Source organism: Lissotriton helveticus, chromosome 8, assembly GCF_964261635.1.
Source record: "Lissotriton helveticus chromosome 8, aLisHel1.1, whole genome shotgun sequence".
Taxonomy (NCBI): Eukaryota; Metazoa; Chordata; class Amphibia; order Caudata; family Salamandridae; genus Lissotriton; species Lissotriton helveticus.
This window is the reverse complement of record NC_136069.1, coordinates 589,081,699-589,153,787: the sequence shown is the minus strand read 5'-3', so window position 1 is coordinate 589,153,787 and position 72,089 is coordinate 589,081,699.

Genomic DNA, 72,089 nt, shown 5'->3' with positions numbered 1-72,089 from the left:
GTTGGATTTGGTGAATACTGTTGGCAGATGAGGCAATTATTAACAAAGAGTTGTATTAGTTCGTGGGCATTGGGAATGAACCAATCTGCTTGCAGTGTTGTGGACATGTTATCTCGGGAGACATGTGCGGAAGGTGGAGTTGGTCCAGTGCCACCTGCAGTAAGGCTTGTGGCATGACAGGCATCCCAGACATGGTCTGTCTGTAGATAAAATCAGCAGGGTCCTGCTGTACTCCCCTCTTCTTCCATAGCTCTTTCTCTTGATGTGGTGCACTTTCTTGTATTTCTCTGAGATGCAGTTGGGCAATGGAATCGTATTGTTGCATGTCATCTATGGTGCAGGAAGCATTTGCGTCAAGAGTGTCATTGTTCTTGTCTGTGCGCTGTGCTGGAGCTACACTATGTTCATTGGTGTTAGTCTGCTCTGTTGGAGCTACAATATCTACATTTATTTTTGTGTGCTCTGCTGGAGCGACAGTTTGGGCAAGTAATATTGGGGCGTTCTGGGGATTTGGCGTGATCAAAGGTAAGGGGGGTCTAGCTGCAGCTTTGGCTGCCCAATCTGCCAGAGCGTTACCTCTGGAGACAAAGCCCTGTTCATTGGTGTGCGCTGCACATTTGACAACTGCTACCTCAGCTGGAAGTGTAAGGGTCTCAATTAGGTCTTCCAGCAATTGTTTGTGGCACACAGTTGTTCCATCTGATTTGGGAAACCCGCGCCGCTTCCAGCGCAGGATGCTGGAGTGTGTCGTTGTCGTGACATATGCAGAGTCTGAATACACTGTGATGCGGTCGTCAGCCCCGTGATGCAAAGCGGCAATCAGTGCCACTAATTCAGCAGCTTGGGCTGAGTAATGTGGGGGCAATGCAATTTGCTGTACAATGTCAAGGGAATCAGAGAACTCATGTTGTTGGGCCCTAACCACTGTGGCTCCTGTGTACCTGTTACCTGTTTCCTGATCAATGGTAGAAGACCCGTCAACAAAATATACAGTGCTGTCTGGCAGGGGGTCCTCTTTTGCTGCTCCTGACTCGTCAGGAAAGTATGTGGCACAGTCATGGGTGTCGTCATCTGAGGCTGCAATGGGATGGGCAAAGAATATGGCGGGATTGACTGTGTGACATTTGCCAACTTTCAGGGAGGGCAATGACAGTATGAATTCGTAACCTGACACTCTCTGTGTAGTCAATGTTGTCTTGGCTTTCTGAATTATAGCAAAGATAGCATGCTCTGTGTACATTGTCTGCGAGGATCCCATGACAATGGGGGTGCTTTTATCTACCGCAAAGGCTGCAGCAGCGAGAGCTTGTTCGCAGGGGTAATGACCTCTCATGACTGAGTCTAGCATGCCGCTGAAGTAGGCAATTGGCTTGTGGCCCATGGGGTATTTCTGAGTAAGGACAGCAGTCATGACCTGACCATCGCAGTGGGTGAACAGGTAAAATTATTTTGTGTAATCCGGCGTGCCTAACACTGGTGCATTTGTTATTTCATCTTTGAGCTGCTTGAAGGAAGCTGTCATTTCAGGTGCCCAATCTAGTCTGTTGCGTCTGTCCTTGGCTGCTTTGACTGCCTTCAGCAAGGGGGCAGTTATGGTGGAGAAGTCAAAAATCCATTGACGGACATAATTCCCCAATCCAAGGAATTTTTGCATCTCCTTCACAGTTTGGGGCTCTAGGGTGTTTCTTATGGCCTCAACTCTGCCTGGTGTGACTCTTCTCCTTGATGCTGATAGTACCTGGCATAGATAGTGTACCTCTGTTTGGCAGTACTGTAGTTTGTTCTTGTCCATTTTATAACCTCTGTGAGCTAGGGTGGTAATCAGAGAGATGGTGTCTGTTCTGCACTGCTGTTCTGTGGTGCTGCAGAGCAAAATGTCGTCGACATATTGCAGCAGAGGGCTGTCACATTGGAAATTTGATAAGTCTTCTTTGACAACTCTGTTGAAGACGCTAGGGGACTCACAGTACCCCTGAGCCAGTCTTCGGTACGTCATTTACACCCCTTTGAAGGAGAAAGCCAATAGGTACTGGCTGTCTGGGTGAAGGGGGACGCTGAAAAATGCATTTTTCAGGTCGATCACGGAAAAGTATTGTGCATTCGGGGGAACATTGGTGAGGATGACGGAAGGGTCTGGGACGATGGGAAACTCTGGTAACACTATGTTATTGATCGAACGCAGGTCGTGTACCAAACGCCATTGATTGGTCTTACCCTTGCGAACCGGAAAAAGGCACGTGTTACAGGGCGATACACAGGGGTATATGACTCCTTGATCTAGCAGGGCCTGTATAGTAGGGGCAATGCCTTCCTCTGCTTCCTTAGATAGTAGGTACTGTTTAATTCTGGGTAAAATTGCGCCTTGTTTCAGTGTTATTTTAAATGGGATGGCAGAACGAACGAGGCCTACATCATTGGGACCAGTAGTCCACAGATGCGGCGGGACTTGTGCCAAGTCCTCTTCACGCACTGAATCATATTTTGGTGGGGCAGTGGGTGTTCTCTTTTCCACTGTCACCGAGAGGGGTACCTCATACTGATAGAGGATCTCTGTTATGGCATATTCATCAGGATCACCAAAGAGCTGTTCGTCTGAAATGTCTCTCACTTGGTGTCCGGGCTCGATAAATATTACACAGGCCCAGGAGCACATACTGTCGTCTCCTGCTATGAATGCCCTGTATGTAGGTGTAATATGAAGAGCGAGTATGCCTAAGATCATGTTTCTGTCTGATATCTGGGAGTTCTGGGACTGTGAGCGAAAGAGAAACTCCTTTGGGAGCTGAACAGTGCGATTATGCAGTTCTGGTGTGTTGGCTACAACGATGTGTACCGCAGTGGTGAACGCTTGCTCATCCACTGGGCGAGCTCTTATTTGATCCTTCAAGGAAGAGTCAACAGTGAGTGCCATCATCCTTGTCAGGGGTGTACCTGGTATAGAACAAACCATTGTTCCGTTGTCGTGGAAGTGAATGGTCATGTTCAATTTTGCCATGAGGTCTCTCCCTAAAAGGTTAACTGGTGAGTGTGGCGAGTAAAGCAGTGGTTGCTCCAGCACCCGGTCTCCTATTTGTAGGGGTACTGGCTTGGTGAAGGGGACCCTTGCTATTGCCCCAGAGAATCCCTGTGTGTCCGCTACTCGATCAGAAATAGGCAGAGGTCCGCCTGTAATGCAGGAGTGCGTGGCGCCTGTGTCAGTGAGGAAGCTATATGTTTTGTTATTTATCATGACCAGGACGGTGGGGTCATCTTCACCGCTCTCGATGCATGATAAAACTGGGCACACAAGAGTTGTCTGTAGGCTGTCCTAGTAAGTGTATCCTCCAGCTTGGTATTGTTGGGTGGTGCCTGTATGAAAGGATTGTTGGGGGTAATCACCACTCCTCCTTGGGGTGTAGTGTTTTGGGCTTGGGACACCATTTGGTACGTGGATACTTGCTGTTGCGGCTGCATGGAGATTTGCATCTGTTGCGGCTGCATGGGGGCTTGCATCTGTTGCGGCTGAATGGGGGCTTGCATCTGTTGCGGCTGCATAATTTGCTGTGGGGCGGGTTGGGCATAGACATACAATATCTGGGGCTGCTGTGAATACCCCTGTCGTTGTTGTTGGATTCGTTGTGGTGCTTGTCGGATGGGGCCCATGTGTTGTTGTTGGCCTTGGTCTCAAAGTCTAGTACGACATTCTCTTTGCATGTGTCCCGCTTTGTGACAATAAAAACAGGTGCGTGGCCCTGCCGGTAGTGGGGCCCTTTGCTGTCCCATTCCATTTCCCCTTCCCTGCATGCCTGTGTTTCTGCTGGTGTTGTTTCTGTCATCGTTGTAGTGCTGTTGTTGGTCATTCCCGTAAGCAGGTAGTGGTGCTACGTATTGTACAGGGGTCTGTTGTTGTACGTACTGCACTGTGGGTGGTTGTTGGGCCTGTACATACTGTACTGCTGGCTGTGGTTGGGCCTGTACATACTGTACTGCTGGTTGGGGTGAGGTCTGCACGTACTGTACGGCTGGCTGTGTTTGTGGTTGTGCCTGTGCCTGCACATATTGTTGGTGTCGAGGGCATTTTGAGCGGCCTGTGGAAAGGTGGTAACTGCTGTCATTTGGCTGAAAGGTGCAGCCAACATGACAGTGTCTAAGGCGTCTTGTTTCTTGTTAAGTTTCTGCTGTACCAATTTCTCAGCTGCATTTTCTATAGCTAGCTGCCTACTTTTTTCCTGTTCTATTTTCTTTTTGCAGAAATTTATGATGTGGTCTTGGATCTCAGACCATGGCTTTGCCTCCATGGCTACTACGCCAATTAATTTTTCCTGCACTTCTTCTGGCAGTCCTCTCTTTACCATATGGTAAAAAAGCCTGCTGTTTTCTCCAGTTGTATTCCAAGAATCACCTAACTCCTGGTGCCATTTTTCTTTCATCCTGGAAATAAAGTTAATCGGGTCCTCATTAGTTGGCATTGTCAGTGACATGAGAGACCCAATATCTGGAACATCAGGGTACTTTATTCGCAATTTAGTCCAGACTGCTGCCCTTATTTTATCAAATGGTTCTCCATCGTACTGGGTGTCGTTCATAGTTATGAACCCTCTACTGATACTTTTGAAAATTTCTTCTGCTTCTCCTCCCATGAGGGAGATGAGCAAACTTTTCATATCGCCTATACCTGGGGTGGTGCCTGTAGTCTTTTTCTCTAAGGCCACTATCCATTTGCTGGCTATAAACTGGGGGGGTCTTTGGCTCTTTTGTACAAAAGCGGCATCTGGCGGGTAATTCCTGCACCTTGATGCTTTGGTCTTGTGGGGTCGTATTGTCTGGCATACTTCGGCCACATTTTGAGACTGGCCCGCATATAGGCATAGTCCCAGTCCTCATCTCCTGCACCCTGCAGGATACATTCTTCTGCTGTGGCCATATGCTGAGGTTCGAAAGACCCTTCTCTTGGCCAGGGGAGCATCTGCGGGGCCAAAGACTCTGTCCATCTGGCCAGATCGTCTGTGAAAGGGTTGACAGCATAATCTGAATCCTCTCCTTGTGTCACTATTTCGTTGGGAGTTAGGTCATCCTTTCGCAGGGCACATGGTCTGTTGAGGAACATACCATTACCCTTTGTAGCTCGAGTGTTGTGCATGGAAGCGGTGCCAGTGACATCATACTTGATGTCCTCTGGGCGTCCATGTGTTCCCAACACTCTAAGACTCTCTACCTCTCTAGTCCTTGTCCTCCTTCTCCTGCCTGTATCCCCTGAATTCCTGATGCTGGTAGAACAGGTTGGTCATATTTGTGGCGCATGGATGGCTGGTTGAATGTATCATGGCTGTGGCGGTTGGTGGGGCAAAGGGATCCACCACAGGTGCAGTATGTCGTGGTGGTAGGTCTGGGTGTGTGGAGTGGACCTGTGTTGTCATGGTAGTCGTATGTGTGTGGTCTGGCGCAGTTGTCTGATGGCAAGGGGTAGGGGAGCTATGGCACAGTACATCCGTCAATCCTTCGTTGTCTCCCATGTCTCGAGAGGGACCCGCGTTCATCAAAGGTGTGGACGGGGTACAGGCTGCCAGTTCTGCATTTTGTCACCGTTCTTCATTCCCCTCAGTATCCCCAAAAGGAACTGCCTGTACTGCGTGTAGCCGGGGAGTGCGCATTGATGCTTGCGCGCTCTGTTGATCAGGGGCGGTATGTTTCAGTGATTCAGTTATTTTTTCATTTAGTTGTTCTATTTTTAGTGAGATTCGTCGAATTGAGGGAAGTAGAGAATCGGTATCGGGGTTGGGCACCACCGGTCTGTCGAATATATCTGTACTAGTGTCTTCAATCGGACAGTACTCTAGACTTTTGTTAAAGTCTGTAGGTCCTAGACGTTTGTTAGAGTCTGTAGGGGGCCTCCAATTGTCGTAGTAGACTGGCCGCTGGGGGGGTTTGTTGTTCCCTGCCGTAATACTGTTGTTGGATTGTCGAAAATGTGAATAGTTGGTCTGAGTTTATGCTGCAAAATGGCATACGGTCTTGGGGGGCGGCCTCCTGCTCCTGGGGCTGTGAAGCATTGGCGTCACGGAGGCTGTTGAGATCAGGGTAGTGGGGGAGCACATAGCGAGAAGAGGTGGATGAGTGGTGAGATGTCGCGCGTGAAATGTTCGATGGTGCGAGGGACACACTGTCTGAGTCTTCCTCTTCCTCCTCAACAGGTGGGACTGAGATGGAAGTGGGGTTCAGTTGTAGCGAAAATTGCGCATTTATTTGTCCTGGCAATCCTGGCACCGTGGCGTGCAGTGTTGGGCTTCCACCGGTGACAGGTGTTACAGGCACGGGAATGACAGGGGCTGGCATTGCGACGGGTATGGGCGGGCCACTGCTGGGGCCGGGTGTTGCCAGTGGGGCAATACCATCTTCAGTGATAGGTTGAGGGTGTTCGGATGGGGTAATGAGATCACTTGGGAGTTGACTGTATCCAACAGTTGCCATGTTATTAGTTGTACACTGTAGGTCTAGTTCTTTGTTTTCGGCGGATGCTATTGCGGTATACATGCCATTGGCCTGGTACGGTGGGGGCGCCGAAGGGGCAGTGGGCAGGGTGGCAGTGTGTTCTTGCGTATTGTCTTTAAAGATACGCCAGAGATCTAAGGTGGCCTTCCTTTTTTGTAATTTGGTGCCGAATATTTGGTGTTTAGGAATGTGGTGGCGTGCTCGAGGATATTTACATCAAAGCTCCCTTCTGAGGGCCACGGATAATTCATATTTCTGGTCAACTTATGGATCTCCCTACAATGTTTGAGTATGCGTTGCTCCTGCCCACCAAACATTTTCAGGACATGTTGGAGCGGTGTCGCCATTATGATATATTTGTGTGGACGGAAATTAGACTCTGCAATGGGGGATGGTGCGGTCTGTGCGGTCCTAGAGGTCAGGTACGAGTTCACCTGCTACTGCCTCAAGGATACGGTCATATATGGCGTTCTGTAATTCAATATTTTGGGAGGGAGTGCACCCAGGGAAAAGAAGCTGGCCCCCAAAACAGGCGTCAGCTATTTTAGAGTGGTGTGGGTGTCTGGGGAAAACGCTTGATAGGACTGTCGGTCCTCCCCACCCTTCAAGGTCTAGGATAAAATATATATATAAAAGCAAGCGGGTGTTTGGTATATAGTGGAACTGAGTATCCTGTTCATGGGGACACTAACGCACTGGCGATGCTGAGTGTTCTGCACAGAAGGGCGGTTGTACCGCACCTATGTATTTCTGCTCCTAGACGCTGGGAAAGTTGGGGAATCGGTCTTTTATGAGTTCGTCTCCTACTTCACAGAAAACAATGTGCATAAGTATTAGCCTTAAGTCCAATTCATCGGGTCCCCGATATATACCTGTACCTGAGAAGTCAGGGAATTCAAGATTATAACGGGCAAGGGCCAGGATAATTTTACTCTGTATAGGGTTTCGGGGCCAAGAAGAAGTGAAAGTGGTGGGAATTTCTAGGCCTGGGGATAATAGGCGGATATGTATGTGGATCCACTCTGGTGTTTTGAGCGATGATACGCCTATTATTCTTTTGTCAAATAGTGCCTGAAGCGCTTGCATTAGGCTTGTAATGAAGTGAGTTGTGTCCCTTTATGAGGGTGTGCTATGTCGGTCTGTGTTTGAAGGTGTTTGGTGCCGGCTCAAGGGGGCACGAAAATGCTGGTGCGATAGATAGAGTAATTTGTCTGGTGTGCTTATAGTCAATGTTGAGTGCTTGAAGTATTGTAAGAAGGACCGTGCTGGTGAGAGGTGTCACGCGGATAAAACAAGACGGACGACCGTCTGAAATGCCCACAACGTTATCGTTGATCAGGAATATTGTAATATTGTCATGGGTATTATCGTTCATTACCCTACATAAAGTTGGAATAATGGGGTAAGTTGTCAAGGTTAGGTAGGGATGCAGGGCCTGCGGGGTCTTGTAAGTAGTCGGACAACAGTGCTCTTAACAGAGGTGTTGTATCGTCCTCAGACTGTGAGTGGAAAGAATTGGCGTCTGAAACTGAGGGTGTAGGGGAGTCAGGACCTTCACCTTCCAGAGGTGGGATGGATGCCGCTTCAGATGGGGCAACTGACTATATGGAATCTACTGAGGAATCTTCGTCAGTGATAAAGATGGGTGAGTTGGCAGGATGGTGAGGGTATCCTAGGTATTCATGGGGTAGAAAGGGGGGCGGCAGATAGGGTGGAGGAATTAGAGGCTTCTTCTGCGTACAGCAGGTCAGGGCGGGTAGTGTCTGGAGATGGCGGAGTGAGAGATATATCTGGGAGGGCGTTGTATATGTCATTCAGAGAAATCGCAGAGATGTGAACTTAGGTGTTTTGAGTGAAGTTGATGCCTAAAAGTGCCCAGGTGGCTGTCAGTAGGTCTCGGAGGTCGTCGTCAAGGGGAGGGTTGTACGGCTTTACAAGGCGTGCTTTTACACCGTGTGCCGTTACAACGCGGTTTTACCACGACTTGCGTTGGAGGGGTGCGGACTTAAGAATTTTTTAATTTACTATTCTAACACCAGCCTACGTACAGTAGGGAAGGTGTTGGATAGTAAATTAAAAAATTCCTTGTTCTGCAGCGCCCTCCAGCGCAAGTCGTGGTAACGACTTGCGTTGTAACGGCACGCGGTGTAACAGCCGCGTCGTAAAGGCTGTTCCCCCAAGGGGAGCGATTCGGTCAGTGGTAGTATTATGAACAGCCTCAGGGAGACCATTAACAAACTGGATATTACAATGGACGAGGTGTGGTGGGGCATTGGACATCACGGATATAAGGGGAGGCAGAGCATAACTGGTGTGGGGGGGTGCAGAAAGAGGGAGGCAAGGGGTAGGAGAAAATGTAAGTTATCCCCCCCTCTTTTGTCAATCAATTGCACGAGCAAATGAGAGACAAAACAGTGTGTTGGAATTGGGAAAACGCGAGGCAAGGGTAGGCAGTGGGGTAGGAGAGAGCTATGCTACCTAGCAGAGGTGCAATAAAAGGAAAGGTCAGTGAGTATGCAACCCAGACACCGGGGGGCTGGAGCAATGGTGCAGATGTTATCAAAAGCACAAGAAACGTTATCAAAAGCACAAGCAATGGGACTGATGACATAAAGCAGGACAGATGAACACGGAACAGAAAACAAAAACAGTAAAAAAAAATGTCTTTTAAACACAAATACAGATGGAGCAATAAATACTGATCAGGAAAAAGGATGCATCTTAAAAAAGCAATGATATAGACACGATACTGTAAAAAAGCAACATATGTGATCAAGATGCTGCAGCGGAGGAACGGAAGAGAGGGAGGGTAGGACCCTGAAAAGGGGAGGAGGAGCGGTGGTCGGGAGGCAAGTGTGCCGACAGAGAGAGTGGAGAGGAGGTGGAAGGGGGGAGGAAGGTGTGGCAGAGAGAGAGAGAGAGCGAGCGTAGTATAGAGGGATGAAGAAGGAACGAAAAAAAAGGTGGTCAGGAAGTGGGGAGGACGCGAGGCAGGCGCTCAATAGCGTCTGTGGAAGAGGGAGGGGTGAGGCGCCATGGAATGAAATGAGTGACGGTGGCAGAAGGTGACCTGCAAATAGCACAAGCCACTTCCTCTTTTTGTGCACGCAGAGGACGTGCTGTCAAAAGCGGTCGGCAATGCCTAATGACAAGTGGAAGTATAAGAAAAACAATAACACCCAACCCTTGCAGAAATAAATCATGAAGAGAAGGGAGGGAAAGAGTGAAGGGCGTAAAGGTAGTCCTCATAAATGAATTTGTAGGGGCTAGAGGCACAGAGGAGCAAAATGCAGAGTAAAAAGAATATGAAACGGAATTTCAAGGCACAATGTAAATCCTGAGGAAAACAGTAAATGACATGAATTGTTGTTTTTGTTTTTTTTAAATCTGAAATCATAATGCAAGACAGAGAAATGCGGTGGCTAATACCCGTAATAAGAGACACAAAGTTGGACTGTGTGCAAAATGAACCAAGAGAGAAGTGAAACGTATATCTGTCGGGGAATTGAACCCTGACCCCATGCAAAACCTGAAGTACTGAGGGAATATGAATCTAGAATTTGTCGGGAATGAAACCTCGACCCCGTGCATGCTGAGGGACCAAGACTCTAGACTTTGTCGGAGATTGAAACTCCGACCCCATGTACTGATCAGGAGTGCTGAGGGAGCGGAAAGGTGGGACCCTAGGCACACAGAACCAGGACCCTTCTCGAGTCTTAACCAGCCTCTCTGGGCTACAGCCGGCAGGGGCAAAACAGGAAAACCACAAAAATCACGGCATCTGAAGCCACAAGAAGCACAAGGGAGTAATCAGAGGACCGAAGAGGCAGACCATTGTAAGTAAGAAGGACGAGCAAAATTGTGACCACAAGAGAGAGAGAGAGAGAGTTCAAATCATGACCAGAGACAGTGCTGCAAGGGGACAGGTGGCAGCCAGAGACAGTCCAAAGAGAGTCCGTCGCGCCCCAGGCAGCAGAGACCAAGGAAATTCAAGAAAAAAAAAAAACCTTGTCTTACCCGTGGTCTTGCCGCAAAGGAGCGGAGGCGGGGCTCTCAGGGACTTGTCGTGGGTGTGCACTAGATACACCGCAGACGTATATAGTATGATTTTTTCGGTGGTCGCCAGCTGAGAGGGAACTAGAGGCCCTTTCGAGCCCCTTTCAAGGGTGTGGTCACGCTCACTGTGATCAGTGGTTCCGTCTCAATAATTCACTGAGGAAGGAGGAACAATGAGGTGAGATGACGGCAGTTCATGTTAGAGTGGCACTTTTATTAAACAAAACATATGTATTTCAATAAAACGTAATGCTAAAGAACATTCTTTAAGGACCTGGCTTCCCTCTGCCAGGAGTATATGCAAGATATCAATTATTTCTAAAATACTGCAAGGCAAACAGAAGTGGCTATCTCCTAAAATATGAGGTTCAGTTTAAATTGGAAGCTTTAAGAAGACATTAAAACCTTTTGAGAAAATACTTCGCCTTCACACAATTTTCCTGAAGAGAACCATCATTGCAGGTTTAAGCATTTTGGCAAGAACAAAAATATCAGAGGCTAAGATCCTTAAGAGGTACAATTGAATTTAGCTGGATTATACAGAGTACATTTCTATGAGTCCTAGTGCCTGGGAGCACCTAACTAAGGAGAGTAACCCTACAAGATCTGATGCTGCAGAGATACCTAAAGAATGCAAGGGATTGAGTGTGAATGGAAAAGTACTTGGTACAGACAAGATTTCTAGGAGAATTAAAGACATTATCTTATTCAGGAAGGCATCACCTGATAGAATAGGCTTGACAGTCCCAAATCAGATATACGGCTGGCCGGAGAACCACCAAAAGACAGCTTGGAGAGTTCTGGCTTCCGATTGTGATGGTGAATCTTTCATACCTGAAATTGCAGAACTGACACTGTCCTGACGTACTTTCTGACGCAGGTGGCCTGACCGCATTGTCCTAGGACAGTGGGGGCGGTCAGGTGTCCTAACGGTTGGTTGGCCATGCTTGACCGCAGAACATAAACAAGGATCATTTGGTTCTGTACATATTTCTAAAACTGTATGTGAGAGCGGAACTTACGCCAGGAGCTAATATTGCAAGACGTTGTGGCTTTTATTTCGGCAAGCTAAGTTTCAAAACAATATTTCAGTAAAAAGTCCCAGGATGTGCCAACTTGTACCAGCTGGGTTTGTGTACGTGTGTGTGGGCGTTGGTCTTGATGCTGTGGAAAATTACTGTACTCCGTGGTGGCTCAATTTACCTCGTTCTTTTCAGTGCAACAGAAATGCACGTTTAACATTATTGTGGGCCTAGTGTATTTTGTTAGCCTACGGGGTGTCTTTTTTTGGCCTTTTTGGCTTGGGTCTATAACCCCGAAATTCAAGGAATTTGTGGGATTTAATTTGCTGATTATACATGGCGAAAAGTGAGGGTTTTAAAGCATATTTTCAGATTCTCTCTGGTGGGGCCATATAGGACCCTAATACTATCAAGGTTGATAAAATACTCTTCTTGGTAAATTAGATGGTAGAACGTGATTTTAACCCTTCATCACAGCCCTGCATATCAGCAGGGATTCACCAGTCATTGTGCACCACAGCTATGCCAGCATGGATGCGACACATTTACAATACGGAGCACCATGGTGAAAAAACGGCACAGCTGTGTCACGCATCTGTGCCGTAGAAGTGGCACATTGCTGGAGTTGTGTCGCCGGCGCAACGCAGCTCCAGCAATGCTCAGTGGGGCCCTATCTGCACAATGCAGTGTCAATCCTTACGCCTGCTTCAAGCATGCGCAGGGTTTTGACGCAGTATGTGCTTAAAAGCTTGAAATCTTGAAGATTTCACTCAGCCACTTTTGGGAGGTGTTGCTGCGCCGTGACGCCCACCCACCCCAACCCACCCTCTGCACCAGTACACCTACTTCCGGCGCAGGACTTTAGAACGTGACACATCTCCCAGATGCGTCACATTGTAAATACCCAGCACCATGGCGCCACTTTTGTGCGCCCGCTGCGTCATAAAGGTGATGCAACGGCATCGTGAAAGAAGCGCAAGGGGCTTGTGAATCTGCACCGTGCATTTTCTGCTTGGATGCTTCAGCACATCTGTATTGGTTTTGTTATGTCACATGACGATTGTAACAGTGGGGCACTCCATTGCCTGTCCCAGAAGCCTTTGTTTGTGTAAGGGGTGTATGTGACAGGCCGTGCTGGTATTTGGAGTCTGATTTGTAACTGGACCTCGCTCATGGTGTGGCTGTCCCCCCATGGAGCATGCTGCCATGACAGTGGTTGTGAATTCCTGTCCAAGATATCTGACCTTGTTGTCCTGGTGTTTGTGTTTGCACTGGTCACAGGAGGGTCTTGTGCTGCCTACACCAGGGCCCTGTGTCAGCTATCTTGTCAGTACATTCCCACTCCCTGTGCATTGAGCATGGTGCATGGGTGTGTACCTGGACCATATGTGATGAGTAAAATTGGACATGGGCGTCCACAGAAATGTTTTTGGTGGTGGGCAAATTTTTAGGTTCATCACCATCCCCCTTGCACCCTCCTGCCCCTCCCCCTTGCACCCTTCTCCCCACTACCTTGCACCCTTCTCGCCCAGTGCCTTGCACCCTCCTGGCCCTCTGCCTTGCACCATTATCCCCACTGCCTTCCACCCTTCTTGCCCTCTGCTTTGCACCCTTCTTGCCCTCTGCCTTGCACCCTTCTGACGTTCCCCCTTGCACCCTTCTGGCCCTCCCCCTTGCACCCTTCTCCCCACTGCCTTGCACCCTTCTCCCCTCTGCCTTGCGCCCTTCAGGCCCTCTGCCTTGCACCCTTCTCCCCACTGCCATGCCCCCTTCTCCCCACTGCCTTGTACCCTTCTCACCCTCTGCCTTGCACCCTTCTCGCACTCCCGCTTGCACCCTTCTGGCTCTCCCCCTTGCCCCCTTCTCCCCACTGCCTTGCCCCCTTCTCCCCACTGCCTTGCACCCTTCTCGCCCACTGCCTTGCACCCTTCTTGCCCTCTGCCTTGCACCCTTCTCGCACTCCCCCTTGCACCTTTCTGGCCCTCCGCCTTGCACCCTTCTCCCCACTGTATTGGACACTTCACCCCTCTGCCTTGCACCCTTCAGGCCCTCTGCCTTGCACCCTTCTCCCCACTGCCTTGCCCACTTCTCCCCGCTGCCTTGCACCCTTCTCGCCCTCTGCCTTGCACCCTTCTCGCACTCCCACTTGCACGCTCCTGGCCCTCCCCCTTGCCCCCTTCTCCCCACTGCCTTGCACCCTTCTCACCACTGCCTTGCACCCTCCAGACCCTCTGCCTTGCACTCTTATCCCCACTGCCTTGCACACTACTCCCCACTGCCTTGCACCCTTCTCCCCCTTTGCCTTGCACCCTTCTTGCCCTCTGCCTTGCACCCTTCTCGCATTCCCCCTTGCACCTTTCTGGCCCTCCCCCTTGCCCCCTTCTCCCCACTGCCTTGCACCCTTCTCACCACTGCCTTGCACCCTCCAGACCCTCTGCCTTGCACTCTTATCCCCACTGCCTTGCACACTTCTCCCCACTGCCTTGCACCCTTCTCCCCCTTTGCCTTGCACCCTTCTTGCCCTCTGCCTTGCACCCTTCTCGCATTCCCCCTTGCACCTTTCTGGCCCTCCCCCTTGCACCCCTCTCCCCACTGCCTTGCACCCTTCTCCCCTCTGCCTTGCACCCTTGAGGCCCTCTGCCTTGCACCCTTCTCCCCACTCCTGTGCCCCCTTCTCCCCACTGCCTAGCACCCTTCTCGCCCTCTGCCTTGCACCCTTCTCACACTCCCGCTTGCACCCTTCTGGCCCTCCCCCTTGCCCCATTCTCCCCACTGCCTTGCACCCTTCTCCCCACTGCCTTGCACCCTTCTCACCCACTGCCTTGCACCCTTCTCGCCCTCTGCCTTGCACCCTTCCTGCCCTCTGCCTTGCACCCTTCTTACCCTTTGCCTTGCACCCTTCTCACATTCCCCCTTCCACCCTTCCGGCCCTCCGCTTGCACCCTTCTCCCCACTGCCTTGCACCCTTCTCGCCCACTGCCTTGCACCCTTCTTGCCCTCTGCCTTGCACCCTTCTCGCACTCCCCCTTGCACCTTTCTGGCCCTCCGCCTTGCACCCTTCTCCCCACTGTATTGGACCCTTCACCCCTCTGCCTTGCACCCTTCAGGCCCTCTGCCTTGCACCCTTCTCCCCACTGCCTTGCCCACTTCTCCCCGCTGCCTTGCACCCTTCTCGCCCTCTGCCTTGCACCCTTCTCGCACTCCCACTTGCACCCTCCTGGCCCTCCCCCTTGCCCCCTTCTCCCCACTGCCTTGCACCCTTCTCACCACTGCCTTGCACCCTCCAGACCCTCTGCCTTGCACTCTTATCCCCACTGCCTTGCACACTTCTCCCCACTGCCTTGCACCCTTCTCCCCCTTTGCCTTGCACCCTTCTTGCCCTCTGCCTTGCACCCTTCTCGCATTCCCCCTTGCACCTTTCTGGCCCTCCCCCTTGCACCCCTCTCCCCACTGCCTTGCACCCTTCTCCCCTCTGCCTTGCACCCTTGAGGCCCTCTGCCTTGCACCCTTCTCCCCACTCCTGTGCACCCTTCTCCCCACTGCCTAGCACCCTTCTCGCCCTCTGCCTTGCACCCTTCTCACACTCCCGCTTGCACCCTTCTGGCCCTCCCCCTTGCCCCATTCTCCCCACTGCCTTGCACCCTTCTCCCCACTGCCTTGCACCCTTCTCACCCACTGCCTTGCACCCTTCTCGCCCTCTGCCTTGCACCCTTCTTGCCCTCTGCCTTGCACCCTTCTTACCCTTTGCCTTGCACCCTTCTCACATTCCCCCTTCCACCCTTCCGGCCCTCCGCTTGCACCCTTCTCCCCACTGCCTTGCACCCTTCTCCCCTCTGCCTTGCACCCTTCAGGCCCTCTGCCTTGCACCCTTCTCCCCACTGCCTTGCACCCTTCTCGCCCTCTGCCTTGCACCCTTCTTGCACTCCCCCTTGCACCCTTCTGGCCCTCCCCCTTGCACCCTTCTCCCCACTGCATTGCACCCTTCTCCCTACTGCCTTGAACCCTTCTCGCCCTCTGCGTTGCACCCTTCTCAAACTCCCCCTTGCACCCTCCTGGCCCTCCCTCTTTCCCCCTTCTCCCCACTGCCTTGCACCCATCTCACCACTGCCTTGCACCCACCTGGCCCTCTGCCTTGTACTCTTATCCCCACTGCCTTGCACACTTCTCCCCACTGCCTTGCATCCTTCTCGCCCACTGCCTTGCACCCTCCTGGCACTCTGCCTTGCACCCTTATCCCCACTTCCTTGCACACTTCTCCGCACTGCCTTGCACCCTTCTCGCCCTCTGCCTTGCACCCTTCTTGCCCTCTGCCTTGCACCCTTCTTGTAATCCCCCTTGTATCCTTCTTGCCCTCCCCCTTGCACCCTTCTCCCCACTGCCTTGCACCCTTCTCCCCTCTGCCTTGCACCCTTCTCGCCCACTGCCCTGTACCCTCCTGGCCCTCTGCCTTGCACTCTTATCCCCACTGCCTTGCACACTTCTCCCCACTGCCTTGCACCGTTCTCGCCCTCTGCCTTGCACCCTCCTTACCCTCTGCCTTGCACCCTTCTCGCACTCCCCCTTGCACCCTTCTGGCCCTCCCCCGTGCACCCTTCTTCCCACTGCCTTGCACACTTCTCCCCACTGCCTTGCACCCTTCTCACCCACTGCCTTGCACCCTTCACACCCTCTGACTTGCACCCTTCTCGCACTCCCCCTTGCACACTTCTGGCCCTCCACCTTGCACCCTTCTCCCTACTGCCTTGCACCCTTCTTCCCTCTGCCTTGCATACTTCTTGGCAACCCCCTTGCACCCTTCCCACCCAATGGAGGGTGCTGCCACCTGGAACAATTGCACCATTTCAAAAGCATGATGGACTACGGCCATCCCTGACTGGGCCCACACCTGACACACTGGCAATCCAGGGGGGGCCAAGAGCCCCCCTTGCCCCCCCTGCAGACGCCCATGCAATTGGGTCTGATTTGGAGTCCCATGATGCATTTTTTGACACCCACCCTCCCAGCATACCGGACGTCAATTCTTGGGTCTGTGCTTCCTGTAGCATGGGACATAGCATGGACTTGGTTTGTCAATGGGGCATACAAATGTTAGTGGCATTAGCGTTGTTTTTGCCTGTAGTTGTGGCCGGCGGGCGCTTGGGGGTTGTTGCAGGCATTTTTTGTACTTGGGGTGTAGATGCCATTACCCCATGTTACATGAGTTGCTTGTGTACTCACCAGGCTCTACTACTCTTTCAATGCCATGTACTCCCACCGGTGGTAGCAGGGCCATTACATTCTCCTCCCAGGGATGGTACTGTACTGGTCTACGCGGACCACCACCTCCAGTGTGTTGGCTCTGTGCGTAGTCTCCGTTCATCTTCCGCTTGATCATCCTCCGCAGATCGTACCACCTGGCCTGGCACTCCCTCCTGGTGCATCTGATGGGTGCAACAGCATTGACCCTATTGACTATCCTCTCCCACAGGCGTATTTTCTCAGCTATGCTGGTCCGTCTGACCAATGCGCCAAACAGCTGTGGCTCTACTCTGATGACCTCATCTACAAGATCTACATCACCTCCTTTGTGAACTTTGGATTCTTCTGTGCGAACATGGTGTGGGGTGACGGGGTGTATGGATGTGGGTGTGTGGGTCTGAATGTGAATGGGGGTGTGTGGGTCTGAATGTGATTAGGGGTATGTGTGAAGGTGGATGTGTGCAGTTGTTGGTGTGATGTCAGTGTCTCTTGCTAATTGTGTATGTTGCAAAGGATCATGGTTTGTGTGTGTGGGCTCTTTTTATTGGTTCATTTGTGGGTGTGGCTTAGTTAGAATTTTTGGTGGGTGTGTTATAAGGGGTGGTTCTGAGTTACGCCCTCTGTTTGCCTGTTTGGATTTGGCCAGGACATTCATTTTCATGGTTTGCACACAGGAGACATGTTTTGTGGTGTAGTGTGGTCGTTTTCACCCTCCTTGTGCTGTTTTTCAGTGTCCGCGTGATTTACTAAGGCTTGTTTACTTGTATTTACTTCTGTTTATTTGTGTGCGCAACACGATGTCCACGCAGTATGAGATGTTTTTTACCTCCTTGTGCTGTTTTAAGGGGTTCGCGTGCGCTTCATTTAGTGGGGGTTCATCTCGTATTTACTTTTGTGGCTCGCTCGTACGCGACGTTTTTACGGGGTTCACGTGCGCTTAGTTCAGGGGGGTCGTCTTGTATTTGATTTTGTGGCTCGCTCATACGCTTGCACCCTTCTTGCCCTCTGCCTTGCACCCTTCTCGCACTCCCCCTTGCACCTTTCTGGCCCTCCGCCTTCCACCCTTCTCCCCACTGTATTGGACCCTTCACCCCTCTGCCTTTCACCCTTCAGGCCCTCTGCCTTGCACCCTTCTCCCCACTGCCTTGCCCACTTCTCCCCGCTGCCTTGCACCCTTCTCGCCCTCTGCCTTGCACCCTTCTCGCACTCCCACTTGCACCCTCCTGGCCCTCCCCCTTGCCCCCTTCTCCCCACTGCCTTGCACCCTTCTCACCACTGCCTTGCACCCTCCAGACCCTCTGCCTTGCACTCTTATCCCCACTGCCTTGCACACTTCTCCCCACTGCCTTGCACCCTTCTCCCCCTTTGCCTTGCACCCTTCTTGCCCTCTGCCTTGCACCCTTCTCGCATTCCCCCTTGCACCTTTCTGGCCCTCCCCCTTGCACCCCTCTCCCCACTGCCTTGCACCCTTCTCCCCTCTGCCTTGCACCCTTGAGGCCCTCTGCCTTGCACCCTTCTCCCCACTCCTGTGCACCCTTCTCCCCACTGCCTAGCACCCTTCTCGCCCTCTGCCTTGCACCCTTCTCACACTCCCGCTTGCACCCTTCTGGCCCTCCCCCTTGCCCCATTCTCCCCACTGCCTTGCACCCTTCTCCCCACTGCCTTGCACCCTTCTCACACACTGCCTTGCACCCTTCTCGCCCTCTGCCTTGCACCCTTCTTGCCCTCTGCCTTGCACCCTTCTTACCCTTTGCCTTGCACCCTTCTCACATTCCCCCTTCCACCCTTCCGGCCCTCCGCTTGCACCCTTCTCCCCACTGCCTTGCACCCTTCTCCCCTCTGCCTTGCACCCTTCAGGCCCTCTGCCTTGCACCCTTCTCCCCACTGCCTTGCACCCTTCTCGCCCTCTGCCTTGCACCCTTCTTGCACTCCCCCTTGCACCCTTCTGGCCCTCCCCCTTGCACCCTTCTCCCCACTGCATTGCACCCTTCTCCCTACTGCCTTGAACCCTTCTCGCCCTCTGCCTTGCACCCTTCTCAAACTCCCCCTTGCACCCTCCTGGCCCTCCCTCTTTCCCCCTTCTCCCCACTGCCTTGCACCCATCTCACCACTGCCTTGCACCCACCTGGCCCTCTGCCTTGTACTCTTATCCCCACTGCCTTGCACACTTCTCCCCACTGCCTTGCATCCTTCTCGCCCACTGCCTTGCACCCTCCTGGCACTCTGCCTTGCACCCTTATCCCCACTTCCTTGCACACTTCTCCGCACTGCCTTGCACCCTTCTCGCCCTCTGCCTTGCACCCTTCTTGCCCTCTGCCTTGCACCCTTCTTGTAATCCCCCTTGTATCCTTCTTGCCCTCCCCCTTGCACCCTTCTCCCCACTGCCTTGCACCCTTCTCCCCTCTGCCTTGCACCCTTCTCGCCCACTGCCCTGTACCCTCCTGGCCCTCTGCCTTGCACTCTTATCCCCACTGCCTTGCACACTTCTCCCCACTGCCTTGCACCGTTCTCGCCCTCTGCCTTGCACCCTCCTTACCCTCTGCCTTGCACCCTTCTCGCACTCCCCCTTGCACCCTTCTGGCCCTCCCCCGTGCACCCTTCTTCCCACTGCCTTGCACACTTCTCCCCACTGCCTTGCACCCTTCTCACCCACTGCCTTGCACCCTTCACACCCTCTGACTTGCACCCTTCTCGCACTCCCCCTTGCACACTTCTGGCCCTCCACCTTGCACCCTTCTCCCTACTGCCTTGCACCCTTCTTCCCTCTGCCTTGCATACTTCTTGGCAACCCCCTTGCACCCTTCCCACCCAATGGAGGGTGCTGCCACCTGGAACAATTGCACCATTTCAAAAGCATGATGGACTACGGCCATCCCTGACTGGGCCCACACCTGACACACTGGCAATCCAGGGGGGCCAAGAGCCCCCCTTGCCCCCCCTGCAGACGCCCATGCAATTGGGTCTGATTTGGAGTCCCATGATGCATTTTTTGACACCCACCCTCCCAGCATACCGGACGTCAATTCTTGGGTCTGTGCTTCCTGTAGCATGGGACATAGCATGGACTTGGTTTGTCAATGGGGCATACAAATGTTAGTGGCATTAGCGTTGTTTTTGCCTGTAGTTGTGGCCGGCGGGCGCTTGGGGGTTGTTGCGGGCATTTTTTGTACTTGGGGTGTAGATGCCATTACCCCATGTTACATGAGTTGCTTGTGTACTCACCAGGCTCTACTACTCTTTCAATGCCATGTACTCCCACCGGTGGTAGCAGGGCCATTACCTTCTCCTCCCAGGGATGGTACTGTACTGGTCTACGCGGACCACCACCTCCAGTGTGTTGGCTCTGTGCGTAGTCTCCGTTCATCTTCCGCTTGATCATCCTCCGCAGATCGTACCACCTGGCCTGGCACTCCCTCCTGGTGCATCTGATGGGTGCAACAGCATTGACCCTATTGACTATCCTCTCCCACAGGCGTATTTTCTCAGCTATGCTGGTCCGTCTGACCAATGCGCCAAACAGCTGTGGCTCTACTCTGATGACCTCATCTACAAGATCTACATCACCTCCTTTGTGAACTTTGGATTCTTCTGTGCGAACATGGTGTGGGGTGACGGGGTGTATGGATGTGGGTGTGTGGGTCTGAATGTGAATGGGGGTGTGTGGGTCTGAATGTGATTAGGGGTATGTGTGAAGGTGGATGTGTGCAGTTGTTGGTGTGATGTCAGTGTCTCTTGCTAATTGTGTATGTTGCAAAGGATCATGGTTTGTGTGTGTGGGCTCTTTTTATTGGTTCATTTGTGGGTGTGGCTTAGTTAGAATTTTTGGTGGGTGTGTTATAAGGGGTGGTTCTGAGTTACGCCCTCTGTTTGCCTGTTTGGATTTGGCCAGGACATTCATTTTCATGGTTTGCACACAGGAGACATGTTTTGTGGTGTAGTGTGGTCGTTTTCACCCTCCTTGTGCTGTTTTTCAGTGTCCGCGTGATTTACTAAGGCTTGTTTACTTGTATTTACTTCTGTTTATTTGTGTCCACGCAGTATGAGATGTTTTTTACCTCCTTGTGCTGTTTTAAGGGGTTCGCGTGCGCTTCATTTAGTGGGGGTTCGTCTCGTATTTACTTTTGTGGCTCGCTCGTACGCGACGTTTTTACGGGGTTCACGTGCGCTTAGTTCAGGGGGGTCGTCTTGTATTTGATTTTGTGGCTCGCTCATACGCGGCGTTTTTACAGGGTTCGCGTGCACTTTGTTTCCGGAGGGTTTGTCTCGTATTTGATTTTGTGGCTCGCTCATACGCGACGTTTTCCATACAACTAAAACGCGACGTTTCCCCGTACGGATTGCATTCAGATTCACAGGTCTGGATCGTACTTGTCGGGTCGAACAGCATGTTTACGATTCGTACATTTCACTTTCAGGTTCGGCTTCGTACGGATTTTTACTTGATTTTCGTACGGACGGCAAAGATTCAGTCGTATTTTCTGCCTACAGATCGTACCACGCGATTCAGACGGATTAGTACGATTCGTATGGAAACGGCTATGAATACGAATCGTTGTACGGATTTCTTTCCCGAATCGGAATCGACCCCATAATGTTAAAATAAATTAAACATATACATATAAATTATTTCATACACTTACTCCACATAGTGCAACATTAGGGAAAGCATTGGATAGCGTCATGGTAAAAATTACTATTCCCACTCTAGAGAGTGCAACAGTAGGGAAAGCGCTGGATAGCGTAGGGGTAAACATTGCTATTCCCACTCCAGTGAGAGCAACAGTAGGGAAAGCGTTAGATAGCATAGGGGTAAAAATTACTATTCCCACTCCAGTGAGTGCAACAGTAGGGAAAGCGCTGGGTAGAGTAGGGGTAAAACTTTATATTCCCACTCCAGTGAGTGCAACAGTAGGGAAAGCGCTGGATAACGTAGGGGTAAAAATTACTATTCCCTCTCCAGAGAGTGCAACAGTAGGGAAAGCGCTGGATAGCGTTGGGGTAAAAATGACTATTCCCACTCCAGTGAGTACAATAGTAGGGAAAGCATTAGATCGCGTAGGGGTAAAAATGACTATTCCCACTCCAGAGAGTGCAACAGTAGGGAAAGCGATGGATAGCGTAGGGGTAAAAAATAATATTCCCACTGCAGTGAGTGCAACAGTAGGGAATGCGTGGATAGCGTAGGGGTACAAATTACTATTCCCACTCCAGTGAGTGCAACAGTAGGGACAGCGGTGGATTGCGTAGGGGTAAAAATGATAGGCCTGGGTGGTAAATTCCATTCCTCTTGTGTAATTTGCTGAATTTGGGTAATTTCGCTTTCACGGAGAACGCAAAATTGCCCAAATTTCTGTGCTCCGCGACTTCGCGAAATTTTTTGCTTGTTCACGGTCTCAAATGCGTGTTCGCGAGATATTTCCCCCCGAGCACACAAACAGCGATTGCAAACAATAAAAAAGCATCACGAACAAGCAATTCCTCGTGTTCTCAGAATTTCTGCGTGTTCGCGGAGATTTTTTACCGTTTTCGCAAAGAATTGCGTAACGCGATTACGAAAATTCCACCCACCCCTAAAAAATAACATACTTATAAATGAAATAAATATTGTAGTTAGAAAATGATTTAATAATGCATTTAGAAAAAAAACTACAAATATATCAAAAACAATAATTACTTTAATAATATTAAATACTTCTCTCCCTATTCCCCAATGAACACACAACACACTCCACATAAAAGTTCAGAAAATGTAATTAATTTTCAATTACTCAATTATTAAAAATTATTTTGCAATGAATAGTTAAATAAAAATCAAATATTTATGAAAATTAATACATATAATTTCATACACATTAATAACCAATTAATAACTAATTAACAAAACAAATTAATCATCAAAAACAATACATAATATTTAATAAAAATTAATACCCATTTAATAATTAATTTACAAGAAAAATAATTATCATCACCAATAAATATTATTTAATAAAATGGAATAACCAATTAATAATTATTTATAAAAAATAATATTCGATACTCACTTTGTCTTCATTAAGTTCTAAGGGCCAGAGGTGGAGGGACCGTCCGCAGGGGCAGCGGCGGTCCCTCCGTGCAAATTAGGATGTGACCGCCACCCTGGCGGTCACATCCTGTATGTTTAACGTTGCGGCGGGTGCTGCTTGAAGCAGCACCCGCCGCAATGTTAAAAATGAAAGCAGTGCATTTGCATGCACAAAGCGGCAGGCACCGCGTGGTGCCTGCCGCTTCGTGCACGCAAAGGCAGGGGGATACCATAGGTACCCCCCATGTGCACCCCCCACCACCCCTTCACCCCTGGGGGCCCGCAACAGGCCCCCAAAGAAAAGACCATATGCCTTTCCACGGCGGAAATGCCGCCGTGGAAAGGCATAGGACCGCCGACATCCTAATATGCCTGGCGGTGTCCGATAGACACCGCCAGCCATGTTAGAGCTTTTCCGCCGCGGTCGGAAGGCGACCGCGGCGGAAAAAATGCGGACGGAAAAAATATCCCCCAGCCATCCTAATCTGGCGGGGGGTCTTTTTCCAGTCCGCAGCGGATAATCCGCATCCTCCGGGCCTGCGGTGGCTTCTGCCGGCCCAGAGGATGTGGATTATCCGCTATCATAATGGGCCCCTTAATTACAAAAAATTTACTTCCCACCCTATTACCCCATAAACCCAGAACCCACTCCAATAATAAATGAATACAAATAAAATAATGATCAATTAATAATAATTAATTTCCAATTAATAATTAACTAAAGATACATTAAATATTATTAACAATAATTAACAATAATATTTACTTAATTGAAATTAAATTATTTCCCACCCTATTCCCCTATAAACCCACAACCCGCTTCAGAAATAAAACACAACATTTTATTACAATTAATTAATAATTCCTAAAAAATATTATTTAATTTACTATAAATAAATTACTAAAACGCAAAATTTACTTTAAAAAAAATTACATTTTTTTTTAAAATATATACATATATTTAAAAAAACAGTGCAATACATAACAAAAAATATAGAACACATACATATAAAATGCATACTAAAATACATAACACTCATTTAAATATCGATATTATTAACATCCATAATTTAACTATCGATACTAGTAGCATCGATATTTCTTACCTTAACTTCGATATTCTGGTTGTCGATATTCTTGATTTTGATATTCTGTCCCTACAATACTTAAAACTCAATATAAATGTGCTTCGATATTTAAAAATCGATATTTTGACTGTCCACCATGGGACGATGTATGAGGTGCCAGAACTCTGTCGACCAAGTTCACAGCAGAGCATTCTGGCAATTAAGGACCATTGACCAGTAAGAAAATCACCGAAACAAATCCAATTAACATGAAGAGGAAAATCAGGATAAGTACCAAACAGATGTAGGTCCAGGGTGGGACCAGGTAAGTCTTTTTGAACCAAGAGATGAAAATACACAATTTTGTCAGTGGAAGTATCAAAGTGGAAGACGAGGAGGATGCGTCAGAAGAGAAGCAGTCATGATCTCCAAAATAACAGCTTGCAGTCCTGTTAATTAGAGGTGGTAGTGCCAGATCAGCTTTATGTTATCGAGGACTGTTCAGCACCTCATTATTAGACTCATCTGTAGTATACTCGACGTCTGTATTGGAAGAGGATGGAGGCAGAACAGGTGAAATAGAGGATATGTTTGTATTGATCTAGAGGAAGCAACAACAGTGGAGGAGTATAAACATGTTCATACTGTAAAAACTGCTGTGTCTGAAGAGCAGGATCAAAGATAAACGTGACATCAGGTGATGTCAAAGAAGTAGCCCATTGAATCCAACAAGGATGTAATGGTTTAGAGTTTGATACACTTGCCTTAGTCACTGCTTTCAGAGCAGGGAGAGGCGTGACCATAAGGATGCATTTTTCCTGTGCCAGCAAGCGTTCTTTCAGAATCGCCATTTGGACCGCTGTCAAAACTTTTTCAATATTCAAAAATCGCATTTCTGCTGATGTGTATAAATGTGATTTGTATGCAACAGGTATCGTGTCTCCCTCATTGAACGTCAAGTAAGTGAAACCCACCGTCCCAGGTACTATACATATTACCAGGTTTGTGGTATTGTCATGCATCAGCAAGTAGTAAGTTGCAAGCAAATCTTATTGCAAAGATTGCAGAATAGAGGTATGTTTCGGAAGCCAGCTGGCCACAGAAAATGTTTGTTCTATCAACGCTTATAGCAGTTTGATTCACTGGGCATAATCGGGAATGTATGTTCTCATGAAATTCAAAAATCCCAGCAAAGACTGAAGCTTTTTCAGTGTAGAAGGAGTTTGCAATAGTGTACTTTCCTCCAGAAAGTGAGAGGCCAACCCCCTACCTTCATTATTGCACTATTAGCCCAAAAAGAGCACCGCAAAATGTGCGATGTGTGATTTTGCAATATTGAACTTGTATCCATAGTCAGCAAACGACAAAATAATGCGGTCAGCTCTGAAAAGATGAGGCATCTGTTCATCATCCATCAGATAAATATAATCAACGTACGAGAATCAATCAGGGCTTATGCTGTCTAACAAAGACACAACATGTGCAGCAAAAGCCCCGGGGCTATTCTTATACCCCATAAGCAAGCGTGGAAATGTTTCTGATTTCCGACAGCGGTGAATGCTGTCAAGTCACTCCTCTCAAGAGTCAAGTTGTCACTATAGAAACCATTGGATACATCCAGTGTAGTTTTGTATTTCAACGAATTAGACTGTTCACTAAGGCTATGTGTGTTTTATACTGACATTGACTATTCAAATTTCGATAATCTAAGACAATGCAATACGATCCATCAGGTTTTGATACCAAAAAAAGAGGATTATTCATCAGTGATACACAGGCTTCAAACACTACTTGATTCTCCAACTGAATCAGAATATCACGAATGGGAGCCTTAGTTTCTCATTTGGTTGGATATTGTGGTTGTGGCATAGACCGTAACTGAATGTCATGTGCTGTGGAATCTCTATCCCAGCCACCTGATTATGGTACACCACCGCGGCAAGGGCCAACGCCCACTCAGCTGCAAAAGATAATGAATGTATCAGTTGCTCTCACCTCCAGACATGGACGGAGTTCCTCCTGCGCTATGGTAACCTCCGCTGCGCTGCGGAGCAGAGCCACTGTCCATGTCCAGTCTAGAAGACGTGTTCTCACCGTCTGAAGCAAATTTCGCTGTTAAAGCAACAACTTTCTTCTTCTGATATGGTGGTCTAAAACAAGGCAGATCCTCTTGTTTGGCTTTAGTGTCAAACTGTTGAGGTTGTGTGGTCTAACCTTTGCTACAATCCTGGCTGTCCCTCCACTGACTTGAGAGTCCGATTTGCCCTGTAAAGAATGAGTAGAGTGCCAATCAGGGACCTGAAATCTATCAGGAGTCATAATTTTTGCATGATCGCGCATGTGATATGTATGCTCAGAAGACTCGGGTGTCGGTGAACCAGCACGCAAACCCTGCTTTTGTTGTTGACACCCCTGTTTTTTATTTCTCCAGTTCCTTTTAGGAAAGAACGGGCGTCCATCTTTATCAGTGTGGGCCAATTGTTGACTTTGACTTTGAGGTTGCGTTTGTGGTTGCGTAAATGGTTTGATTCCCATACTATTGTGCCGTATGGTTTTATAAGATTTAGCAATATTCTTCGGCAATTTGCAATTAAACCATATCTGGTGTTGCCAAGCTGTTAGCGAAACTTCAAGAATTCTATAAGGTCTATATTCCGGCGAAGTTGCAGCGGCAGTATGCTCGTGAAACAAATGATATGTTCCATCGACTGCCGGAAAAGTGGCCCAAGAATAAAATACCTCGAAGCGGAATGCTGGATCCACTTCTACAACAAAGATAAGGGCAACACCTGCATCAGGTACTCAATATTGATTCAAATAAGCCCCGAGCAGTGTGTGGTTAGGAATTTTAGAGAATAACAATCCATGTGTGGCAGTACAACAAAGGGTTAAAAGAAAGAGAAAGACCTTTTAAAATTCAAGCTTGAAAAACCTATAAAATATCACAATATAGGAGGCTACACCATCACAACTGTCTCCGGAAACAGAAGGGCGGGGATTGCGGACAAGCACAAACACTATTCAGTGGTCTCGCAGATAAGAACCAGACCAAACATTGGCGGCACAATGTTGCGGGGATTCTGCACATACACAGAACTATGCGCAGGAAAACAGGACCTCAGTGTATAGCGGTTGAACCTTCCTACCACCATAGTACTCCAAATCCCCAAACCGACTAGCTATAGTGTCTCATTCGTTTTCCTACATAATCACAAAGCTTCAAATGATTAGACAACCCAGAACTCAACACTCCTGACTTTCTCAGGAATCGCAGTAGCAAGACATACCCTTTCACTCACTCACTCGTACTTGTCCACAATAAGGATTGTTGGAGTCACAGGTATAGTTCAAAATGTTTCTTTTAACTATCGTGCTCTATAATGCAGTATAAGAGCCATGACCAGCAGCAAAATGCATAAACCTAAAACAGTTAGCATTGTTACAATACCATAGAATATAAAGGGAGATGTCATCATATACAGACAGTGGGAAAAAGGACTACACAGTGAGGTAAGGTGAAGTTTATTATATAAAGAAAGATCTCTGGGCTTTGTCAGCAGACCCCATACCTTAGAGCAGAGTTCTTCAATCTGTGGGGCGTGCCCTCCTGGGGGGGCTCGACACCATCCCAGGGGGGGCGCGGACTCCACACCAATCTTATCTTTGTTTCCTGCGTCCGTCCGTCGCGACCTGTTCTTTTGTTTTGATAACTCTCCCAGGAGGGGGTTAATAAGACCCAGAAGACTGTCTCTGAGGAGGCACGTGACGCGGCAATCAGTAAATGCTGTGGTGGCTCGAGCTCCTGCAACTTAGAGAAGTAAGTGAGAGAGAGAGCAGAGCTGCAATGCAGCCACCGGACTATGTGCGTGTGATTATTAAATTATTCCTTCAGAGAGCGCGCGATCATCGGTAGCTGCCACAGTGGGTGCCTGTCGTGTACATAACTCACTGCAACTCTCACAGAAGTTTTGTAGTGTCCTAGCATGGCTGCATGTTGCACTATTGCTAATTTATTTAGCATTTATTTACCCTGTTTGAAACTATTCTTGTCTGCCAATTGGGATGAAAGGTGAAGTGGGCCTCTTTCGATTACAAACGTAGGAGTGAAAAATGTAATGCGCTGATGTTTTGGCAAAGATGTTGAAACCCTTCACTGTGTAAATATCCTTAATCTTACTCTGCTCCACGACTGTTCACACCCAGAGGCGCAACTAGATCCAAATTGCGGGGAGGGTGGAGGGTGGGGGGGGGGTGATTCTTCCAGAAAGAGGCAGAGTCGAGATGCAGGGGCTCCAAGAAGGGCTGACAAACAACAAGGCCTCATTAAGACGCAAATGGTCTTTTAAAGACCTGTGAACTACTTGGGTGCGGCTTGTGTCTGCCCGGGAAGCTATATCAGCCCGGCCTGACACACACGATGGGGGGGGGAGCCTGAAGCGTTGCTCCCCTGCTCACAGGGGGCGAGGGGGGGGGGAGCTCAGTGGGAAGACCTCTATTTACCTTGTATGGGAGATTATTGCACCTACCTGTGAAGATAATACAGAATGGCCTGTCTGTGCATGTGTCAGCTGAGGCAGTGTGACACTTGGCTTTGTGGGTAACTTGTTCATATTGGTGCCTCACACATCCTTCCTGTTCGGCCAGGTCCCATGTGGATAGACACCATTTCTAGTGCTTTGCAGCACTTTTTCTTGGAGTTTCTTGTTGCCCAAGTGGGTTTAATTTCTGATATTTATGTTTCCCTCATCTTCATTGCTTGATTTTGCTTGTGAGAAAGTGTCACTCCTAGTCATTGAAATGTCACTCATAATTACACTGACATTTTGAAAATGTCACACTTAGCAATCAGAAACCTTGACAGCTATGGTCAGGCCAGGGCTCGGGTCAAATGAAAGTCCAGGCCAATGCTGCCATAACCGTCTGCCTCAGTCAGTCTCCGTGCAATTCAAAGTGCCGCGAGTCTGACGTGAGGCAGAGCCCCGGTGATGAAAAATAATTCACCGTGGTGGTACAGCACGCAATTGCGGCCTGGGCAGGTGAGCAGCAGGCAGTGCTGCGAGCGCCAAGAATGCGTCGGCGCCTGCGCACCTATAGCCAGCCAAAACCGTTTCCTCCCAAAACAAACTCCCCGCCTTGCAACCAGGAATTAACATCTCCCAACCACTCGGCGCCAGACTAAAACTAGACCACTGTTGACTTCAGGTTGCGTGAAAGCCGCGCGGCGCAGCGGAAATCACCTGAGACATTGTTGCATTGTACAGTTAGCCAGCCTTACAGCAGCCTCAACACTCTCTGCAAGACTCGAGCCTGCATGGGGAACAGCGCACGCTTGTCAGGAACGGCGTGCTGCCAGCTGGCACACTTTTACCGACTCCATGATATTTAGGCAGTGCCAGGGCTGCTGAGTATGCTAATGCGTGACAATGCATTTCAGTGCGGTGATGCGGATCACCACACTGAAATGTGTTAGTATCACGCCTGATGCGTGATACTTGGCAGGACTGTTAATTCGTAGCTGACATGCTCGAGCTGCAGTGGGAGGCAGGATGACTTCTCTGCTAAAACCGAAAGAGCTTTCAGTTTTAGCAGACAAGACCCCTTGCCTCGCACTCTCTTGCCTTTCAGCTGATCCTATTTATGTGAGATTGGGTTCTCAGCACTTGCAATATTAAAGACTAAGTACTGTTCAAGACTGGATGTGGAGCACAACCTGGGGATGGCAGTAGCAAAAATCCATCCACAGATGAAAAGCACACCTGTCACATTTATGTTGGTTGTGTTATTATCAATCCATGTCTTGTGTAAAACAAAGCATTTGAGTAAAAAGAATTTGTGAACATTTTATCTTGGAAAGTGGTGTTTTGAGCTGTGTAATAAGCCTCTGTCATTTCACCACACTCACTCACAAACCTGCAGTTTACTAAACACTCTTATTGTATTGAACATTTGCTGGATATGCCCAGATTGTGCGCGTGGCGTTCGATTCCGGAAATTTGTGAGGTGATGGGGGGGCCCAACATCTTAAAAAAAACAGCTTGGGGGGCTCAACCTACAAAAGTTTGAAGACCTCTGCCTTAGAGCCTAGATGGAAGATTTACATCATATGAACAGCATAGCTCTTCTGCAAGGAAAGGTCTCTCTCCAAGTGTGCGTGAACAACATGCATCCCCGCAATATCAAAGTACGAGTATCCAGCAGTGCAGCTGTGTTTAGCATGTTTTTTCCTAGGTGCTAGGGACTGACCAGAACAGAATAACAAGTGGCATGTTTATCAACCTTGTACATCGTGTTCAGACTAAACGCCAGGAATAAGCATAGAATGCAAAAAGCAGACAAGCCTCATGTAAAGGCACAAACAGCGTCTTGAAAAATAAAGACATCCAGTACCGTGTGCAAATGCAGTATCATGGCAGCAGAGCTCATGCAAACTTAGCAATGTCAAGAATGACCCCAATGGCCATATAACACAGCCTGGCCCTGATTCATTCAGGAAAGGTAAGACACACCTCAACCCCTCCAGTGGCTGTCTACAGTAAAAGCACACTTCCAGCCTCTGTCATTCCAAAGCCAGACAGTCAATCCACAAACCAGCAGAGGCACACAGGATGGCTAAGCAAGAAAATACCCACTTTCTATAAGGTGGTATTTTCTAACACTGGGCGTAGTTCGCATAGTAGCTCTACGCATAGCTATGCGAGCTATGCGAACTGCATTGTGCACTGTGCAAAATGCTGTTCGCACTGATTGCACAGTGCCGGATGCTTGTCCGTACTGTGCAATCAGTGCTAACCGCATCTTGCACAGTGCAAGCACTCGTTTTCTGCTGCTCGAGTAGATTTCTCCTCGAGCGGCAGCTTTCTCAACGTGGACTGGTAGTTTCTCATTGCGAGCGGTCACGAGCATACGCGACCACTCGCAATGAGAAACCTGACCTCCGCGCGTTGAGAATCTCATCGGGGGTTTATTTTCCACGCTCACGATCGCAACTTGATGTTGCTGATCGTGAACGAGGAAAATGTCTCGCCAGGATGTGATTTTGCTCGCTCGCGGTCGCCAACTTGCCGTTGTGGACCACGAGCAAGCAAAAAAAGACCGCTGCACTACACTACGCATGTTTGCACTGTGTTACGTGCAATTCGCATAGTGTGAAGTAGCTCAAACTTCGCAAACTATGCGAGCGTAGCGTAGTGCTTCGCCCAAGGTTAGTATTTTCAAACACACAATATAAAAATCATCTTTATTAAAAGATGAATTTTTATATTCTGAGTTCAGGCATGCTACATTCCATCTTTTTATCAGGTCCCAATGAGAAGTTATACAAATAAGCTGTTATAAATACATTCCCATTCTTTCCTATGAGCCAGATAGCCTTCCAATAGTAAAACAATGAAATACACTGCATTTCGATATCAGGACATGTCACAAACACCAGTACATGTCCTACCTTTCACATACACTGTGCCCTGTCCACAGTGGTAACTTGGGCCTACCTTAGGGTTGACTCACATGTAATAAGATGGAAGGTTAGGGCCTGACAAGTGGGTGCACTTGCCAGGTCGACATGACAGTATAGACTGTGCGCAGACACTGCAGTGGCAGGTCTCAGACCCCTTGGGAAGGCTGCTTGTGTGGGTCGCACAATCAGGGCTGCAGACCTACTAGCAGCATTTGACTTACAGGCCCTGAGTATACAAAAGTGCACTGTACTAGCGACTTACAGGTAAGACAAACAAGCTAATCATGGAAAACACCAATCCTTATTCACAATTTAAAGAGGGAACACTTGCACTTTGGAACTGTTCAGCAGTGGCAAAGTGCCCAAAGCATCTAGACCAGCAAAAACAAAATCCAGCACACAGCAAAAATACAGGCGACAGAGGCAGAAAATCAGGGGGAAACCACAGCAAGGATGCCAGGTCTAACACATATGGTAGCCAGTTTGGGGATTTCAACTGCTGCGTAATATGGTACTTTCTTTTGGAACCGGTGATGCGTCTTTCAGTGGAGTTAAGAGAGGTCCTTCATGGAGCCATAGTTGATCTGGGATTGCCACAGAGGGTTGTGCTTCCATAGTCCAGCTTGGAGATCACTAGCTTTTGAACAGCAGTTTTGAAGTAATTTTGGGGGAGAAACGGTTTAGTTTTCCTTAGGATGTTCATTGGGAAAGTTCTCACTTTTGGTTAGAGAACGTATGTGCTTTTGCATGTTCAAACTCTTGTCTAGCATTATGCCGAGTGGAACCTTGTAGTCAATGATGTGCGGTGTGCAGGTAAGAGTTTTTAGCTGATTTATCCATTCTTTGATGGCTGGTGACTGTTTTAGGTGGAGCAATTAAGAGGAATTCAGTTTTAAGAGTGTTCAGTTTAAGGTGATTGAGAGTCATCCAGTTTTCAGCTTTCAGTAGAGTGGTATTGAAGGACCTGATACCTTCTGGGGAGGAGATTTTCAGGGTCAGTTGGCATATCATTGGCATAGTGGATGGTAGATAGTTTCTACTAAAGGCTCCATGAACAGGTTTGAAGAGAGTTTGTGAGGGTGTGGGACTGTGTGAGTACCCCTATGGTGACCGGTGAGGGATTAAATAGGGACTGATTAACCTTGAACCTTTGTGTTCTATTGTGGAGAAGAGAGGTGACCCAGTTTAGGACAGGCCCTTAGAGCCCCATCCTGTGTTCCAATGGATCAAGTAAGCAGTCATGTTTAACTGTATCGAAAGCTGATGATAGGTTGAGGAGGATCAGAAGGCAGGAATCATTCTGATCCAGCTTTTTGAGCACATCATCAACAGTGTGAGTAAGAGCTGATTTGGTCCTATTACTGTGGCAGAAGCCAGATTGAAAATGGTCAAGTACTTGGAATTGTTTGATGTGGTTACATAGCTGGACATGAATGCATTTCTCTATGAGCTTTGGCAGAGTCAGAATGTTAGAAACTGTGCAGAAGTTGTGTAGGACAGTGTGATCAACAGTACATTTTTTAAGAATAGGGATGACCTGTACAGCCTTCAGACAGACTGTGATAGAGTCTTGAAGCAATTAGGCAATAATTATTTTGGTTTGATTTCATTGGCAAGGGGTCAGTAAGGTGGTTAGATAGTCTCAATGATGTAAGAGTTTTTAGAATGGTGTTTTCATCCAAGGTTTCGAATAAGCTCCAAGAGGCATTGTTCTTGGAGTTATTAACTGGGGTGACCAAAGGCACCAAAGGGTGAAGCGGGTGGGGGTTGAAAGGTGGTAAAATCAGTAGGTGCTCCATTGCAGTCCGCAGATTATGTTCCATCTTTGTTGTCTTTTCAATAAAGAAGGTAGCAAAATCTTCGTACTTTAGCTGTGGACCAGATCGCAAAGGAGAGGGATTGAGTTGGATGTGTGATTGAAGCTCAACAATTTCAAACATGCCTCTGAGCACGGAATAGGTGCAGTCTTAGCCCAAATAAAATATAAGGTACATGACCAACCTGTTTTATAAGCAGAAGACTACTCCCTAGAGAACAGCTTTGGAATGCTATAGAGAGGGAAGCCTTTGTTGTGTTCTGGGCCCTGAAGAAATTGTGGCCATACCTGTTTGGCACTCACTTCCTAGCTCAGACAGTCCACAGGCCTTGCAGGTGGTTACAACAGATGAAAGATGAGAACCCCAAACTGCTACGGTGGTTAATATCCCTAAAAGGAATGGACTTCACACTGGAACACAGACCTGGGACTGCCCATGCAGATGGCCATTCCAGGTTCTTTCATTTAGAAGATGAAGACTCTCCAGGGGAAGGTTAGTTTCATCCTCTTTCATTTTGCGAGAGGGGGTCTTGTGTGAAAGTACCTAGTTTTATGGTTAGCCCACCACTTTTTGCCTGGGTTTGATATTGTTTCAAACGTATTGCAGGGTCCCTGCCAACCAGATCCCCTGTGCCAGTGTTCCTTCCCTAAAACAAACCTCCAATTGGTACGTCTGCCCGCTGTAAGTCCCTGGTACATGGTATCCTGGGAACAAAGGGCCTGGGATCTGAAGAGGGTTCCATGGGACCCCCTTACTGCATGATCCTATGAGGGAGAAAATGACAAAGCCAACCTGGCAACCTGCCTGGCTGCCATGCCAGCTAGCACTTCCTGACAGCCTAGGTATATCACCCCTATAGCAAGCAAGTGTGGGATCTATTGCACTTTGTACCCAAAGGAAATCTCAGAGGTGCCCACTGAATCCCTACCAATCCTGGTGCAGCCTCTGGCTAGCTGTAGGCAGCCAGCCACCACCAGACATGTTTCTGTACCCCTGGGTAGAGAGCCTCTGCTCTCTAGGACCGGAAACAATGCACATCCTGGGCAGAGGTGTCATGCCTCCTGCCCCAGGATGGGCCAGTGCTCGAAGAGGGAAACTTCATAGGCCTTTGTAATGTAACTCTCAGCCTCTGCTACTATCAGTAGATGCCAGCCCCTGGTTTACACCCCCACATTGGGAGGAAAAAAGGATGGCAACATTCAAAAAGATAGGAGGTGTGGCCACCTCTGCCAACCTCACCCCTAAGGTAGGGGAAGTGAGTGAGGTGAAGCAAAGCTTTCAGTGCCCACCATCTTGAAGATGGGGGGACCCTTCCAGTCAGAGCTAGGTCTATGCTCCCTCCCACAGTAGGGTGGCATAATAGAGGGTGTAGTCACCACAGGAAAGGTGCCTATTGGCCCTACCTGCTACTCCCTTAAAACGCCTCCTAAATTTAGTATTTAGGTGGCACCCCCAGACCTCGTTTCAGATTCAGCATGCCAAAGAGGAAGACAGAAGAGGACCGCTGGGGACCAGGAACTGAACTGCTGCAGACATCCCTGGCAAGAACCTCACCAGCTTCAACCGGTTCGACCACTAGACCTGCTGTACTTCCAGGAACTCTGCAAGACCTCCAAGAAACCCCAGAGACCTCTAAACCTTCACCAAAGTGCCAAGAACCTCCCATCAGGCTAGAGGCTCTAGTCCCGTCATCTGCCAACACCAAAACCACAGCTGTGAGGACCGACTCTTGTGGCAACATGACTCACTGATACCAAAGAACTCTGCGACCGCAATGGTAGAGCACCCAACTGCAACCTCTCTGTGATGGTCGAATTACATTGGAACCCCACCATCTGAACTACAGCAGCCTGCCGTCGGTGGCCACAACGGTAACTGTGTTGGCAGCCTACTGAAAATCAACCCGCTACATTACTCTCAACGGAAAAGCCAATAACATCAGCTGTATCGACCACCTCGGCATAAATACAGGATCCTGCCCCTAATATGTGGCCCCCAGCACTGCCCGCAATTTTGGCCTCAAACACACGAAGACTGGATTGGAACAGTAAGAGGCATGTGTAACTGATACACCAAACAATTGTTTTCATCGACATGTGAATAATTAACTGCTAAGAAATTTGCACTGTCAAACTTCTGAAACCTGAAAAGTATTTTTCATGTGAACTATGCTTACCATGAGGCGAATACCTTGTTTATATTTAGGTTGAAATATATGTTTAAAAATGTAAAAATATAATCAAATAAATGTAGAAAAATTCCATACTTGTCTTTCTTATACAAAAAATTGCAATTACTAATAATATTGCAAACATACTAATATTTCTAAACACCAGCAATACTAATTAAATAAAAGAAACTACTTCTACTACATACAAAAACAATAAAAAATGTATTTCACACTAATATCACACACTTAAATAATCACACTCCAACATACGTTTCTTTAAAGTATTGGATAGTAAAGTGGTGAGATTTACTATTCTTACTCAAATCTACACCAATTTGTGGAAATTGATGAATACTGAAGGGGTGACATTTAATATTCCCTCTCCATTTTATACCAAGTTGAGGAAGGTGTTAGACACTAAAGGGGTGACATTTGCTGTTCCCACTTCAACCTATACCAGTTTAAGGAAGGTGTTGGACGCTAAAGAGGTGAAATGTACTACTCCCCCTCCAACCTATACCCATTTGAGGGAGCTGTTAGACACAAATATAAACTATGTTAGTTTATATTAGTGTCTAACAGTGACTACAATATAAAGCTATGCAAGAGGCTACAAACTAAAAAGTTACGTACACAGTCATTACTCCATACTAACACATTTTAAATATATAAAATATACAACAATTTACTTTATAAAAAAGGCAAATCAAATCTACATACCTATATATTGATATTTGAAAATTAAATTATATAAGTCTTTTTGTCATCACTATTAATAAATGTTATATTTTTTACATGATTTATGACCATTTCTGCACTTAGAAACATAAGCTAAAAAGTAAAATCATAATTTAAAATTAACAATCATAAACATGGTACAACATATCATTATCTTTTACAAAATAAATATACATAATATTACAAAATATTGTTATCATTTAAAAAAATGAAAAATATTAATTCTTTGTTAAAAAAATTCAAAATTGTTTTATTTTATTATCAAATATTAATTCTTTGTTAAAAAATTCAAAATTGTTTTATTTTATTATCAAAATAAAAAAATATGGACCCTTATAAAATGTTTTTATATACAAGAAATACATTTTGAAACTTGTGAAATTCACATTTTAATTTAAAGCTTAAGAATAAATTAATATTTATTTTGTTTCCTTTTAATGTATATATGTTTTAGAAATTATAAATCAATTTTAATAACAGCAGTTATGGTTACAAAATAGGCATATGCATTCTTTAACATTAAATTGCATATAATTAAAAAAATCTAAGTTACATTTGCATTAGAATGTAAAATCACTGCACCCTTATCTCCTACAAATCCAATATCCAGTTGCAAAAAAATTCTGCATCTGTTATTTTTATGCGCTCATGCACCTAAAAAGACAAATGTGAACAATTTATTAATTACTAAATTATCTTACTAAATAAAATATTTTTAAGAATTAATCAACATATTCAATAAAACATGCTACAACAAATTACATACAAATAACACAATATTACAAACAACAATATCTAAATCAATATTTTTACAAAGATATTAAAATCAATATTTAAAACTATATTTTTATCTTTGATATGCCTGTCAAACATATTTTGACATCCTGATATTCTTTATGCAATATTTATTTTCTGATATTTTGTCCACACACCAATTAAACAGAGGACGCTTTGTACATATAAAATGAACTGAGTGCAAGCACACATATTACTGACTTTCTTGCTATTTAAAAAGTTTGCAGAGTAATGCATTGTATGTCAGTTAAATAAATATTTAGTTTGTTAGAACATGCTCTCAATATCATAATGACATTTTTGGATGAATACATTTTAGAGAAACAAAACGCTGAAGAAATATAGACATAGTTTACTTATTAAAAAAGGTACACATGTCTATTATACAGAAATGGTTACAAAGATCGTGTTAGGGATAGAGTTGCTATTTTGCACATATCAACATTTATTTGGGGGCTTTTCCTACTACAGCACCTATGCAATACTTGTGGTGAGATTGATTGAGACAATGCTTTTGTTTTGGGTTATGGGGTATAGATTTGGTGCTGGTTGAGTTGATGGCATTTGAAGTTGAGGTTATGGTTGTGGTGTGGAGTGGAGTGGAGTGGAATTGGTACAGGAAGTCTTGTCAGAGGTGTGAGCTTGGCAGGTGGTGTAACCCTCCCACATGAAGTGCCTCTGTAGAATCTCTTGCATACATGAGCCTTGAAGAGTATCATTGCCATTTTTGCCTATTACTTCTTTCAACTTCATGTTCAATACATGTTCCTTTGCACTCATTTTTCTAAAAGTTTGAATATATTATTGGTGCATTTTTGTCCAAGGCATGGGTCTGCCTGTCAGTCACCTAAGGTAGTGCTTCAATTGGGGAAGCTATCTCACACCGGGTGCCCCCATTGAACGAATATCCTGCGCCACATTAGACTTTTTAGGTAAGTCTGACTCAGTGACAGTCTTAAACTATGCCAATACCTCCAAATACATGGCCATCTGATATGGCTAGCAGCTTGCCCAGCACTGAGATGGGTGTCATCTGGATGGTTATGGATGAGGAAAATGATGAAAGATACACCTTTCTGGGAGGAGTGAGCACAAGATTGTATAGAGGTACATATGAGTTGAGAGTTGTGCCGAGGTCAGTGTTGCAGAGGCGGAACAAGCACCTGTGGCTTCTTAGCTAATGGTTGTGGACTGATAATCATCAAAAGAGATATAGGAGGCACACTGCTGTTTAACTGTGAAATAGCCTTATTGAAGATGTTCTGTGTGGGGGCAAGAATATCCTTCTCCTCATTCAGGAGCTCCTCTTCCTCCTTAACGAGATTCTTCTCCTCTCCATCTTCTTGTTGGATTATCCACCATCCTCACAATTTTAATACAGTACTTTATCCCTTAGAGCACTAAGGATAAGTTGGTCTCACCTTCAGGACCTTTGGAGATGGCTGTGTTGAGGACGAGACCATTCAATTTGTAGCAGTTAAGTGGTTAATAAACATTGTTCTACAAATAAAATGTTAAGTAAGTACCAGATACCAAGTGAGCATAAAGAAACATATGAAAATGAGGGTTGATTCATGGATGTAAATAGTATATCATCATCATCATCATCAAGAAAACTTTATTTCGGTAACATACCATAAAAAGTAGGCTAAAAGCATATAAAAAAAGTACACATAGGTAACGATAAAAACCAGCTAGTACAGAAATAGTTTCTAGAACATTTTCCAAAAGACACAGTTAAGCAAAATTCATACATGTCAGGGCCCCGTTAAAATTGTAGAGATAAAATAATTTATAAAAAACAATGACATTTATAAAAAACAGGTGGGAGCCGTTTACTGCCATTCCAGACTTAGACTCAATCAACAAAGCTTCTGCGCTTGTGCCACATAGCTGCCAAGAATTGCGAAACGGCAAATACAATAAATCTAGTTGTGTTTGACTTTAACACTCTGAGCGCTTGCATACAGTGCCGAAAACCCAAATTTTTGCACAGAGGTACGAGCCAATACCTCCTTGGTTTAACGTAAGCCGGGCAAAAGAAGAAGACGTGGAGCTCAGTTTCATTATCACATTTACATGCTGGGCAGTTAATCTGAGCAAGAGATGACCACTTGCTGGTAAAAGCTCTTAAGGGTAGAACGTCATGCCTCAGTTGAGCATACAATTTCTTTTGCAAGAATTGGTAATATGTCATCTAAGAATCGCTCAAACAATTTCACATGCAAAAAAGAAGCAGTATCAGAACCAATTTGGGGATTACTTAGTGCTGCGTTAAGTTTGTCAACACAATAGATTTTCACAAGTGTGATACGTGAGATGGTTTTGCATTCCCTCTCAGGGTCAGCCCATAGAGCGGGAACTCCTAACCTTGTAAATTCATTCTTAATAAAAGTGAGCCAAGGAATTTTCAGAGCGCTCGGATAAGTCAGTATTTCTTTGAGTTCCTGTCTATACTTTATCAGCTCTGGTGTCACCCATAGCCTGTGCCAAAACCTGAGAGGTTTTAATGCTAACTCTTCATCAATAGATCTAATCCCCAGGTCAAGCCTTAGAGGAAGGAGCGGGGTACTGGTTGGAAGTACTAGCAGCTGTCTTAAAAATGTATTCTCAACCCTGGTGATTTCAGTCCTGTTACAGTGTCCCCAGAGTTCGCCTTCGTACATAATAGCACCCCTTGCTTGAGATTTATAAACTTCCAACAGAGGGCCAACAGGTTTATTGGTGGACTTGTTGGATAGTTTAAGAATTCCTCCAGAAGGTTGAGCCAGTTTTAGTTGCAATTTGGTTTGCTGGGGACCCCACGTCATGTTCTCATTGATGGTAACCCCCAAATAGTCAAAGGTATTTACCCTTTCGAGTCTCGTTGTCCCTAGACTTGGATTTGGTCGAGTTGTTCTGGGGGGTTTTAAGATCATAAATTTGGTTTTAAGAGAGTTGATCTACAGTCCCCGAGCAGTGCAGATTTCTTCAAAACAATCCACTGTTCGCTGTATACCCATTGGAGATTTAGAAAGTAAGAGGGTATCATCGGCGAACATGATGGCAGGCACACTTTCGCCAGCTAACTTAGGAGCGTCATTGTCCTGTACCCCATTGAGATGCGCGATTACCCCATTGACATAGAGGCACACAGCCCTGGCTTACCCCCCTGCCAACAGGAAATCGAGACGACAGGGCACCACTTTTCCCGCACCTAACTTTGGCAAAGTTAGCCTCATGCAGCCTCATCACCATCAGGACAGTTAGAAGGTGGATAGGAATGCCCAGCTCGAGAAGAACACTCCAGAGCTTCCCCCGGGGAACAAGATCAAATGCAGAGCGAAGGTCCACGAATACCAATAGAGGCTGCCACCCTCTATTCTAACCGTTTTCCAATGCAGGAGTAATAAACGAAAAATGTGGTCCACGATGGAGGTATTATTCCTAAACCCTGCCTGATAGGGACTAAGAATTGTGAATTCCTCTATCCAGTCTTGTAGGCGATCCAGAATGAGTCTTGCAAAGATTTTCTGGGGGACATCAATAAGGCTTATGGGTCTGTAGTTGGATGGGAGCAGAGGAGAGCCCTTTTTAGGTCTCGCGTCAGCGAAAGACCTATTGCTGCCTAGTTAGCGCTGAAGGGACCACAGACCGGGGCACGAGCGCTGATTGCACCTCGTGGACGCGCATGCCGAGCCCCGCCTCCCGAGCCGTGCACATCTCAGTCAGTCAGCCATGCCTCTCAGTCGCGCGCGCGCACACACACACACACACACACACACATACACACACACACAGTATACACACACAGGTGCCCCCCCAAACTACTCACGCGCACACACACACACACACAGTCACACACGCACATCCATACACTCGAGGTGCCCATCTCCTGTCTCGCTAGCCTGATGCACCAAAACACACGTCCCCCTACTCACCGGGCTGACTCCGAACTCCCCCGCTGCTCTCCAGGCCGGTCTTTCCTCCTCAGGTGTGTGTTAGCGAAGCAGGCTTGGCAGCAGACGAGGCTCTCCATGATCACGCACCTCAAATCTTCCGGCTGGCTTCGCGGATGATGAGTTTCCAAGACGTCCGATGTGCACGCTCACGGTACACGGAAACGCGCACAGCGTGACTTTGAGTGTGCGCCCGTACAGCTGAGGCGCATGCTCGCACGCTCAGGACATTATCATTCGCTTGTTACTAATCTGTCTGTCTTGAGCACAAAAATGTGTGGAATGAAGACCGAACATATTTTTTTTAATTTTAAAAAGTTGTTAACGTGACGAAAAATTGTAACGAAAACAGGAGCATATTCCGTCCTAAGCTGCAGCCGGAGCTGGGCATGCGCTTCTCCGCTCTGCCCAGCAGGGCGCTGCTTCCTCTCTTAGGTGTGAACTTAGGCTGGGCTCTCGGCGCTGGTGGCAGTCGCCGCTTTGACGGACCACACTGGAGCACCGCGGGGCGAGGAAAGAGTGCAGGCTGAGCCGGGTCACTCGGAGCGTGACTGGTGAACACTTTGGACGTTCTTGGGTGAACTCTCCTCCCTCCCCGCGACCCGTGTGAAGTGTCCCGTGGGATCCTGCTGCGGGACAACAGGTGGAAGAGAGAGCCCGTTGGAGAGAAGCGGGGTCCGGCCGGCACTGCATGGATCCTCTCCCGAGCTTAGACCCGCCAGAATGCACGACCTGCCCCGGGAGGTAAGACGGACCGCGACTTCGCCGGAGGGTAATTATTTATTTAATGCGATTTTCTACAGCGCGAAAATTACCCGAAGGTGTCAGAACGCTTTACAAAAGAACCAGTTGTGATACATAAGGATTTAGGATTACATGAGTTACACAAAAGATACAAACAGGAATTTTGTGTGCAAATGTACAAGTTGTAAAGTCATACAGGGCCCTGCGCTATCCTCATTGTATGCACTGCCCCCCCCCTTCCCACAAAATCTTTTCACAACCTGCTCCACCATCGAGATAGACTGTGCCACGAAGCCTGCTGTACCGTAGACTCCCTGCCTCCACTCGCACCCTACTACACACCCTCACGATCCCCGCATACTGCCAACCACCCCACATGCTTCAGGTGTTTCCCTTTATTTGTGTTCCTGTTTCATTCGGTGTGTGCCTGCTCTGTCTTTGTTCTTCCATGACCCACCTGCTTCAGGTGTTTCCTTTTATTTGTATTCCCATTTCATTCAGTATGGGCCTGCTCTCTCTCTCTCTCATTTTCCATGGGCCATCTGCATAAGGTGTTTCTTTTTATCTGTATTTCTGTTTTATTCGGTATGTGCCTGTTTTCTCTTTGATTGTCCGTGGCTCACTGCTTCAGGTGTTTCCTTTTATTTGTATTCATGTTTCTTTTTATATGTGCCTGCTCCTTCTCTTTCATCTTCCGTGGCCCACCTGCTTCAGCTGTTTCCTCTTATTTGTATTCCTGTTTCATTCCCTATGTGCCTGTTTTCTCTCCTTGTTCTTCTATGGCCTCTGGCTTCAAGTGTTTCCTTTTATGTGTATTCCTGATTTATTAGGTATGTGCATGCTCACTCGCTTTGATCTTTCATGGCCACGTGCTTCAGGTGTTTATTTTTATTTCTATTCCTGTTTAATTTTATATGTGCCTGCTCTCTCTTTTTGATATTCCGTGGACCACCTGCTTCAGGTGTTTCATTTTATTTGTATTCCCGTTCGGTTCTGTATGTGCCTGTTTTCTCTCTTTGATCTTCCATTGCCTTCTGGCTTAAAGCATTTCCTTTTATTTGTATTCCTCTTTCATTCGGTTTACGCCTGCTCTCCCTCTTTGATCGTCCATGGGCCACATGCTTCAGGTGTTTACCTTTATTTGTGTTCCTGTTTCATTCGGTGTGTGCCTGCTCTCTCTCTTTGATCTACCATGACCACCTGCTTCCGGTGTTTCTTATTACACACTTACGTCGAGGAGGGGGGCTTCTCCTTAATGACTTCTAAAGTGCGGAATTCTCGTTTTCTCCCTCTGCGTCAAATCTCTCGTCATAACTACTTCCGTAAAGATTTGGGATTTACTTTTTCAGCTGTGAAATGAATCTCCACATTGACCACTTTTTTTTAGCGCAGTGTACCTCAGTGAGGTGATAGTTTGCACTCTGTACTCTTTCATTCATTCGCTGTTCCCTCTTATCCACATCTGATTTTAGCTGTAGATCTGTTTTCCCTCTATAGGTTCTAGAAAAATGCAGACTCAATGCAAAACTTTTCATATATTTTGGAAAGTAGTTCCCTCTTCAGCTTGTATTAATCGATGTGATGAGTTTGTTCCAGAGTTCAGCTCTGCGCACCGTCAGGGGATGACCCCAAAGCGTCCCTTCATCAGTCCTGCTGCTGTCAGGAGGAGAGTCGAGCCAGCCGAAGGAGAGGGGGATTTGTAGCCACGGTTTGACAATCTAGTAAAATGATCTGGAAAATGGCGTTTGTTTACATTCCCCAAGGAAACTCAAGAGTTTGGGGAACAGAGCACCGGTCAAACGAAAAGTCTGCTAACTGTCCTACCTTAATGAATTTCTCAAATTCCTTCTTGTAGCTTCTACACCCTCTCTTGCTTCAGAAGTTATAAAACATTACGGAAGAGGGAAAAAGCTATGTGTAAAAATATATGCAAGTAAGAGCCGAGTGTATGTGAAACTGGGAGCAGCAAGGCCATTCATAGGCAGAGGGGTCTTTGTCGCCCTAGACAAATAACATTTTACTTCCCCATCACTGACACGTGGGTCAGATTCGATGTTTGCAGACTTTTATTGGCCTCGCAAGATGTCTCCGATATAAAGAGGATTTTACAAAAACCAAGAAGGGATCCACAAGAAGGCAAACAAATAAGTTGCACTGCATCCACTTATTTTTAGGTCTCGACCGGCCATGAATGCGCAAGCGCATTGCAACTCGAGACATATAGAGGTGGATCAGGAAGGCTGATCAAGGGGCTTTGGCAGGCGGATTACACACAGTGCATGTGCCCGTGCACGCGCTTGCCATTTGCTCCCCGAGCCGCCTCGCACCCACGCAATTGCCATTTGCACGCAAGCCACGTCACACACACCCTTTGTCTGAGCCTCAAGGCATCAGACTTCAAAGGCTACCGCTCCCCCGCCCCCCTGCGTGCATATCGCGCACCACCTTTTGTCTGTGCCTAGCCCTAGGCATCAGTCTTCAAAGGCTGCAGCTCCCCCCCTCCCCCGCCACAGCCATGCCGCGGGCTTTTTTTTTTATAACAGTTACGAGCCGTTAAGTGTTTTTGCGCGCACCACTGCCGAATACACCATGACTGCACAGACTTGCACGCAGAAGACAGCATCATACAGGCCTGGGTTCTCATCAAGTATTTTACCAGAAAAGTCCCAGCAAAGGCTCCATTTTTCACCATACTCGTCTCCTCTGTGCACATCGGACGCAATATTTCACCGTACTCGACCCCTTCAGAATACATCAACCTGTTATTTCACCTACCTCTTCCCCTTCAGCACTCGCAGAACACGTTATTTCACCGACCAGAACATTACAGATGGGACACGCTATTTCACGTCCCTTCAGCACCCTCACACACCCTCACACACCCTCAGCCCCCTCACCCTCACTCACCCACACACCCTCACACACCCTCACCCTCACACCCCCTCAACCTCACACCCCCTCAACCTCACACCCCCTCACCCTCAAATACCCACACACCCCCTCAACCTCACACCTCCTCACCCTCACATACCCTCACACCCCACATCCCCTCACACACCATCACCCCTCACACCCCATCACCCTTACCCTCACCCTCACATACCCTCACACACCCTCACTCACACTCTCTCACCCTCACTCACACTCTCTCACCCACACTCTCTCACCCTCACTCTCTCACCCTCACTCTCTCACCCTCACTCACACTCTCTCACCCACACTCTCTCACCCTCACTCTCTCACCCTCACTCTCTCAAGCTCACTCACACTCTCTCACCCCCTCTCACCCTCACACCCCCTCTCACCCTCACAGCCCCTCTCACCCTCACAGCCCCTCACACAGCCCCTCAGACACCCTCTCACCCTCACCCACCCTCTCACCCTCACCCACCCTCTCACCCTCACACACCCCCTCACCCTCACACACCCTCTCACCCTCACACACCCTCTCACCCTCACACACCCTCTCACCCTCACACACCCTCTCACCCTCACACACCCTCACACACCCTCACACCCCCTCACCCTCACACACCCTCATCCTCACCCTCACACCCTCACCCTCACCCCCCACCCTCACACACCCTCACCCACATACCCTCTCACCCTCACATACCCTCACCCTCACACCCCCTCACCCTTACCCTCACACCCCCTCACCCTCACTCACACTCTCACCCTCCCACACACTCACCCCCTCTCACCCTCACACCCCCTCTCACCCTCACTTACCCCTTCTCACCCTCACTTACCCCCTCTCACCCTCACACACCCTCTCACCCTCACACACCCTCTCACCCTCACACACCCTCTCACCCTCACACACCCTCTCACCCTCACACACCCTCTCACCCCCTCACCCTCACACCCCCTCACCCTCACACCCGCTCACACCCCCACTCCATCATACCCCCACTCCCTCACACCACACACACCCTCAACCCCCACACACTCACACCCCTCACCCACCCACCCTCACACCCCCTCACTCTCTCACACCATCACACACCCTCACCTCCCTCACCCTCACTCACCCCCTCATGCCCCTCACTCACCCTCACACCCCACACCCCCTCACGCCCCCTCACCCTTGGACACCCCCTCACCCTCGGACACCCCCTCACCCTCGGACATCCCCTCACCCTCGGACACCCCCTCAGACACCCCCTCACCCTCGGACACCCCCTCAGACACCCCTTCACCCTCAGACACCCCCTCACCCCCAGACACCCTCTCACCCTCACACACCCCCTCACCCTCACACACCCCCTCACCCTCATACGCACCCCCTCACCCTTATACACACCCCCTCACCCTCACACACCCCCTCATCCTCACACACCCCCTCATCCTCACACACACCCTCATCCTCACACACCGCCTCATCCTGACACACCCCCTCATCCTGACACACACCCTCATCCTGACACACACCCTCATCCTGACACACCCCCTCATCCTGACACATCCCCTCATCCTGACACACCCCCTCATCCTCACACACCCCCTAATCCTCACACACCCCCTCATCCTCACACACCCCCTCACCCTCACACACCCCCTCACCCTCGCACCCTCTCACCCTCGCACCCCTCACCCTCGCACCCCTCACCCTCGCACCCTCTCACCCTCGCACCCCCTCACCATCGGACACCCCCTCACCATCGGACACCCCCTCACCCTCGGACACCCCCTCACCCTCGGACACCCCCTCACCCTCGGACATCCCCTCACCCTCGGACACCCCCTCATCCTCGGACACCCCCTCACCCTCGGACACCCCCTCACCCTCAGACACTCACCCTCAGACACCCCCTCACCCTCAGACACCCCCTCACCCTCAGACACCCCCTCACCCTCAGACACCCCCCTCACCCTCAGACACCCCCCCTCACCCTCAGACACCCCCTCACCCTCAGACACCCCCCTCACCCTCACAACCCCCCTCATCCTCACACCCCCCCTCATCCTCACACACCCCCTCATCCTGACACACCCCCTCCCCTCAGACACCCCCTCATCCTCACACCCCCCTCATCCTGACACACCCCCTCATCCTGACACACCCCCTCATCCTGACACACCCCCTCATCCTGACACACACCCTCATCCTGACACACCCCCTCATCCTCACACACCCCCTCATCCTCACACACCCCCTCATCCTCACACAGCCCCTCATCCTCACACACCCCCTCATCCTGACACACCCCCTCATCCTCACACACCCCCTCATCCTCACACACACCCTCATCCTCACACACCCCTCATCCTCACACACCCCCTCATCCTCACACACCCCCTCATCCTCACACACCCCCTCATCCTCACACACCCCCTCATCCTCACACACCCCCTCATCCTCTCACCAACCCAATCACCTCCCCTGAACCTCCCTGACCCTCACACCCCCTTACCCTCACCCACCCCCTCACCCTCCCACCCTCGCACCCTCGCACGCTCTCACCCACTCACCCTCACACCCTCACACACCCTCTCACCCTCGCACCCTCTCACCCTCGCACACCCACCCTCTCTCTCCCTCACACGACTTTGCCCTCCCTCTCCCTCACACCCCCTCACCCACTCACACCCCCTGACCCTCACCCACCCCTCACCCTTACATGCCCTCACTCACACACCTGCACCCCCATACACCCTTACCCTCACACACACCCTCACTCTCACACAACCTCACTCACCCACACCCTCACCCACCCCCACACACCCCCATACACCCTCACACACCCTCACCCTCTCACACACCCTCACCCTCTCACACACCATCACCACTCTACTGCCCTCCCTCTACTGCCCTCCCTCTACTGCCCTCCCTCTACTGCCCTCCCTCTACCGCCCTCCCTCTACCACCCTCCCTCTACCACCCTCCCTCTACCGCCCTCACTCTACTGCCCTCACTCTACCACTCTACCACCCTCACTCTACCACTCTACCGCCCTCACTCTACCGCCCTCACTCACTCTACCGCCCTCACTCACTTTACCGCCCTCACTCACTCTATCGCCCTACCTCTATCTATCTATCTATCGCCTTCCCTCACTCTATCTATCTATCTCCCTCCCTCACTCTATCTATCTATCGCCCTCCCTCTATCGATAGCCCTCCCTCTATCTATCGCCCTCCCTCCCTCTATCTATCACCCTCCCTCCCTCTATCTATCGCCCTCCCTCCTTCTATCTATCGCCCTCCCTTCTTCTATCTATCGCTCTCCAGTTCTCTTCTCTTCTCCTGTGCTGATCTGCTGTTCTCTTCCACCGCCTCCTTCTTTAACTCTCTGTTCTCTTTTGCTGATCTGCTGCTCTCTTCCACGCCGCCTCCTTCTTTAACTCTCTGTTCTCTTTTGCTGATCTGCTGCTCTCTTCCACGCCGCCTCCTTCTTTAACTCCATGTTCTCTTCTCCTGTGCTAATCTGCTGCTCTCTTCCACATATATCCTTCTGTAACCGCACACACACATACATACAACCACGCACACACACACATACAACCACACACACACAACCACACAACCACATACACACAACCACACAAACATCACCCCACACACAAACATCACCCCACACACAAACATCACCCCACAGACAAACATCACCCCACACACAAACATCACCCCACACACAAACATCACCCCACACACAAACATCACCCCACACACAAACATACGCACAACTACACGCACAACTACACGCACAACTACATGCACAACTACATGCACAACTACACGCACAACTACACGCACAACTACACGCACAACTACACCCACAACCACACGCACAACCACACGCACAACCACACACTCAACCACACACTCAACCACACGCTCAACCACACGCACAGCCACACATACAACCATACACACAGACAACCACACCAAACCACAACCATACACACAGACAACCACACCCAACCACACCCAACCACACCCAACCACACACCCAACCACACACCCAACCACACACCTAACCACACACCCAACCACACACCCAACCACACACCCAACCCCACACCCAACCACACACCCCCGCACACACAACCCCACACACACACATCTATCTATCGCCCTCACTCTATCTATCGCCCTCACTCTATCTATCGCCCTCACGCTATCTATCGCCCTCACGCTATCTATCTATCGCCCTCACGCTATCCTTCTATCACCCTCACGCTATCTATCTATCGCCCTCACGCTATCTATCGCCCTCACGCTATCTATCTATCGCCCTCACTCTATCTATCTATCGCCCTCACTCTATCTATCTATCGCCCTCACTCTATCTATCTATCTTTCGCCCTCACTCTATCTATCTATCTTTCGCCCTCACTCTATCTATCTATCTTTCGCCCTCATTCTATCTATCTATCTTTCGCCCTCACTCTATCTATCTATCTATCACCCTCACTCTATCTATCTATCTTTCGCCCTCCCTCTAGCTGCCCCAGACCATCAGACAGGCCAGTTCATGGACCTGTTTCAGAAAGAATCTGAAAACCTGGTTGTTTCCTAGGATGGAAAACTAGTTCTTTCACTGCCTATTACGGGCTGGTAACGTGCTGACCATCACCATTTCTAAAAGCGCCAGGATACCCGTAGGGTGACAGTTTTTGCGCTATATAAGTGATTTTTACATTACATTACATTACATCTATCGCCCTCCCTCTAGCTATCTTTTGCCCTCCCTCTAGCTATCTATCGCACTCACTCTATCTATTGCATAACCACAGCATCACTCAGGGGTACCACAGCATCACTCAGGGGCACCACAACATCACTATGCTCTACCACAGCATCCCTGAACGCCACAGCATCACTCGTCGCCACCACAACATCACTCAGCGCCAACACAGTATCAATCTGTGCAACCAACAACTGGTTCAAATATTTTCTCTCAATGTTTCAAGCTTTATTACAAATGTCATAAAAAGATGTTAATATTTCACTTCTGTTCTTGGATTATCATCACAATAAAATACACTGAACATAATCTTCACAAAAGTTATTTACAAAAGTTTAAGCTATTGCCATTATAAATTACAATAACTTTTATTTAAGTATTAATTATTTAGAAAAATTAAAAGCCATTGTTATTTGTAATATCAATACATCTAAGTCACGTAAATACAAAACATGTTGCATTACAAATGCTATAGGTGTCACATTTGCAAACGATAAAAGTATTGGCATTGTAAATGGCAAAGCTATTAATTTCGCTATTTTCAAAACCAACACATAAATAAAAAAATTGTCATTCACAAGACCAATAGCTCAAACTTTCCTAATGCGAGACCTATTGCATTGCAAATGCTTGTTATATATGGGGACAATCTCTGCACCCAGCCAAGTACAGGGAACCGCCATGCCTCTCAGAATCGCGTTAAAGAGAATCTGAAGGTATGGACCCCCGATTTTTGGCTCGTGCCTGAAACGGTCACTCTGGAGTTTGTCCAGGCCTGGTGCTTTGCCTGTAGCGAGTTTAGTGATTGCATTGCAAACTTCCACCTCCGTGAACTCAGTCACCTTTAACTGCATATTGAGTACCGGTTGAGTTAGAGTGTTTTCAGGGTCATCAGAGAGACCCTCAGTGGAGTACAAGGCCCGGAAATGGCATTCCCAGGCTTCCGCAGATATGCTAGATTCAATGGCTGCTTTCGGCTCAGTACAGCCGGTGTTTATAAGAGACCAGAATTTCCGAGAGTCTTTAGTAGCTAGCGCAAGTGTTAAACTGGACCACTTGTCATAATCCCATTCTTCCTTAGCACACTTAGTTTTCCTTTTATAGTGTGCCCTCCTATCTTTGATTGCAGTTCTATTGTTATCTTTTATGGCCTGCAATAGTTCTGTTTTTACCTTCCGGCAAGTTGAATTATACCATAAATAGTATATCTTAACAATGAGAAGTCATTAGCTTCAGCTACTGAGACTTGATTTCTAGAGATCCCCCATGACGTGAGATGCTGTTCTTGTGTCCTTGTCAATAGTGTTTCTGATATATCCCCAGATCCAGCAACATTAAAGATAAGAGTTATGTTCAATAGATATTGTCAATCTACAAAATGTCATCATGACCACAAATACTGACATGTTAGAAAAACATGTAAAAAAATAAAATAAACATCACTAAGAAAAAGACTTTTTATCATTTGATATGCATAAAAAAATATTGAAAAAATGAGTTATTGGAAGACAAAACGAACAGTAAAGATTATAGGCTCCAAAAAGCTACCTCACCGATGGATGGCAAAAGGCCTATTAGCTGCTGCCAGGATGTCCCCTAATGTAATTGATATTGATGTCCTGAAGTTAGACACCAGGGATTGATGTATGGCAAATGTATGATAAAACCTGATAGGGGAGAAAGACATACATATGGAAATATGTCATCATAAAATGTACAACAAGATGTTCTTTAAATGATTTCAATACTTATTTTAAGACCCACAAAGAGTACTCTCCTGCAAGTTAAGACAAGGTCTAATGGATATCTTATATTGCTAAGCTTGCATTGCAAGTCTAAGGGAAAAATTATAATCCAATATGTAATACTAAAAGCAATTGAATTACATGTTGAGCATGGTGCAAACAGGGATGTGTGACAAAAGACACACTATTACCTAGTTAGTAATAAATAGTGGTTAGACTCAAAGGCAAACAAGCAGACATTTACCTTACTAGTAGATACCATTTGTCTGCTGTGTTGTACCAGTGCACCTTTAGGAGTAGAAGTTGAACTTGTGCCAGGTGGTGGAAGGGACAAAAACACAGTTGACCTGATCACGAGTTTGGTCTCCAACGTAGCACTATGCCAGCCCTCTGCAGAGGACCTCCAAACCCATAGTGAGCCCACCTGCCGGATTCCGACTGGAATCCAGGTCAGTCGACTGGAGCTGCGGTGGCACCTTTCTAAGGCTCAAAGGAGAACCATAGAAAGGCCCTGCTCTGGGACTGCGGTAGCATGCTCATGCACAGGAAGAAATGTACCATTTTGTACATTCCTTCCTTTGCAAGAACTGGGTCTGCAAATATACAAGGGGCCACAACATGTGCCCCCCAGCATACACCAGCAGGCCCAGAGGCACAAGGGGGCCCTGTTAGGTCCCCCTTTGTTGCCTCTTCGCTACCCTTTTCATGGCTGTCTCACTGCTATAAAAAGAATGGCGGTGAGGCAACTCATAATATGCTCTGTCGTGCTGCAGCAGTACCACGGTGATGGATCGTGCCCTGATCTTTTGACTGGGTATGAGTGTTCTGCTTAATTCAGATGCTCTGTCCATCACCACCCCCTTTTCTGAATCGTTTTGGCCACTATAGGAGTGGAAGGGTATGCTCAGACATGAGTCCCTTGCTCACTGCACCATCAGGATTCAAGCAAGCCGGGCCGAAGACGGCTGCAATGCCAGAAACCGGTCCCCGGAAGCTTGTTTCCTTTCCAGTAAAGAATTGGCTTGGTAGTTTGGTCTGCCTTGTTCCCATGATGCACTGGGCCAGGGACAGACTAATTTGCATGTAGCCAGGTTCTGAACTGGGATGGTGCAGTGATCTAAAAAACGGTGATGGATCAAGCCCTGATCTTTTGACTGGGTATGAGTGTTCTGCCTAATTCAGATGCTCTGTCCATCACCACCCCCTTTTCTGAATCGCAGCAGTACCACCAGCATATTGCAGCCTTTGACCACTGCACAACTGCCCCAGGATCAGGGATCCCTGGCGGATACAGCAGTCCTGCGGCGGTCCAACCACCAAAGATGCTGCTGTGACTACAACAGTCCAATGGACTGCTGTAGTTGTAATCAGGCCCTGTGTCTTAAAAAAGTTAAAATAAACTATGATTAAAAATTAGTGTAACAGTAGTTTTAATGTCAAGATAATATTTCACTATAATTAAAAGCAATTCCAAAGCACATTGCAGAATATAATGTCAGGTTTATTGAACAAAACAAGTGATAGAAATCCTCTTTAGTGTGATACTCAGATTGTTAGAGTAAGGACATACCTGCTTCAATAGATCGGTTGTCTTATGAGTTCTGCTCTGTGTATTGCCATTTCCCACTTGCAATTACTCCTGCCCCAGCTGAAGCAACCAATGTACTTTTCAATATTCAAAAGAGATGCTGCATGAGAAGAATAGTAATATAAAAATAATTTAAACTACATTCAAATACTTATATGGTATGGCTAAGGGAGTGTTTTTTTATTTAGAAGGGTATGGTTGTGAGGCATGCCTAACAATGTAGGTACAGAGGAATGATAGATGTTGATGAGTGATTGTAGGTTTGCTCTTAGTGAGAGAGCTAGAGTTTTAAAATCTTACCTGGCACGACATTAGTGCTGTCAGACAAGAACTGCACATATAGCAGGAGTTATGAAGAGGACAGTCTTCCAGCAGGAGTTGAGACAAGGACAGGATCTAGTTGCACCTCCATGAAGAACATCACTAAGATGAATCCTAGAGAATTTCTCCTTCACCCACCAACTCTCATCTTGCCATTTTTTTATATTCCACATGGTGTGTGCATTCTCCACAATGCAATAGCACAGTATCTAACCTCCTGCTACGAGGCTTCTGTCTGTGTTCCATTGTGAGTGAATGGAGGCATCTCATCTGTTTTTTTTTATTCTTTTACCACACATTTGACAACAAGGCCCTCCCCCCTCAGTGAAATGATCTTCCTATTCAAATATTTAGTTTGCATTCTTCAAACAGAATTTGGTGGCTGCAGTATCTGAAAGCTGAGGATGAAAAAAGTAGATCTTATGGTGTGGGCATATTTATGTGTTGAAAGAGCATGGGTGTCAGGAGTGTATGATTTGTTTCATGTGTGTGTAATTGTTCTATTGCCTTCTATGTGCAGGTCTCCGCCTTAGAGCGGTATTCTCCACCCTAGGTGCATGTTAGGGGTGTGCAAAATTAACCTAATTTGCATTGCCGTCACTATGCAAAAATGTGGCAAAATTCTGTGAAATTACTCATAATTATCTGAAATCGAAAATTGGTATGTGACTCCCCATGTTAGCTCTAAATGTGTCCTCATATACACTTTGGGCATGAGGATACATTTCACAATAAACAAATTATGAAAGTAAGTTTTTGCTGTAAATTGCAAATTAACTGGCAATGTTTTTTTATTTTTCCTAGCATGTGGTAAATGCGAGCATTGAACTCCACAGAACAGTACATTCTGTACAGTATTGCGGATGGTAATGATGGGTGTGCACTTTTATTTCACATTCCATGGTGTTTTCCTTGTTATTGTAAAGTACTGGCATGGTGTTACAGCAAGGTACTGTTATAACCGGGATGCAGTTTACACCCTGCCAGTACCATACTACTCGTAATGATGGCCATAATCCTTCTGACTAGCTGTAATTTATAAGCTGTGTTGGATGGTGTTTGGTGCTCTTGTAAAAGTGTTTTTCAAACGTGAAAAATTCTGTCAATTTATTCTTGTGTTTGTGAAGAAGTTGTCTCCATACTGGTTAGTGCTTTTGTAGTTTCAGACCTGTGCAGTGAGTGGATAAGTCAAAGCCTGTATTACTGGAACTATGCAGCAATGGAGACTAAGGGCCTTATTATGACTTTGGAGGTCCTCAAGCAGCAAAGCCGCTGCGCCATCTGCTGGAGGGCTGCCAAAGCTGTGGTGCACCTGCCCGCCAGATCACAAGTACAATCCTGGTTGGGCGGGTGGTACAGCGGCTGTCTCACAGAAGTGGGCTGCTTGGCTCATAGGAGAGTCTAACATGCAACCCACCACAGTGACTGCCTGTAGCACGTTCCTGCATGGTGTGGCATGAATGCCACACTGTGCAGGAGCAGGCGCACAATTCCAGTGGGTCACAACATGTGCACCCCTGCATGCGGCCCCAGGTCCAGGAGTAACGCAGCCCTGCCAGGGTCCCCCTTGTTGCCTCTCCTCTACCCTTTGAATGGCAGGCCATGAAAGGGGTGGGGGACAGGTTACTCGTAATATGCTTGTTGGTGGTGCAGCGGCACCATCAGCATATTGCCGCTCTCTGACCCCCTGCACAACTGCAACGGGATCCTGGAACTCCAGCAGACGCAGAAGTCCTATGGATCACTGTTCTCGTAATAAGGCTCTAAATTATGCAGCAGCGTTGACTGAACTAAGGGCCTCATTAGGATGGCGGACAGACTGCCACTGACAGGCCGTTGGTGGCAGTCCTACCGCCATCGTAACCTCCGACCCACTGGCCGCATTATAATGGTGGGCGGATGTGTGGCCTTGGAAAGATGGGCCAACACTGATCTGATGGGCTCAAGGAGCCTTTTGTTCCATCAGAGGTTGAGAAAAGCCTAAACTGGTGGCAGTGTCTGCCAGACACCGCTGTAGACATTACGATGTCCCTTTCTGCCGGCCCTTTCATAGCGGTGAAACTTGCAATTAAAAGGCAGGCAGTAAGGGACATTGGGGGCCCATAGTGGGTCCCCTTCCCCCTCCTGGGCCTCAGTAATCCACTTGAATGATCAATACACTCGGAGAGAGCTACTTGGTGGGGGAGAAAAAGTGCATCAGCTTCTACAATCAGAACCACAGTGAAAAAGTCTATTCTGAGACTATTTTATTGAAGTGTACATGATTAAGGATAGATGACACTGCCTGACTTCAGCAGCTCATCTTCACCTACTCCTTCTTAGTTTTCAGAGAGGTTGACTTCACTAGAGTCCTCTCCAGTTCCATCCAGAAACTTCCGATATGAGCAGTGAATGATATTTATTCATTCTATTGCCAAGATAAAAGGAAAACAGTTCATTTAAATTTGACATTCACAATTTGGAGACATCACAAAAAGGCGCCCAGATAGATAATGAACTATTAATCTACAATTCATGTGTCATATGCATCATATTGTACTAAGCAGTTATTTTTCTCTACCAATGCCTTATACTAACAAAAGGGTGAGTTGACTTATGCAAGGGCAAGAGAATCTGAAGTCTGTCACGTTTTCTAAACCAAATTAAATAACCAAACCTGATGTTTCCAGAATCCCTTGAATTGATGATCTAAACACCATCCACAGAGGCAGAATTCAAAAGAACTACATGTTAAATGAAGAAAGAAGGCTACGGATTTTGAACTAGGAACCCATGGCACAAATGAGTGTAACTCAACCAGTAGAACTTTTTAGAATCTTTAATTTTAGTTTTCCCACTCAAATAATTTCTTAATTATTATTTTCTTTGAATTAGGGAAGTTTGGGCATACACAGAAACAATTATAATTATTGAATACATTCAAATATTATTAGTTACTTAAGATCACAGTGTAAGCTCGGAGAAAAAACAATTGATAAAGTAAGAAAGGATATATAAGACATATTATTCAATATAAAATAAGTTGTGACCATGGTTCTAAAAGGACCCTGTTGGTCTCCATTCTTTTAAATTTAAGGATGACAGAATTCAATTCATAGTTATGGCTTCATCCATACCCACCAGCTGATCATTGATGGTGAAGTGGGGCTCATTGTCATGCTAGGCAGAATCAAGCTATTACAATGGCAATATAAACAATCTCTATACTCCAGTTGAGTGCAATTATTTCAGTCCCTAACATGATATTCCAAGCAGAAAGCACAATATCAATATAGAGCTTCTCAGAAAGATATTGTACAATGTCTGTCCAATAGTTGCAGAAAAAGGGGTAGCTAATAAACTTACGTATACTATCTATATCCAGCAGCCCACATCTTGGACAGTTAGAATTTCTGCTTATTTTACATTTGTAAATGTTTTCCCCCATATAATATAACATACCAACAGTATTAACTTATTGCTTTGGCATTGACCTACCAATGGGGATGAGAAAAAGTAAATTTGAGCAGCTAACCACAGAGGTTTGTGATAAACTATCCTAGATTGTTTTTGTGTTGTGAATGACTGGAGTATTGGAGAGCCTAGCGCATATGTTGAGAAAGGAAAGTCCTCACCTTGCAGGCACAAGCAAGGGAAGTGTCATTGCAGTGATTGGCACTAGAAAGTTAAGCAGAGCTGAATTTGTTTGCATTTGGGAATTATAACTGTGGCCCAGAGCGGGCTCATCAAAACTTAATTCATGTAATAAACTGTGTGTTATGGCCTTTGTCGGTGCCGAGGGGCAGTGTCAGGATCCCCGCAATGAAATCCTACTCATGTCATGGTTGCTGGGTGATAGTGCACACACAAGAAGATGATGCACGGAGCGCTGTTACTTTTCAGACACTCCCTGCCAGTCAGAGATCTAGGTTGAATCCATCTTCGATCTTTAGCTCACTTCGCTACCCTAGTTCAGACACAGCTATATGCAAATCAGTCTTGACCCTGTGCTTCATGGGAACCGTCCAGCCCAAACTTCCAAGCCATGTCTTCCCTGGACCAGAAACAAGCATCCTGGGTACCAGACATGGCTTGGCAGTTTGGGCTGGACTGTTCTCATAAGGCAGATGGTCAACACTGATTTGCATATAGCTGTGTCTCAACTGGGGTGGCAAAGTGCTCCGTCCATTATCTCCATGTGTTTGCTGGGTGACAGTATCATTCCAATGATCATAACAACATAATGTATTGTCCTGGTGCTGATGTGTTTGTTGAAACTGTATTGACAGTCATTACTGAACTGTTCATTGGGCAGGTGGTCTGTGAGCTGTACAAAAATAAATACTTGGATTTGACCTGGAATACGGGTGGTACATCAACTTAACACTGGGGGAGGAGCAGGCCATGAGGACAAAGAACGATGAGTGGCTACCACCTCCGTATTGGCTCTACCTCCTTCACTTGCACACACTGCTGTTATGTTCCATATAGGTACCCTAATATAGGCCTGGGTAATGTTATGTTATGTTATGTTATTGTTATTTGTTATGCGCACAGCTACTCCAGCTAAGGAGTGTCCTGGCGCAATTTGACAGGTAAGGCATAACATAACAGGTGCTAACAGAAGGCTAAAAAGGGGAAACTAAAACAGAAAGGTTTTTATGGCTTTCCGGAAAGCCGTGAGATCCTCCAGCAGGCGGATTTCAACCGGGAGAGAGTTCCAAGTTGTTGCAGCTTTAACGCTGAAGGAACGTCCCCCCACGCGGCAAAGCCTATATCTAGGAACTACGGCAAAGGCCTGGCCTTGGGAGCGGAGAGTGCGTGCTGGGACATAGAAAGAAAGAAAGTTGGACATAATTTCAGGGCCTATACCTCTCAGAATCTTAAAGGACAAACAAAGGACCTTAAAAAGGATACGCTTCCTCACTGGAAGCCAGTGTAGGGAGCGAAGGACACTCGACACCGAACAGAATCTGGGCAGGCCAATAATCGCTCCGGCCGCAGCGTTTTGTACCCGTTGCAGGCGAGTAAGCTCAGCCTGATTGGTCCCAACCAGGAGAGAGCTAGCGTAGTCCAGTCGAGAGATAATAGTGGCCTGAATTACCAGCTGCCTGGTTGGGGCATCAAAATATTTAAGAACTGGTCTCAAGCCTCTCAGCAGGCCAAAACAGCAAGCAGCTGTTTTTTTGGTGTGTCCTACATCATATACCATCACCTACATTACCTCCCCTATGCCACACAGTAATGAGCCTTTTATGATTAAACTTTTACCTAGTTCTAGTCTTGGGCGCAGAAAGAGGGTTTTCCCTGAACAATATGTCCTATAACTTCATCAATAGACTCACCCTGTATGATTGAATATTCATAAGGGTTCTTGGAAACCAGTCAGGTGCTACACCACCTGCATAATATCTACGTACAAGGTTTATCCCATACGTCATCCTCAAATCCAACAATGGCTAACACAAGAAACAAGGGACAAAGGAATCCTAGATACTTTCTGTATAAATACAGCACATCTTGCTAGTGTTAGCTAGAGGAGACCGAGACTTCAGCCGACACACTGACTAGAGACACTGAGGCTCCTGCATGCAGAAGTTCCAGCTGACAGTGGAGTAACACATTTTTCATGGGGTGTTCAACTCGAGACTAGGACAGGGTCTCACACTTTCTTACTTCAGGTAATGGGTTAGACTAAAACCTAGATGGATTCTTGGCTTCACACCTACTCACATGCTACGCACACTTAGGTACATCAAGACCGGCATCTTAGGAGTATACACTCTCTTTTTATCATGCATTTTATATTCATGTATGTACTCATGATTATTGCAAGATGGTAGAACTGTACTATCTTTTTATGTTCAATGTACTGCTAATCATATATATCTGCTACTGTCTGATGGTTGTTGCAGCACATCTGTTCGACACTAGAAAAACAACTGCAATAAATTCTTATTGTGGCAGGCCCAACTGTTTCTTCAGTGTAAGCTCTCTGAAACCGAATAAGTGAGCACGAATGACTGAGTGAAAGGTAGTACATTGTTTCCACGATTCTGAGGGATCAGGGTTGTCATGTTCTAAGGTTGCCAAGAACTAGCCTTTCCCCGATAAGAGGAGATTCTAGTGGCACTGTGAGCTAGCTAAAGCAAGCAGGTTAACATTCTCTGTGGGGGTGCTCGGAACCAGTCTGCCACCAAACCCACAATTTATGTTATCCGAACACGCAGATTCTGTATAGGATGTATAGTAACTACACGACATGGCGCCACGAATGTTGGTTGGGTACTTATTTAACAGTAGAATCTAAGTTGTTCAGTCATGATAATTCTCAGAGACCCCTACTAACAAAACGCCAGAGACGTCTTGAGTGGGTGGGCGCAAACTCCGCCACAGATCAGTAGGCAAAATGTCCTATTTATTGGCTGCTGATTAATCAAGCTTGAAGGAATCGTTGTTCTTAAATTGTGCAAAACACCTTACATTAGTTTCCTTGGAAAGTTATTCCATGTTCTAAACACAATGACTAACCAAGAAGGAGATTTAGACCCGCTGACACTAGCCCTTCCTCAATCAGATGAGGAGGAAGATTCAAATGGCATAAAGTTTCATCCAAATGTGAGACACGCACTCACCCTCAAACTACTTAAATACGGTTTGACAGGCAGAGGTGGAACACTAGCATTTGTGATAGAGGCGCATGAAGATTTCTAAACAGAGGTATTTTATTCATGAGTTACATTCCCAGCAGCAAATGCAACAACAAAAATGTTTCATTATTACAAACATGATGACATACCAGTGGAATACATTCCGTATGACGACATTGAAGTTCCACTAACGTACCAGGAACATGATTACTGGTTTAATGTTGCCCTCCCCATAAAAGAAGAAGAGTAAGGCTCGGTCCGTTAGGAAGACCAGGAGCAATACGGCAATATTAGCGGCATACACACCAAATCCTCACATTGATACAATGCCACAAGATGTGTTACTCAAACAACACAAAGAGTTGACAAAACTTTACAGAAATTACGCTAATTGTCATGAGGACACTTGCAGTCCAACCAGCAGTAGCTACAACTAATACAGCTCCTACTCAAAGTACAGCAACTAAAATTACTCCACAAACATTAAACGCAGTAATAGGCAAAATGCCTACAAAACAAAAACAGATACCATTCTGGATAGCTAAAAAAATTACACAGTTAGAAGCAGTATTTCAGAATACTAGCCAGTATGAGAAGCACAGAAAGCAGATAATATGCCTGCCCATGGGGATTACACCACTATTAGAGGATTGTACCTCTTGGGGTACTATCTTCGCAGCCATCTATAAAAGAACTCATGGTATGCCATACTTAGTTGTAATACCAGATATATTAAGACAAATACAAAATGAGTACATGGCTGAACCTGCTCTGAACTTAAGGAGGAAATTACTAGGTAATTACGCCCAGGTATAAGTGATAGTATTAGCAAATATTAAAGGAGAAGCAGCATCAGTGGAAATCCACCAACACCTACGGGAGTACGGTCCTTTACAACAGGAATGTGAATTACCCAACATTATAGAAACTGCATACGCAGAATTAGGTAGAGACAGTTTTGGTGGGAAAGCTCTAAAACATCCAATTTAGTGGGAAGTCCTGAAAAGGACAATTCCAAGCAGAAACCTGCTTCTCAAAGAAGTGGGACACTAATAATAAAAAACCAAATAACAGAGAAAAAAGATCTCAATCCAGAGGTGGATCTTCTCCGAAAAGAGGTACAACCTCAGGAATAGGGATAATATTAGGAAACCTGACAGGAATCAGGATACTGATACATGTTTCTCTTGTTCCTTTCTCGGCTTGATGAAAAACTCTGAGAGGGAAGGACGATCAGAATACAAAGAAGAGCGTACTAAATCCAGAGACAAACAGCATGCTCAAGACTATACTTCCAAAAAAGAAGAAAAGCCAAAATCTAAACCTCAGTTTGAAAAAATGAAAGTTCCAGGCATCAGACATGCCCAGAATTCTGAAGACACAACTTCTGAACGGGGAATGGGCTCAGACAATGCTAGACAGTGCGGCAGAAGTGACAATAGCTCAACAGAACCTGATGGAGTTTCTGGTGACAGCGGACTTGAATGAATACATCACGGTGGAAAGACCAGATACGAGGGTAAGCGTCCCACATAAGTTACATGAAATAACATTCAAAATGGAGGGGGACAAGCCCAGGAAAGTTAAGGTATTTTTTGGGAGAACCTGTCATCTGGTTATGACATACTATTAGCTGAACAAAATTGCCCACCCGCATTTGTTATCGAGTGCCCTATGGGGAAAATATACATTTTCCAGCTTTCTCCAACCTCGATCCCCTTCATATCAAACACTCATATGCACGGGAGTGGGCAGTTGCCCTAGCTCCAGCATTATACAAAAATCATGCTGCATGGGATGAGGATTTAACCCCACTTGGGATTCTGTTAAAAGTCTCACCAAATGCACAGAGACAATATCCAATAAAGCAAGAAGTTAAAAAACAGGTCAGTGAGATGTTAGATCAACTTTAATATCAAGGGTCATTGAAACATGCACCTTACCAATGAACAATCCTTTGTTTCCCTTATCAAAACTAGACAACTCATATTGTCTAGTTTTAGATTACAGACATTTAAACACATGCACAAAGACATTTGCTGTCCAAAATGCAGACACAGCGCTTGGAGACCTGCCGGTATTAAGCGCTCTACAAGTCACAATTAAAAATAACATTAACAGTGCCGCATTAATGAATAACATTGTGCAGAAGAATTACAATACTACACTTGATATATCAAATACATTTTTTTGCCAAAATATAGCGCCTGAAAGTAGGTATTTGATTGCATTCTCAGTGTTGGGGTCCCAGGTACAATTTTGTCATCTCCCTCCAGGTTATAAGAATGCCCCGGGGGTATTTTCAGCAATGGTAACTGAGTGGGAAGAGGTGTGGCACCGCGGCCAGGGCGACTGACGCCTGAATCTGGGGTTCACGGTTCCATCCCCGGCTCCGGCGGCAGGTCAGTCCAGCACCATGTGACTCTGGGCAATAGCTCGCTTAATCTTCCCGACGGCCCCGAGCGCCTAGAGACTCTTACGGGTGATTGCGCGCTTTACAAATGTGGATTCATTATACAAGTTACTCCAAAATTTTGATGAGAAATCATTGTCCTATGTAGATGATATTTACCTAATGGACGACGACTTAGAAAGGCACTTGACCAGGGTGAACACCCTAATTATGGGATTCGCCTCTGAGGGCTACAAATTGAATTAAAAAAATCAAAAATCGCCCACCTCAACATCCTATTTTTAGGATTTGAGCTGTCAAGTGAAGGTAAAAGTCTGGCAGCTAAATTTTTAGAAAAGTGTGCACTGTTCCAACCTCCAATATACATACAAAATCTTCAATTGAAACTGGGATTACTAATTTTCGGCAGAACATAAATTTTGGATTATGCAGAAATAATGAAACCTTTCTATGACTTAATAAAACCTGAATTTTCAGTTAGGCAATGGACACGGGAACACACAGATATCCTACGTTCACTACAAGAAGACATGATAGCTCCAAAACACTTACAGACGCAGGTAAATGTACTCATCTTAGTGATCCGTGGAATAGTGGGTCAATGTGGGTATACTTACTCAACCTTCAATGAAGGCGAAACAGAATCAATCATTCACAAATCACACCTGTACACAAACGCAGAAATGCGTTTCACTTCAACAGAGAAAATCCTGACTGCAGTTCAGACTGATGTAGCAAGAGAAAGTGCACTGGTTCAGGGAAAACACATAATTGTCCTAAGCCCGGTACCTGCTTTAGAAGCTGTTACAAAGGCTAGGATTCCAAATGCAAAAGCATTACATCGGAGATGGATACCATGGGCTATTTTTCTTACTGCAACTGATGTTGAATACAGATTTGATCAAAGTCTAAAAAAAAAGGCATTCCTGCAATACGAACAAGAATACCCTCTACAGAATGAAATCTTGCCTCTAAATCAGTACGAATACATAATTTACACTGACTGATCTGCTCAGACAGCCATAGGGAGTAAGCAGCAATACAGTGCAGCATGCACAATCGTTAAAGGTCGTATGCGGGATGGAAAGTTCTATCCAAGTTGCACGAAAACACAGTCTCTAGGGGACTGTACGGAACAACTGGCAGAATTAAAAGCATTGATACTGGCACTGGTGAATACAGATCACAAATTCCCCACACTGATAGTGTGTGATTTTTCTTTCAGTGTGCAATCACACAATGAATATTTACATCATTGGGAACAGATCATGTTCAAAGACCAAAAGGTGGCACCATTAACCATAAAATGCTATGTGAACAGCTAGTTGATTTAAGAAAAAAACTACCATGGGCTCATGTGATTCATACAGTAAGTCATCAACGTGATGGCGTTCATGTTGAAGGGAATTCATTGGCTGATGAAGACCTAAAGGGGTTTGTATGCACAGCTTCCGTAGCTGCAATCACTCGTTCAAAAACGAGGATAGACTGTGATATTATGATTGCTGTCATTGCTTCACGCAAGGGCAGCTCAGCAGTACGAAAGTAATTTCCACTCAAGTACTCCTGCAAGTTAGATGCAAACAACATTTCATGTGCTTAGATTCCTGGAGTGGGGGATAGAGTAATACCAAATATGGATCTTAGACAAGGTATGATTGTTGCAGCACACGAGGGTTTGGGCTCTGCGCATACAGGTGTTACAGAGACTATTTTATTATTGAAACAGCGCTATTGGTGGCCAGGTCTAACATAGCAAACCAAGGACTATGTCTTGAAATGTGACATCTGCCAGGAGATGCAAGGCTCCACCATAACACGCCCGGCACAGACTTCGTTATTAAAATCAGACAAATCTCTTGTTTGTCTGTATCTGAACCAGTGTGGCCCCTTAAAATCCGATAGGGCTTACAAGTATATCTTGGTGGCAGTGGATTCATGCTCAAGATTCCTATGGGTTTGGCCTCAGCGCTCGGCTGCCACTCGAACTGTTACCAAAGATTTGCCAGTCTTTATAGAGATATACGCAGTTGGCACGTTGCATTCTGACCGTGGCCTGGTGTTTAGCTCTCGGGCTTACAAAGAGGCCATGGAAAGTATGGGCATAGCATTGTGGTTCTCCTCTCCATACCATCCTTAGGGACATTTGGTAGTGGAAAGGAAAAACCTGGACCTAACTCGATCTTTAACAGGTAGGGTATTAGGCAAAGGCGGTAGTTGGGTCAATCATCTATATGGGCTACAGAGAGCCCTCAAGAACTAGCCAAGAAGTTCTCTAGGGGGTGTCACTCCTTACAAGATCCTACTTGGGATGAAAATGTGGTTACCTGATCTTGATTGTGAAGGCACAAAGGCGGATGAAAAACCTTTTGACATCTATAACTGTTTGACTATCTTGCAGGAATTAAATGAAGCAAGAGCCTTGCACAGCAATGTGCAGGTGAAACGAACAGCCACTCGGGAAATCAAGGCAGTCACGGCAAGACCTGTCTAGACCCCAAAAGTCGGGATCTGGTCAGAGAGAAAATAGCAGATAAAAATAATTTGGACCATCATACAGAAAGCCTGTACCCGTCCTTGCAATTCAAGGAACAAGAATTTTGCTTTTGCCGCCTCTTGCCTGGAAAAAGGAGAAAATATTTGTCTCAATTGACCTAATCAAACCACACTATGTGGCCGATACTGAGTAGTAAGCCACGTGGACTCCAAAGTAGCAGACACCCTCCTCTCGCTACAATTCAAGAATTTCAAACAGAAAGACTCATCACGTACGAAGAGCCTCCAGTACAGAATGAAGGACTATGCAAAAATGCAATGGAACTCGTTCCTCTTGAACCTGAAGTTCGACTTTAAAATGAAACACAAAATAACAACTTGCAATTAGACCAAATACAGACATCTTCATCAACATGCCTCGACAAGAGCAAAATACGACTTCAACAAATCCTGATGCAATTCCAACAATTGATCGAACTGCTTCTGGCTACTTCATGAACTTTGATATGTTTTCTTTGTATTCAAGTAAACCAGAAATGATGCCAGCCCAACAAACACGCAAGCAACGAATCAAGGACTTTGAGCACTCTCTCAAAAAGTCTTACCTGGTATCACCTTGGGTAGAACTCTGAGTAATTACTGGGATACTGTTCTTTCCTTCCTGGTAAGGCTTAGTTATAACTTTTAGCATGCTTATTAATGGACGATACCTTCAACAAAGCTCTATAGCCCAGAAAGTTAATTTGATTCTGAAGCCACATCAATCATTTCATCATGAACAAAGAAACTTGTCATCAGTGAACATTACAGCAGTTCCTATACTGGACGGTATAGTTTGGGACAAGGTTGATTTCAACATATTCGGCCCAACTGAACTTTTAAAAATGGCTCATGTGTTTAAAATTTCATTGAGTGATATCATTACCTCCAGCACATTTTCTGATGATTGGGACTCTGAAACTGTTAACACCTAGAAATGTTTTTGAGTACCCTCAGTGAGAATATTGCTCTAAACCACCAAAAAGCAGTTCACAAACACTTGCACAGAAATGTTCATAATTTTCAGTGTTTAACATTTCTGACCCAAGGTCATTTTTTTTATAAAGTTACACACAAAATTATGTTGACAAACACTAAACAGATTTACTCTGCTTCCTTTATTGTCCAATTGTCTGAGCAGGGTTTTGACCTATGGAAGGACACAGTAGACTCAAAATCAGTCTGGGGTTCTAGGGACTGGCAAGTCCAGGGAACAGAAGCACTATTTAGAGAATGTCTCATTCCACAGCAGATGATATTTCTAAATTACACTATACAACAAACATCCTGTTTTGAACTAGCCAACAACAAGGACCTTCACATGCCTTGGTTTCCAACACCATCACAGATGGAGGGCTGGCAAATTTCAACTTCACAGGAAGGGGCAACAGTGGATGACATTTTACAGTACAATAGATCAGACCCTGATTGGAAAGAATGGTTGGATTGGTCCTTAGAGACGAACAGATGTCAGAAAAAATTCTTAGGTATCACTGAAGGGTTCAGTATCCATAGGCCAGACCTACTTTATGTACCGAGAGAACACCCAGGGGTAGTGACATCCTACAGTGTTGGGAAGTTGTGCCTTAATTGGCTAGAAACCTCAATACTCACAAAAGTAAACAGCACTTATCTTTCCTCACACAAGACATGGATCATAGGGATTTTTTACTAGGACCTTGGAAACCCCATCAGAAACGTTTCATATATGCTGGCATTTATGCTGCCTACAATGAAATTTGAAAAATCTCACAAAAAGAGGCCGCAGAGAGAATACGGGAAATACACCATATTAACTTAGAAAAGGCGTTAGCTGTAGTGGACAATGGGTTAACAACATTGAATATTTCCTTTACACAGTTTGATACTTTGAGCAGACTGAAAACCATGCTTTTACGGCAAACCCTACTCTTAACCTCCGCCTGAGAGACCTTTGATTGTCAAATCGCAAGGACTTCAACTGAGATACAGGCAGTTATACGTACAAACTGACCCTCTTATTTCACAGAAATGGTGGGTCGTATCTTTAATATGTCTGATACGAGTGGTATTATACACCTGTTTAAGGCTATTGAGTCAGGATTTCTAAGCACCTTTCAGACAGTCCTTGGAGTTATTCCAAATTTTATACACTCCATATTTAGAAGCATTTTTGGAGGTCTTCCGCTGATCCTGCTCTCAATAGCAGGAATCCTGATTGTTATTTTTCTACCACGCAATGGACGGCCCAATAACCAACGAGATGGCAAATGCACTCCTGGAGTGCAAATACTGTGAGCTCATGGTACAACATTTGGGCACACCTCACGTATGAGAACTGAGTGCCTCTTGATTCCTATCCTTTAGACTAGTCTGGATGGACTGCATCTTACCTGTTCTTTGATACCGGTTTTGCGGAGAAGAATGTGTGTTGGATCTCTGTCTATCACTTGCATCGGACATGCCTACGGACTTGAATACCAGTCTGGAACCCGTGATGTGACATGCTCTGCAATGTCCCCAGCGTATTCCTATATTGATGGCTGCGTTCCTCGATAACCGCAGGTGCCTTTTTCTACAACTGAGTTGAGCATCAGCTCTTCCACTAGCACTCAGGTATCGACTACAGCTCCAGCTGCCTCTGCACCAGCTATTGGCAGGTCTGAATATCATCTGTGCTCCATCAACCTACTTTGTGAGGTGTTACAGGGACCGTCCTATGAAGCGGCGGGCAACAACGATGTTGCATCTCCCAGCCAGGACACTTAATATATAATTGGCTCATCGTGTGCTGGGAAAGAATCCCGACTTTTCCTTTTGGTTTCAAAACTCAAATCAATTTGGAACGTTGCCTAAATATGTACACTTTCACTGGAAAAGCATGGCCTTCTGATGCTTGTAGTGGTTTGACTTATATAAATGAACTCATCTAGGACTTTGGCTTAAGTAACAATTCCAAAAACAAATTTTCAGAAAATAAAACGTTCCCCCTCTTAGACTATTTTTCAAAAAAATGTAATGTTTTAATGTTTTTACGAGGCTCACTGATAGTTTTATGCGCTGCTACTTAGTAAAGAGAGGAGTTTGCTAGCATTTTATTATTGTTGACGAATCGGAAGAGGAGTGGGTGTTATGTTCCATATAGGTACCCTAAAATAATCCTGGGTAGTATCATACACTTTCACCTACATTACCTCCCTTACACTACACAGTAACAAGCTTTTTAGGATTTAATCTTTACCTAGTTCCAGTCCTGGCAGCAAATGGAGGGTTTTCCCTGAACAATAGCGTCCTATAACTTCATCAATAGACTCACACAGTATGAATGAATATTGATAAGGGTTCTTGGAAACCAGGCAGGGGCTACAGCATCTGCATAATATCTACATACAAGGTTCATACCATATATCATCCTAAAATCCAACAATGGCTAACACAGGAAACAAGGGACAAAAGAACCCTAGAAACTTTTTGAATGAATGCCGTGCATCTTGCTAGTGTTAGCTAGAGGAGAAGAGACTTCCAGCTAACACAATGACCAGAGACGCTGAGGCTCCTGCATGCAGACGCTCCAACTGACAGTGGTCTAACACATCACTCGCGGGGTGTCCAACTTGAGACCAGGACGGGGTCCTACACTCTCTCACTTCAGGTAATGGGGTTAGACTAAAACCTAGAGGGATTCTTGGCTTCACACCTACTCACATGCTAGGTACACTTAGGTACGTCTAGACAGGCATTGTAGGAGTATGCTTTCTCTTTTTATCATGCATTTTATATTCATGTATGTATTCATGATAATTGCAAGATGGTAGAACTGTACTATCCTTTTATGTTCACTGTACTGCAAATCATATATATATGATACTGTCTAATGGTTGTTGAGGCACATCTATGTTACACTATTAGAACAACTGTGCAATAAATTCTTATTGTAACATGCCCAGCTGTTTCTTCTTTGTAAACTCTCTGAGACCGAATAAGTGAGCACAAGTGACTGAGTGAAAAATAGTACTTTGTTTTTACGATTAAGAGGGATCAGGTTTGTCATGTTCTAAGGTTGCCAAGAACTAGCTCTCCCCGATAAGAAGAGATTCTAGTGGCACTGTGAGCTAGCTAATGCAAACAGGTTAATATTCTCTGTGGGGGTCCTCGGAAACAGTCTGCCACCAAACCAACAGATTATGTTATCCAAACCCGCAGATTCTGTATAGGCTATATAGGAAATACACAAAACTGCTGGTTTGGTTATCGATGTTAAGGGGCAGGCTGGAGGAGGAGTCCAGTATTTTTTCACTTTGACTTTTGGTGTCACAAACTCGAGAAGTGCTGTAGAGCACAGCCTCCTTTTGCTGACAGAAATCTATTGCTGAGGAACATCCTGGAGAGAGTGGTACCATAACTTTATTTAAATTGTGAACAACCCCCCCATCTCTGCTGTCAGAGATAGTGGCTTCATACTGCACTGCTTGTTCAGTAAAAATAAGCCACTGGTGACTACAGCAATAATCATGCAATCAGTTGATTAATGTTTTATTGTTGCTGCAAATGCAAACATAACAATTGAGGGACAGAATGCAGAACAATGTCATACATCCACTCCAGTACAGAGATCTGGGCCTAAATCCATCGATTTTTTGCTCACCATGCCATTCCAGTTTGGACCCAGAAATAAGCAAATCAGTCTTGACCCTGCGCCCAATTATTATTATTAGGTTTTGTAGAGCGCGTAGTCACCCGTAAGTATCCCAGCGCTAAAAGAATCCGGACAACCAAAGGGTGGCAGAGGGGGGCAGATAGAAGACAAGAGATTTAGGGGAACAGGTAAGTTTTCAGTCGCTTCCTGAATCGGAGGTAATCTGGTTCTGTCCTAAGATCCCGGGGGAGGGAGTTCCAAAGGCGAGCGGCGTTGACAGAGAAACGCCGGCCACCCGTGCGCACCCTCCTCACTCTGGGAACCGTGATGAGGTATTCATGGTCAGATCGAAGGGATCTTAAGGCCTTGTAAGGCTTAATGAATTTTTTTAAGATGGGGGGGCCTTTGTCCTGTAGGAGTTTGTGTGACAAACAAAGGGCTTTGAACTTCACTCGCTCTCTCACTGGGAGCCAGTGGAGATGTTTCAGAGCTGGTTTGGCTGAAGATCTCGCCGGGGTATATGTAAGGATCCGGGCTGCGGCGTTCTGGATTCTTTGCAGTTTGTTTAGGGTTGCCTCAGGGGCTCCCAGGTAGATGGTATTACTGTAATCTAGCCTTGATAAAATGAGGCCTTGGATTAGCAGTTTCTGGGAGACAGGGGGGAGTAGGGGCAGAATCTTCCTGATAGATTTCAGGAGCCCAAAGCAAGTCCCTGCTATTTTATTGGCTTGAGTCTTAAACGACAGGTCTTTTTCAAGCCAAATACCCAGGCTCTTGATCTCAGATTTGGGGGCAGGGGGTACACCCAGACAGGGAGGCCAGATGTTCTGAGGGAGGGAGAGCCCCTTCTGTCCAAGGAGGAGAATGTCTGTCTTAGATCCGTTAAGTTTTCATGACGAGTCATTCATCCATCCTTGAATTTTTGCCAGGCAGTTGTAAAGGTCCGAGGGATCTTGGTCAGGGTGAGATAAGGACACCACTAATTGGGTGTCATCAGCATAGCTGATAATTTTCACTCCGAACGGGTTGACAACTTCCTCCAGTGGGGACATGTAGACATTAAATAATGTCGGGCTTAGAGATGAGCCCTGGGGCACACCACACTGGAGGGGGTGTCGGGGGAGCGGGTGTCATTCTCCCAGACCTGAAAGGAGCGTTGGCCAAGAAATGATGTAAACCAGCTCAGGGCGGTGCCCTCAACACCGATGTTCTTGAGTCTCTGGATAAGAACCCGATGGTTGACAGTGTCGAAGGCCGCACTGAGGTCCAGGAGGATCACTGCCACTGATCCCCCCGCGTCCAACAGGGTTCTGGCCTCCTCCACTGCAGCCAGGAGGGCGATGTCAGTGCCCTGTCCTGGGCGGAATCCCGTTTGCGAGCTTCTGAGAAGCATGTTAGTCTCCAGAAACTGCGAAAGCTTTTTATTAACTAGCTTTTCAGCGATTTTGCTGGTTCCGGGAAGGAGAGAAATTGGCCTGTAATTGGCTAGGTCCGCGGGGTCCAGAGAAGGTTTTTTTAGTAGTGCTTTGACTACAGCCGCTTTCCAGTTTGGGGGGACTTTCCCCTGAAGCAGGGAGGCGTTAATGAGCTGGGTGAGAGGGGGAACAATAGTGGGGGCCACTTTCTTGAGGATGCGTAGTGGAACCGGGTCCCGGGGTGATCCACTTTTAATAGCGTGGAGAGTAGTTGACACCTCTTTGTCGGTAACTGGTCCGAGAGAGAATAAACGGGGCGAGGAGAGGGTTGAGTTAATGTACCCTTTCTCATTGAATTCCGAAGGTGGAAGTGACGCCAGAATTTTCTGAATCTTCTCCTCAAAGAATTTAGCCAGTTTAAGGCATTTCTCTTCAGCGGCCTTTGGATCTGGTAAGTTATTTGGTACGGGTTCTGGTGTTTTAAGTAATTCTTTTAGAATAATGTAGGTCTCCTTGGAGGAACAGGAGGAGTTTTCTATCCTTTCCTGAAAGAATGAGCACTTGGTCTTGCGGAGGGCTAGCTTGTAGTTTGTTAGAGAGATGCGGTAGGCTGCTTTCTTGGCTGCCGATTTATCCTTTCGCCAGTGACGCTCCATTCTTTTACACTCCTTCCGCAGAAGGTTTAGCTCGGGGGTGTACCAGGGGGCCGGGCTCATTCTTTTATTTCGCCTAAGGGTGATGGTTTTAGGGAGGAGTTTGTCGAGTGAGGTAGTGAGCCAGGAATTAAACTGGTCATCAGCAGTGGCTGGATCACAAACTGGAGGCAGGGGCAAGGCCTTAAGAGTGGAATCCCACTCGTCTGGCGATAGTTTGTGCCAGCGTCGGTCAATGACCCGAATTTTGGCCTGTTGAATAGGTGGAATGGAAAGGTGCCATGAGATGGGTATTAAAAAATGGTCTGTTCACGGAAGAGGAAGGGGAGTGCCAGTGGTAAGGTCCGTAATGTTGGTAAATACAGGGTCCAGAAGATGCCCTTTGTCATGAGTGGGTTCTGAATTAATTAGTCGTATGTTGAGGGACATAAGATCGAGGGTAAGTTCGTGCGCAGTACGGTCCTTGGGATCTAATAAATGGAGGTTAAGGTCTCCCACGATGAGAAAATTGGGAGAGGAGGACGCTATCTGAGTGACAGTGTCAACAAGAGCGTTAGAGAATTTCCCTGGGGTTCCTGGTGGACGGTATATCAGCAGCCCCGAGAGAGAGTGTGTAGGGGAAATTTGCAACGCAAAGTGGCAGCTTTCACAGTCATCGATGTTCCCATCGTTGCCTCTACATAAGATTGGTTCTTTAAAGATTATCGCGAGGCCGCCTCCTCTACCGAGGGGTCTAATTTGAGATAGAATATGATAGCCTTGGCGTAGAGCGTTGATAATATCAGAGTTGGACCAGGGAGTAAGCCATGTTTCCCTGAGGAATAAAATATCATGGTCCTGCTCCCGGACTAGAAGATTGATTTCATGCGCATGTTTGGGGAGGGACCGGCAATTAAGGAGGCCTAGCTG